This window comes from Cupressus sempervirens, chromosome 2 (genome assembly GCF_028749045.1).
Source record: "Cupressus sempervirens isolate cs-2001-9-10 chromosome 2, ASM2874904v1, whole genome shotgun sequence".
In the NCBI taxonomy this organism is placed as follows: domain Eukaryota; kingdom Viridiplantae; phylum Streptophyta; class Pinopsida; order Cupressales; family Cupressaceae; genus Cupressus; species Cupressus sempervirens.
In genome coordinates, this window is record NC_143119.1 from 559,575,119 (window position 1) to 559,646,755 (window position 71,637).

Consider the following 71,637-nt stretch of genomic DNA (forward strand, 5'->3'; position numbering starts at 1 on the left):
ACTCTCACCAAGTCGACTCTTTAAGTTTGCTCACCAAGTCACCCTGCCAGGTCGGCCCACAAAGTACTCTCACCAGGTCGACTCTTTAGGTTTGTTCATTAGGTCACCCCACCGAGTACTCTCACCAAGTTGACTCTTTAAGTTCGTTCATCAAGTCGCCCCGCCAGGTTGGCCCACCAAGTACTCTCACCAAGTCGACCCTTTAAGTTCGGTCATCAACTCACCCCGCCAGGTCGGCCCACCAAGTACTCTCACAAAGTCGACTCTTTAAGTTTGTTCATCAATTCACCCCGCCAGCTCAGCCCACCAAGTTCTCTCACCAGGTCGACTCTTTAAGTTCGTTCATCAAGTCACCCCGCCAGTTCGACCCACCAAGTACTCTCACAAAGTCGACTCTCTAAGTTCGTTCATCAAGTCACCCTGCCAGGTCAGCCCACCAAGTACTCTCACCAAGTCACCCCGCTAGTTCGACCCACCAAGTCGACCCTTTAAGTTCGTTCATCAAGTCACCCGGCCAAGTCGGCCCACCAAGTCGACTCTTTAAGTCCGTTCATCAAGTCACGTGACCAGGTCAGCCCACCGGGTACTCTCACCAAGTTGACTCTTTAAGTTTGTTCATCAAGTCACCCGGCCAGGTTGGCCCACCAAGTACTCTCACCAAGTTGACTCTCTAAGTCTGTTCATCAAGTCACCCCGCCAGGTCAGCCCACCAAGTCGAATCTTTAAGTTCGTTCATCAAGTCACCCCACCAAGTACTCTAACCAAGTCGATTCTTCGAGTGCGTTCACCAAGTCACCTGACCAACTACTCTCACCAAGTCGAATCTTTAACTATGTTCATCAAGTCACCCCACCAAGCACTCTCACCACGTCAACTCTTTAGGTCCGTTCATAAAGTCACCCCACCAAGTCGACCCTTCAAGTGCGTTCATCAAGTCACCCCACCAAGTACTCTCACCAATTTGACTCTTTAAGTCTTTCCATCAAGTCACCACACCAAGTACTCTCACCAAGTCAACTCTTTAGGACCGATCATCAAGTCACCTCGCCAAGTCGACCCTTGAAGTCCATTCATCAAGTCACCCCACCAAGTACTCCCACCAAGTCGACTCTTTAAGTCAGTTCATGAAGTCACCCAACTAGGTCGGCCAACCAAGGACTTTCACCAAGTCGACTCTCTAAGTCTGTTCATCAGGTCACCCCACCGAGTACTCTCACCAAGTCAACTCTTTCGGTCCGTTCATCAAGTCACCCCGCAAAGTCGACCCTCTAAGTTCGTTCATCGAGTCACCCGACCAAGTCGACTGTTTAAGTCCTTTCATCAAGTCACCCCGCCAAGCCGACTCTTTAAGTCTGTTCATCAAGTCACCAGAACAACTACTCTCACCAAGTCGACTCTATAAGTCCGTTCATCAAGTACTCCCACCAAGTCAACTCTTTAAGTCCGTTCATCAGTTCACCCCACCAAGTACTCTCACCAAGTCAACTCTTTAGGTCTGTTCATCAAGTCACCCCGCCAAGTCGACCCTTTAAGTTCGTTCATCAAGTCGCCCCGCCGAGTTGCTTCTCTAAGCCCACTCACCATGTCAGCTCACCAAGTCGATTGTTCAAGTGCGTTGCCAAGTCAACTCTTTAAGTTCGCTCGCTAGGTTAGCCCGCCCAAGTCGCCTCTTTAAGTTCATTCGCCAGGTCGGCCCGCCCAAGTCGCATCAGCGGGCTAACTCGCCGAGTCACCTCACGAAGTTGACTCTTTAAGTGCGCTCACCAAGTCAGCTCACCAAGTCGACTCACCATCTCGCCTTGATAAGTTGGCTTGCCGAGTTACCCCACCAAGTCATCGGCTCTTTAAGCCCGCTCACCGTGTCAGCTCGTCAGGTCGGCTCACCAAGTCGACTAATCAAGTAGGCCCACCAAGTCGCCTCAAGGATAGCTCCTCACCATGAGTCGCCTCACCATGTTGACTCAATGAGTCGCCTCACCATGTTGACTCTTTGAGCCCGCTCGCTGGGTCGCCTCACCAAGTCGACTCGAGTACGTTGCCAAGTCGACTCTTTAAGTTCGCTCACCGGGTCGACTCGCCAAGTCAGCTCACCATGTCATCTCAACGAACAAACTTACCGAGTCCCCTCACCACATCAGCTCTCTAATACCACTCGCCAAGTTGCCCCACCAACTCGCCCCGTTAGGCCCACTCACCACATCGCCCCATTAGGCCCACTCTCACCAAGTGGACTCTTTAAGTCTACTCATAAAGTCGAGCCACCAAGTACTCTCACCAAGTCGACTCTTTAAGTCCTTTTATTGAGTCACCCCACCAAGTACTCTCACCAAGTCAACTCTTTAGGTCCGTTCATAGAGTCACCCCACCAAGTTGACCCTTCAAGTGCGTTCATCAAGTCACCCCACCAAGTCGACTCTTTAAGTTCATTCATCAAGTGACCCCGCCAGGTCAGCCCACAAATTACTCTCACCAAGTCGACTCTTTAAGTTCGTTCATCAAGTCACCCCGTGAGGTTGGCCCACCGAGTGGACTCTTTAAGATCATTCATGAAGTCACTTTGCCAAGTCGGCCCACCAGGTCGACTCTTTAAGTTCATTCATCAAGTCACCCCACCAGGTCAGCCCACCAACTACTCTTACCAAGTCGACTCTTTAAGTTTGCTCACCAAGTCACCCCGCCAGGTCGGCCCACCAAGTACTCTCACCAGGTCGACTCTTTAGGTTTGTTCATCAGGTCACCCCATCGAGTACTCTCACCAAGTTGACTCTTTAAGTTCCTTCATCAAGTCGCCTTGCCAGGTCGGCCCACCAAGTACTCTCACCAAGTTGACCCTTTAAGTTCGGTCATCAACTCACCCCGCCAGGTCGGCCCACCAAGTACTCTCACAAAGTCGACTCTTTAGGTTCGTTCATCAATTCACCCCGCCAGCTTGGCCCACCAAGTTCTCTCACCAGGTTAACTCTTTAAGTTCGTTCATCAAGTCACCCTGCCAATTCGACCCACCAAGTACTCTCACAAAGTCGACTCTCTAAGTTCGTTCATCAAGTCACCCTGCCAGGTCAGCCCACCGAGTACTCTCACCAAGTCACCCCGCTAGTTCGACCCACCAAGTCGACCCTTTAAGTTTGTTCATCAAGTCACCCGGCCAAGTCGGCCCACCAAGTCGACTCTTTAAGTCCGTTCATCAAGTCACGTGACCAGGTCAGCCCACCGAGTACTCTCACCAAGTCGACTCTTTAAGTTTGTTCATCAAGTCACCCGGCCAGGTCGGCCCACCAAGTACTCTCACCAAGTCAACTCTCTAAGTCCGTTCATCAAGTGACCCCGCCAGGTCGGCCCACCAAGTCGAATCTTTAAGTCCGTTCATAAAGTCACCCCACCAAGTACTCTAACCAAGTCAATTCTTCAAGTGCGTTCATCAAGTCACCCGACCAACTACTCTCAACAAGTCGACTCTTTAACTATGTTCATCAAGTCACCCCACCAAGCACTCTCACCATGTCAACTCTTTAGGTCCATTCATAAAGTCACCCCACCAAGTTGACCCTTCAAGTGCGTTCATCAATTCACCCCACCAAGTACTCTCACCAATTCGACTCTTTAAGTCTTTTCATCAAGTCACCACACCAAGTACTCTCACCAAGTCAACTCTTTAGGACCGTTCATCAAGTCACCTCACCAAGTCGACCCTTGAAGTCCGTTCATCAAGTCACCCCACCAAGTACTCCCACCAAGTCGACTCTTTAAGTCAGTTCACGAAGTCACCCAACCAGGTCGACCCACCAAGGACTCTCACCAAGTCGACTCTCTAAGTCTGTTCATCAGGTCACCCCACCGAGTACTCTCACCAAGTCAACTCTTTAGGTCCGTTCATCAAGTCACCCCGTAAAGTCGACCCTCTAAGTTCGTTCATCGAGTCACCCGACCAAGTTGACTGTTTAAGTCCTTTCATCAAGTCACCCTGCCAAGCTGACTCTTTAAGTCCGTTTATCATGTCACCAGAACAACTACTCTCACCAAGTCGACTCTATAAGTCCGTTCATCAAGTTGGCCCACCAAGTACTCCCACCAAATCGACTCTTTAAGTCCATTCATCAGTTCACCCCACCAAGTACTCTCACCAAGTAAACTCTTTAGGTCCGTTCATCAAGTCACCCCACCAAGTTGACCCTTTAAGTCCGTTCATCAAGTCGCCCCGCCGAGTTGCTTCTCTAAGCCCACTCACCATGTCAGCTCACCAAGTCGGTTGTTCAAGTGCGTTGCCAAGTCAACTCTTTAAGCTCGCTCGCCAGGTGAGCCTACCGAAGTAGCCTCTTTAAGTTCGTTCGCCAGGTCGGCCCGCCCAAGTCGCATCAGCGGGCTAACTCGCCGAGTCACCTCACGAAGTTGACTCTTTAAGTGCACTCACCAAGTCAGCTCACCAAGTCGACTCACCATCTCGCCTCGATAAGTTGGCTTGCCGAGTTACCCCACCAAGTCGTTGCCTCTTTAAGCTCGCTCACCGTGTCAGCTCGTCAGGTCGGCTCACCAAGTCGACTAATCAAGTAGGCCCACAAAGTCGCCTCAAGGATAGCTCCTCACCATGAGTCGCCTCACCATGTTGACTCAATGAGTTGCCTCACCATGTTGACTCTTTGAGCCCGCTCGCCGGGTCGCCTCACCAAGTCGACTCGAGTACATTGCCAAGTCGACACTTTAAGTTTGCTCGCCGGGTCGACTCGCCAATTCAGCTCACCATGTCATCTCAACAAACCAACGAACCAAGTCGACTCTTTAAGTTCATTCATCAAGTCACCCCGCCAGGTCAGCCCACAAATTACTCTCACCAAGTCGACTCTTTAAGTTCGTTCATCAAGTCACCCTGCCAGGTCGGCCCACCGAGTGGACTTGTTAAGTTCGTTCATGAAGTCATTCTGCCAAGTCGGCCCACCAGGTCGACTCTTTAAGTTTGTTCATCAAGTCACCCCGCCAGGTCAGCCCACCAACTACTCTCACCAAGTCGACTCTTTAAGTTTGCTCACCAAGTCACCCCGCCAGGTCGGCCCACCAAGTACTCTCACCAGGTCGACTCTTTAGGTTTGTTCATCAGGTCACCCCACTGAGTATTCTCACCAAGTCGACTCTTTAAGTTCGTTCATCAAGTCGCCCCGCCAGGTCAGCCCACCAAGTACTCTCACCAAGTCGACCCTTTAAGTTCGGTCATCAACTCACCCCGCCAGGTCGGCCCACCAAGTACTCTCACCAGGTCGACTCTTTAGGTTTGTTTATTAGGTCACCCCACCGAGTACTCTCACCAAGTTGACTCTTTAAGTTCGTTCATCAAGTCGCCCCGCCAGGTCGGCCCACCAAGTACTCTCACCAAGTCGACCCTTTAAGTTCGGTCATCAACTCACCCCGCCAGGTCGGCCCACCAAGTACTCTCACAAAGTCGACTCTTTAGGTTCGTTCATCAATTCACCTCGCCAGCTCGGCCCACCAAGTTCTCTCACCAGGTCAACTCTTTAAGTTCGTTCATCAAGTCACCCTGCTAGTTTGACCCACCAAGTACTCTCAAAAAGTCGACTCTCTAAGTTCATTCATCAAGTCACCCTGCCAGGTCAGCCCACCAAGTACTCTCACCAAGTCACCCCGCTAGTTCGACCCACCAAGTTGACCCTTTAAGTTCGTTCATCAAGTCACCCGGCCAAGTCGGCCCGCCAAGTCGACTCTTTAAGTCCGTTCATCAAGTCACGTGACCAGGTCAGCCCACCGAGTACTCTCACCAAGTCGACTCTTTAAGTTTGTTCATCAAATCACCTGGCCAGGTCGGCCCACCAAGTACTCTCACCAAGTCGACTCTCTAAGTCCGTTCATCAAGTCACCCTGCCAGGTCGGCCCACCAAGTCGAATCTTTAAGTCTGTTCATCAAGTCACCCCACCAAGTACTCTAACCAAGTTGATTCTTCAAGTGCGTTCATCAAGTCACCCGACCAACTACTCTCACCAAGTCGACTCTTTAACTATGTTCATCAAGTCACCCCACCAAGCACTCTCACCACATCAACTCTTTAGGTCCATTCATAAAGTCACCCCACCAAGTCGACCCTTCAAGTGCTTTCATCAAGTCACCCCACCAAGTACTCTCACCAATTTGACTCTTTAAGTCTTTTCATCAAGTCACCACACCAAGTACTCTCACCAAGTCAACTCTTTAGGACCGTTCATCAAGTCACCTCGCCAAGTCGACCCTTGAAGTCCGTTCATCAAGTCACCCCACCAATTACTCCCACCAAGTTGACTCTTTAAGTCAGTTCACGAAGTCACCCAACCAGGTCGGCCCACCAAGGACTCTCACCAAGTCGACTCTCTAAGTCTGTTCATCAGGTCACCCCACCGAGTACTCTCACCAAGTCAACTCTTTAGGTCCGTTCATCAAGTCACCCCGCAAAGTTGACCCTCTAAGTTCGTTCATCGAGTCACCTGACCAAGTCGACTGTTTAAGTCCTTTCATCAAGTCACCCCGCCAAGCCCACTCTTTAAGTCCGTTCATAAAGTCACCAGAACAACTACTCTCACCAAGTCGACTCTATAAGTCCGTTCATCAAGTCGGCCCACCAAGTACTCCCACCAAGTCGACTCTTTAAGTCCGTTCATCAGTTCACCCCGCCAAGTACTCTCACCAAGTCAACTCTTTAGGTCCGTTCATCAAGTCACCCCGCCAAGTCGACCCTTTAAGTCCATTCATCAATTTGCCCCACCGAGTTGCTTCTCTAAGCCCACTCACCATGTCAGCTCACCAAGTCGATTGTTCAAGTACATTGCCAAGTCAACTCTTTAAGCTTGCTCGCCAGGTCAGCCCGCCCAAGTCGCCTCTTTAAGTTTGTTCGCCAGGTCGGCCCGCCCTAGTCGCATCAGCGAGCTAACTCGCTGAGTCACCTCATGAAGTTGACTCTTTAAGTGCGCTCACCAAGTCAGCTCACCAAGTCGACTCACCATCTCGCCTCGATAAGTTGACTTGCCGAGTTACCCCACCAAGTCATCGCCTCTTTAAGCCCGCTCACCGTGTCAGCTCGTCAGGTTGGCTCACCAAGTCAACTAATCAAGTAGGCCCACCAAGTCGCCTCAAGGATAGCTCCTCACCATGAGTCGCCTCACCATGTTGACTCAATGAGTCGCCTCACCATGTTGACTCTTTGAGCCCGCTCACCGGGTCGCCTCACCAAGTCGACTCGAGTACGTTGCCAAGTCGACTCTTTAAGTTCGCTCGCCGGGTCGACTCGCCAAGTCAGCTCACCATGTCATCTCAACGAACCAACTCGTCGAGTCGCCTCACCACGTCGGCTCTCTAATACCACTCGCCAAGTCGCCCCACCAACTCGCCCCGTTAGGCCCACTCACCACATCGCCCCGTTAGGCCCACTCTCACCAAGTGGACTCTTTAAGTCTACTCATAAAGTTGAGCCACCAAGTACTCTCACCAAGTCGACTCTTTAAGTCCTTTCATCGAGTCACCCCACCAAGTACTCTCACCAAGTCAACTCTTTAGGTCCGTTCATAGAGTCACCCCACCAAGTCGACCCTTCAAGTGCGTTCATCAAGTCACCCCACCAAGTCGACTCTTTAAGTTCATTCATCAAGTCACCCCGCCAGGTTAGCGCACAAATTACTCTCACCAAGTCGACTCTTTAAGTTCGTTCATCAAGTCACCCCGCCAGGTCGGCCCACCGAGTGGACTCTTTAAGTTCGTTCATGAAGTCACTCTGCCAAGTCGGCCCACCAGGTCGACTCTTTAAGTTCGTTCATCAAGTCACCCCGCTAGGTCAGCCCACCAACTACTCTCACCAAGTTGACTCTTTAAGTTTGCTCACCAAGTCACCCCGCTAGGTCGGCCCACCAAGTACTCTCACCAGGTCAACTCTTTAGGTTTGTTCATCAGGGCACCCCACCAAGTACTCTCACCAAGTTGACTCTTTAAGTTTGTTCATCAAGTCGCCCCACCAGGTCGGCCCACCAAGTACTCTCACCAAGTCGACCCTTTAAGTTCGATCATCAACTCACCCCGCCAGGTCAGCCCACCAAGTACTCTCACAAAGTTGACTCTTTAGGTTCGTTCATCAATTTACCCCGCCAGCTCGGCCCACCAAGTTCTCTCACCAAGTCGACTCTTTAAGTTCGTTCATCAAGTCACCTCGCCAGTTCGACCCACCAAGTACTCTCACAAAGTTGACTCTCTAAGTTCGTTCATCAAGTCACCCTGCCAAGTTAGCCCACCAAGTACTCTCACCAAGTCACCTCGCTAGTTCGACCCACCAAGTCAACTCTTTAAGTTCATTCATCAAGTCACTCGGCCAAGTCGGCCCACCAAGTCGACTCTTTAAGTCCGTTCATCAAGTCACATGACCAGGTTAGCCCAGCGAGTACTCTCACCAAGTCGACTCTTTAAGTTTGTTCATCAAGTCACCCGGCTAGGTCGGCCCACCAAGTCACCAAGTACTCTCACCAAGTCGACTCTCTAAGTCCGTTCATCAAGTCACCCCACCAGGTCAGCCCACCAAGTTGAATCTTTAAGTCCGTTCATCAAGTCACCCCACCAAGTACTCTAACCAAGTCGATTCTTCAAGTGCGTTCATCAAGTCACCCGATCAACTAATCTCACCAAGTTGACTCTTTAACTATGTTCATCAAGTCACCCCACCAAGCACTCTCACCACATCAACTCTTTAGGTCCGTTCATAAAGTCACCACACCAAGTCGACCCTTCAAGTGCGTTCATCAAGTGACCCCACCAAGTACTCTCACCAATTCGACTCTTTAAGTCTTTTCATTAAGTCACAACACCAAGTACTCTCACCAAGTCAACTCTTTAGGACCATTCATCAAGTCACCTCGCCAAGTCGACCCTTGAAGTCCGTTCATCAAGTCACCCCACCAAGTACTCCCACCAAGTCGACTCTTTAAGTCAGCTCACAAAGTCACCCAACCAGATCGGCCCACCAAGGACTCTCACCAAGTCGACTCCCTAAGTCTATTCATCAGGTCACCCCACTGAGTACTCTCACCAAGTCAACTCTTTAGGTTCGTTCATCAAGTCACCCCACAAATTTGACCCTCTAAGTTCGTTCATCGAGTCACCCGACCAAGTCGACTCTTTAAGTCCTTTCATCAAGTCACCCCACCAACCCGACTCTTTAAGTCCATTCGTCAAGTCACCAGAACAACTACTCTCACCAAGTCGACTCTATAAGTCTGTTCATCAAGTCGGCCCACCAAGTACTCCCACCAAGTTGACTCTTTAAGTCCATTCATCAGTTCACCCTGCCAAGTACTCTCACCAAGTCAACTCTTTAGGTCCGTTCATCAAGTCACCCCTCCAAGTCGACCCTTTAATTCCGTTCATCAAGTTTCCCCGCCAAGTACTCTCACCAAGTCAACCCTTTAAGTCCTTTCATCAAGTCACCCCACCAAGTCGACTCTTCAAGTCCATTCATCAAGTCACCAGAACAAGTAATCTAACCAAGTCAACTCTTTAAGTCCGTCCATAAAGTCTCCCCACCAGGTCGGCCCACCAAGTACTCCCACCAAGGCGACTCTTTATGTTCATTCATCAGTTCACCCTGCCAAGTACTCTCACCAAGTCGACTCTTTAAGTCTGCTCATCAGGTCGAGCCACCAGGTACTCTCACCAAGTTGACTCTTTGAGTCCATTCATCAAGTCGCCTCACCAAGTACTCTAACCAAGTCGATTCTTCAAGTGCATTCATCAAGTTGCCCCACCAAGTACTCTCACCAAGTCGACTCTTTAAGTCCTTTCATAGAGTCACCTCGCCAAGTACTCTCACCAAGTCAACTCTTTAGGTCCGTTCATAGAGTCACCCCACCAAGTCGACCCTTCAAGTGCATTCATCAAGTCACCCTGCCAGGTCGGCCCACCAAGTCGAATCTCTAAGTCTGTTCATCAAGTCACCGTCCCGATCTGGCCGAGCTGTTCTGGCCGAGCCGATCTGGGTGAGCCATTCTGGCTGACCTGATCTGGCCAAGCCATTCTGGGCAAGCCATGCTGGCCGAGCCAATTTGGGTGAGCCATTCTGGCCGAGCCAATCTGGGCAACCCGTTCTAGGCGAGCCGATCTGGGCGACCCATTCTGGCTGAACCATGCTGGCCGAGCCATTCTGGCCGGGCCATGCTGGCCGAGCCGATCTGGGCGAGCTGTTCCGGCTGAGCCAATCTGGCCGAGCCATGCTGGCCAAGCCAATCTGGGTGAGCCGTTCTGGCCGAGCCATTCTGGTCGAGCCATGCTGGGCGAGCCGATCTGGGCGAGCCGTTATGGCTGAGCCGATCTGGCCGAGCTCCAAAAACGGTGTCATGGATGGCTGTTTGGTCACCTCTGTGCCAACTTGATTGACATGATCTGGCTCTTCTTTCTCACTCCATCGGCACAAATTTGGGAGTTGTTCGACAACGGTTGTCATTCCAATGTGTCATTGCAGTGATCTAGAGAACGATGCTAAGGGCGGGAGCTTGCGTCTAGCATTTGGGGATGTTTGTGGAAGCGAGCAGGGGAGCTTCTCTTATTGGAACCTCTCTGTGGCCTTTGAATATAGACCCAGTGCTGACAATATCGATGGATACGAGCCTTGGATTCTAAAATTGTTCAGCTAAAATCGGGTTTTTGTGAGAGATGGTTACGAAAGCACTTCCCAATCGATACGCGGGAGTTCCCTAAGATCGCCTGTGTGCCAACTCGATCGGCACAACATTGGGAATGGTTTGACAGTGGTTGTCATTCCAATGTGTCATCGGGATGTCTTGGAACATGGCCTTTCAAGGGCGAGCTCGCGTCTAGCACCTGGATTGTGCGTCGTCACAAGTGATTGGGGAGATCTCTCTGTGAATGGCGGCATGGCGATTGCAAGAGAAAATTGACTTAGTAGTCGGAGCATTGGCCTCGGGCCATTGTGACGGCCTTGCAATTTCTCTATAATTGCAACCTATGTTTGCGCAGTAGCAGAGTTTGCACGTTAGATTGGCATTTGTTCTTGATAGTTCAAAGTACTCTTACCAAGTCAGCAAGTCACCATGCTGGCCGAGCCGATCTGGCCGAGCCATGCTGGCCGAGCCGATCTGGGCGAGCCATTTTGGCCAAGCTGATCTGGGCGAGCTCCAAAAATGGTGTCATGGATGGCTGTTTGGTCACATTTTTCATTGAATTGGATTTTTAAGGGAGTTGTCTGCGCTATTGCAGATTTCTAATGCAGAGCGAGCCTCACACTAATAGCTTATATAGGAGAGGTTGTTGCCGCGAGCCTCTCCCATGCCCCTTTCATTGATTCAACATTGGTGTCTAGGTGGATCGGATTGTTGGGTTTTCAAACGGTGTATGCTGATGTTGAATCAACGAAAGGGGCATGAAGCGATCTCAATGCTTTTCCTCGGCTCTCCTTTAGATCATGTTTTCTGATGACTCAATTTTGGAAAAGGTGAGGCAGCAGTTTCCGATCCATGGCGTGTGTTTTTGGTGGTTTTAAAACTTGATCTAAATGTGAGCCCTTGTCTAGCACTCCGGTGTTGCTTGGTATAATGGCAATTTGCTATGGGTGCTCGGCGCTCTAGCAATTTGTCATGGTGTACTTATCGTGGCTACATGGGAGATTTAATATCGAAAGCTCTCGGTGAAAAATGGTGGCCGAGCCATGCTGGCCGACCCGATCTGGCTTAGCCGTTTTCGTCGACCCGATCTAGCTCTCATTTCTCACTCCATCGGCACAAATTTGGGAGTTGTTCAATAGCAGTTGTCATTCCAATGTGTCATTGCGGTGATCTGGAGAGCGATGCTAGGTGCGAGAGCTTGCGTCTAGCATTTGGGGATGTTTGTGCAAGCGAGCAAGGGAGCTTCTCTTATTGGAACCTCTCCGTGGCCTTTGAATATAGAGCAAGCGAGCGGTTGCCGATCCATGGCGTGTCTTTTTGGTGATTTTAAAACTTGATCTAAACATGAGCCCTTGTCTAGCACTCCGGTGTTGCTTGGTATAATGGCAATTTGCTATGGGTGCTCGGCGCTCTAGCAATTTTGTCATGGTGTACTTATTGCTGCTACATGGGAGCTTTAATATCGAAAGCTCTCGGTGAAAAATGGTGGCCGAGCCATGCTGGCCGACCCGATTTGGCTTAGCCATTTTTGTCGACCCGATCTGGCTCTTCTTTCTCACTCCATCGGCACAAATTTAGGAGTTGTTCGACAGCGGTTGTCATTCCAATGTGTCATTTCGGTGATCTGGAGAGCGATGTTAAGGGCGGGAGCTTGCGTCTAGCATTTGGGGATGTTAGTACAAGAGAGTAGGGGAGCTTCTCTTATCGGAACCTCTACGTGGCCTTTGAATATAGACCCAGTGCCGACGATATCGATGGATACGAGCCTTGGATTCTAAAATTGTTCAGCTAACATTGGTTTTTGTGAGAGATGGGTACAAAAGAACTTCTCGATCGATTTGCGGGAGCTCCCTAAGATTGCCTCTGTGCCAACTTGATCGGCACAACATTGGGAATGGTTCGACAGCGGTTGTCATTCCAATGTGTCATCAGGATGTCTTGGAACGCAGCCTTTCAAGGGCAAGATCGCATCTAGCACTTGGATTGTGCATCATCACAAGTGAATGGGGAGATCTCTCTATGAACGGCAGCATGGTGATTGCAAGAGAAAATTGACTTAGTAGTCGGAGCATTGGCCTCGGGCCATTGTGACGGCCTTGAAATTTTTGTATAATTACAACCTATGTTTGCGTAGTAGCAGAGTTTGCATGTAAGATTGGCCTTTGTTCTTGACAGTTCCAGGAGATGACCTCCAGAACTTTTGGATTGGGCCCCTTCAAGGTGAAATTCATCCAGTTGATCGGATGAGTTTGATGACCATTTCACTCCCTTGGCTCCATGAATTCAAATCCCATCCAGCTATTGTGAAGCCATCCCGATTTTGCTATGCGAGGGCTCTCTCCCAGAAGTAATTCTCTTTGCAACAACTTCTTTGGAAAAATTTTTTTGGAATGGTTCGGCAGTGGTTGTCGTTCCAATGGTGCCGTTGTGGTGGTTGCCTGGGCAGTGATCTGAAGGGCAAGCCATTGTCTAGCAGTTGGGCTGCGCATCACGGGTGACAAGGGAGCCTTTGTAATCAGAAGCTCCCCGTGACCATTCGATGAGAAGAGCCATTGCTTGTGTGAGCAAGGATGAATGCAGCGAGTTGTTCGACAACGGTTGTCGTTCCAATGTGTCATTGCGGCGATCTGGAGAGCGATGCTAAGGGCAGGAGCTTGTGTCTAGCATTTGGGATGTTTGTGCGAGCGAGCAGGGGAGCTTCTCTTATCGGAACCTCTCCGTGGCCTTTGAATATATAGACCTAGTGCCGACGATATCGATGGATATGAGCCTTGGATTCTAAATTTGTTCACAGCTAAGATTGGTTTTTGTGAGAGATGGGTACGAAAGCACATTCCGATTGCTACGCGGGAGCTCCCTAAGGTTGCCTCTGTGCCTACTCGATCGGCACAACATTGGGAATGGTTCGACAGCGGTTGTCATTCCAATGTGTCATCGGGGGATGTCTTGGAAAGTGGGCTGGCCTTTCAAGGGCGAGCTCGGGTCTATCACTTGGATTGTGCGTCGCATCGCAAGTGAATGGGGAGATCTCTCTATGAACGGCGGCATGGTGATTGCAAGAGAAAATTGACTTAGTCAGAGCATTGGCCTCGAGCCACTGTGATGGCCTGGCAATTTCTCTTTAATTGCAACCTATGTTTGCACAGTAGCAAAGTTTGCAAGTAAGATGGTCCTTGTTCTTGAGAGTTCCAGGAGATGACCTCTAGAACTTTTGGATTGGGCCCCTTCAAGTTGAAATTCATCCAGTTGATCGGATGAGCTCGATGACCATTTCAGTCCCTTGGCTCCATGAATTCACATCTCCTAACTAATGACAATCTTTTGCTCCTTAGACGACCTCATAATAAATTGGGTCGTGGATGGCTGTTTGGTCAGAATTTTCAACGATTTGGATTTTTATGGCGGATGTCGGCATGTTCGCTAATTTCTAATGCAGAGCGAGCCTCGCACTAATAAATTATATAGGAGAGGTTATTGCCGCGAACCTCTCCCGTGCCTCTCTCATTGATTCAACGGCGGTGTCAAGGCAGATGGAAATGTCAGATTTTGAAATGGTGGATGCCGACGTTGAATCAATTGGAGGGGCATGAAGCCCACCCTCGAGGTGCTATTCCTCGACTCTCCTTTAGATCATGTTTTCTTGTCACTCAGCTGGTGCAATTTTGGAAAGCAGTTGGGCTGCGCATCACGAGTGACAAGGGAGCCTTTGTGATCGAAAGCTCCCCGTGGCCATTCGATGAGAAGAGCCATTGCTTGTGTGAGCAAGGACGAATGTAGCCTCGGATTCCAAATGAAATCAATGACATCGGATCTATATATAAGAGCAGAATGAAGCAGTAGACCATTTGCGATGTGCGGCTCCCCAAAGTTGCTATTCTTTCTCACTCCATCGGGGCACAAATTCGGGAGTTGTTCGACAGCGGTCGTCATTCCAATGGTGTCATTGCGGCAAAATTTGTTCACAGCTAAGATTGGTTTTTGTGAGAGATGGGTATGAAAGCACATCCCGATTGCTACGCAGGAGCTCACTAAGGTCGCCTCTATGCCAACTCGATTGGCACAACATTGGGATTGTTCGACATCTCCTAACCGAGGACAATCTTTTGCTCCTCTGCCGACCTCATAAAAAATTGGGTCGTGAATGGCTGTTTGGTAGGAATTTTAAAGGATTTGGATTTTTAAGGCGGATGTCGGTGTGTTCGCTAATTTCTAATGCAGAGCGAGCCTTGCACTAATAGCTTATATAGGAGAGGTGGTTGTCGCGAGCCTCTCCCGTGCCCCTCTCATTGATTCAACGCCGGTGTCAAGGCGGATGGATATGTCAGATTTTGAAATGGTGGACGCCGACGTTGAATCAATTAAAGGGGCATAAAGCCCACCCTAGATGTGCTATTCCTCAACTCTCCTTTAGATCATGTTTTCTTCTCACTCAGCTGGCGCAATTTCAGAAAAAGGTTTGGCAGCAGTTGCCATCCCTCACCGCGTCTACTTGGTGATTTTAAAACTTGATCTAAAATAGGAACCCTCATCTAGCACCTCCGTCCGGTGTTTCTCGGGTATTGCATAAATTTATGCTATCGACGCAAATCCCCCAATGAATGCCTACGCTTGGACCCTCTCTTAGATCACCTTCTTCGATCACTCGACCGACGCAACTACGGAAGAGACTCGGTAGCGGTTGCCATTCTACAACGCATCTGTTCAGTGATTTCGAAGTTGATCTAATGGCGAGCCCTTGTCTCTAGCCATGAGGTGGGTGCTTGGCACTCTAGAAAAATTTTTTTGCGTGCCTATCACGGCTACAAGGGGAGAGGTGGTTGCTGCGAGCCTCTTCTGTGCCCCCCTCGTTGATTCAACGCCAATGTCAGGGTGGATGGATATGTCAGATTTTGAAATGGTGGATGCCCATGTTGAATCAATTAGAGGGGCATGAAGCCCACCCTTGAGGGTGCTATTCCTGGACTCTCCTTTAGATCATGTTTTCTTGTCACTCAGCTGGCGCAATTTCGGAAAAAGGTTTGGCAGCGGTTGCCAGCCCTCACCGCGTCTACTTGGTGATTTTAAAACTCGATCTAAAACGGGAGCCCTCGTCTAGCACCTTCATCTCATGTTGCTCGGGTATTGCATAAATTTATGCCATCGGTGCAAATCCCCCAACGAATGCCTATGCTTGGACCCTCTCTTAGATCACCTTCTTTGATCACTCGACCGACGCAACTACAGAAGAGACTTTGTAGCAGTTGCCATTCTACAGCACGTCTGTTCAGCGATTTCAAATTTGATCTAATGGCGAGCCCTTGTCTCTAGCCATGAGGTGGGTGCTTGGCGCTCTAGAAAAATTTTTTGCGTGCCTATCGTGGCTACAATGGGAGAGGTGGTTACTGCGAGCCTCTCTCGTGCCCCCCTCATTGATTCAACGCCGCTGTCAGGATGGATGGATATGTCGAATTTTGAAACGTTGGACGCTGATGTTGAATCAATTAGAGGGGCATGAAGCCCACCCTCGAGGGTACTATTCCTGGACTCTCCTTTAGATCATGTTTTCTTTTCACTCAGCTGGCGCAATTTCGAAAAAAGGTTTGGCAGCAGTTGCCAGCCCTCACCGCATCTACTTGGTGATTTTAAAACTCGATCTAAAATGGGAGCCCTCGTCTAGCACCTCTGTCTGGTGTTGCTCGGGTATTGCATAAATTTATGCCATTGGTGCGAATCCCCCAACGAATTCCTACGCTTGGACCCTCTCTTAGATCACCTTCCTCGATCACTCGATCAATGCAACTACGGAAGAGACTCAGCAGTGGTTGCCATTCTACAGCGCATCTGTTCAGCGATTTCGAAGTTGATTACTGCGAGCCTCTCCCGTGCCCCCCTCATTGATTCAACACCGCTGTCAGGGTGGATGGATATGTCAGATTTTGAAATGGTGGACGGTGACATTGAATCAATTAGAGGGGGCATGAAGCCCACCCTCGAGGGTGCTATTCCTGGACTCTCCTTTAGATCATGTTTTCTTGTCACTCAGCTAGCGCAATTTCGGAAAACAGTTTGGTAGTGGTTGCCAGCCCTCACTGCGTCTACTTGGTGATTTTAAAACTCGATCTAAAACAAGAGCCCTCGTCTAGCACCTTCGTCCGGTGTTGCTTGGGTATTGCATAATTTTTTGCTATCGGCGCGAATCCCCCAACGAATCCCTAGCCTTGGACTCTCTCTTAGATCACCTTCTTCGATCACTCGACCGACGCAATTACGGAAGAGGCTTGGCAGCGGTTGCCATTCCACAGCGTGTCTGTTCAGTGATTTCGAAGTTGATCTACTAATGGCGAGCCCTTGTCTAGCCATGAGGTGGGTGCTTGGGGCTCTAGCAATTTTTTGTGTGCCTATCGCGGCTACAATGGGAGCTTTGATAACAAAAGTTCTCGGTGACCCTCCCCAATAGAAATCAGTGCTGGTGTTCGTGAAAGAAATGTTATTTGGATTTTTGGAATATTGGCACCAGCATCGTTTCTATTGGGAGGGCCATGAAGCCATCCCAATTTTGCTATGTGAGGGCTCTCTCCCCAGAGTCGTTCTCTACGTAACAACTTCTTTGGCACAAAATTTTCAGAATGGTTCGGCAGCGGTTTCTGTTCCAATGGTGCCTTTGTTACCGGAAGCTCCCCATGGCCATTCGATTAGAAGAGCCATTGCTTGTTTGAGCAAGGACGAATGCAGCCTCAGATTCCAAACGAAATCAACGATTTTGGATCTATATAAGAGCGGAATGGAGCAGTAGCACATCCCGTTTGCTATGCGCAGCTCCCCAAAGTTGCTCTTCTTTCTCACTCCATTGCCACAATTTTGAGAGTTGTTCGACAGTGGTTGTCATTCCAATGTGTCATTGCGGTGATCTGGAGAGCGATGCTAAGGGTGGGAGCTTGTGTCTAGAATTTGGGATGTTTATGCGAGTGAGCAGGGGAGCTTCTCTTATCAGAACCTCTCCGTGGCCTTTGAATATATAGACCCAGTGCCGATGATATTGATGGATGCGAGCCCTTGGATTCAAAATTTGTCCACAGCTAACATTGGTTTTTGTGAGAGATGGGCACGAAAGCACATCCCGATTGCTACGCAGGAGCTCCCTAAGGTCGCCTCTGTGCCAACTCGATCGGCACAACATTGGGAATGGTTCGACAGCAGTTGACGTTAAAATGTGTCATCGAGGGATGTCTTGGAAAGTGGTCTTTCTTTCAAGGGCGAGCTCGCGTCTAGACCTTGGATTGTGCGTCACATCACAAGTGAATGGGGAGATCTCTCTGTAAACAGTGGCATGGTGATTGCAAGAGAAAATTGACTTAGTCTGAGCCATTGGCCTCGGGCCATTGTGATGGCCTCACAATTTCTCTTTAATTGCAACCTATGTTTGTGCAGTAGTAGAGTTTACATGTAAGATGGGCCTTGTTCTCGAGAGTTCCAGGAGATGACCTCCAAAACTTTTGGATTGGGCCCCTTCAAGGTGAAATTCATCTAGTCGATCAGATGAGCTCGATGACCATTTCAGTCCCTGGGCTCCATGAACTCACATCTCCTAACCAATGACAATCTTTTGCTCCTTGGCCGACCTCATAAAAAATTGGGTCGTGAATGGCTGTTTGGTAGGAATTTTAAAGGATTTGGATTTTTAAGGCGGATTTCGGTGTGTTCGCTAATTTCTAATGCAGAGCGAGCCTCGCACTAATAGCTTATATAGGAGAGGTGGTTGCCGCCAGCCTCTCCCGTGCCCCCCTCATTGATTCAACGCCGGTGTCAAGGAGGATGTATATGTCGGATTTTGAAATGGTGGATGGTCCTTGTTCTTGAGAGTTCCAGGAGATGACCTCCAGAACTTTTGGATTGGGCCCCTTCAAGGTGAAATTCATCCAGTTGATCGGATGAGCTCGATGACCATTTCAGTCCCTTGGCTCCATGAATTCACATCTCCTTACCGATGACAATCTTTTGCTCCTTAGACGACCTCATAATAAATTGGGTCGTGGATGGCTGTTTGGTCAGAATTTTCAACGATTTGGATTTTTATGGCAGATGTCGGTGTGTTCGCTAATTTCTAATGCAGAGCGAGCCTCGCACTAATAGCTTATATAGGAGAGGTTGTTGCCACGAACCTCTCCCGTGCCCCTCTCATTGATTCAATGGCGGTGTCAAGGCGGATGGAAATGTTGGATTTTGAAATGGTGGACACCGACGTTGAATCAATTGGAGGGGCATGAAGCCCACCCTCGAGGTGCTATTCCTTGACTCTCCTTTAGATCATGTTTTCTTGTCACTCAGCTGGTGCAATTTCAGAAAGTAGTTGGGCTGCGCGTCACGAGTGACAAGGGAGCCTTTGTGATCAGAAGCTCCCTGTGGCCATTTGATGAGAAGAGACATTGCTTGTGTGAGCAAGGACGAATGCAGCCTTGGATTCCAAACGAAATCAATGACATCGGATATATATATAAGAGTGGAATGAAGCAGCAGCCCGTTTGCGATGCGCGGCTCCCCAAAGTTGCTATTCTTTCTCACTCCATCGGGGCACAAATTTTGGAGTTGTTCAACAGCGGTCGTCGTTCCAATTGTGTCATTGCGGAAAAATTTGTTCATAGCTAAGATTGGTTTTGTGAGAGATGGGTATGAAAGCACATCCCGATTGCTACGTGGGAGCTCCCTAAGGTCACCTCTGTGCCAACTCGATCGGCACAACATTGGGAATGGTTCGATAGCGGTTGTCATTCCAATGTGTCATCGAGGGATGTCTTGGAAAGTGGTCTTTCTTTCAAGGGCGAGCTCGCGTCTAGCACTTGGGTTGTGCATCGCGTCACAAGTGAATGGGGGATGTCTTGGAAAGTGGTCTTTCTTTCAAGGGCGAGCTCACGTCTAGCACTTGGATTGTGCATCGCGTCACAAGTGAATGGGGACATCTCTCTCTGAATGGCAGCATGGTGATTGCAAGAGAAAATTGACTTAGTCGGAGCCATTGGCCTCGGGCCATTGAGACAGCCTCGCAATTTCTCTTTAATTGCAACCTATGTTTGCGCAGTAGCAGAGTTTGCATGTAAGATGGGCCTTGTTCTCGAGAGTTCCAGGAGATGACCTCCAGAACTTTTAGATTGGGCCCCTTCAAGGTGAAATTCATCCAGTTGATCAGATGAGCTCGATGACCATTTCAGTCCCTCGGCTCCATGAACTCACATCTCCTAACCGAGGACAATCTTTTGCTCCTCTGCCGACCTCATAAAAAATTGGGTCGTGAATGGCTGTTTGGTAGGAATTTTAAAGGATTTGGATTTTTAAGGTGGATGTCAGTGTGTTCGCTAATTTCTAATGCAGAGCGAGCCTCGCACTAATAGCTTATATAGGAGAGCTGGTTGCCGCGAGCCTCTCCCGTGCCCCTCTCATTGATTCAACGCCAGTGTCAAGGCAGATGGATATGTCAGATTTTGAAATGGTGGACGTCGACGTTGAATCAATTAGAGGGGCATGAAGCCCACCCTAGATGTGCTATTCCTCGACTCTCCTTTAGATCATGTTTTCTTCTCACTCAGCTGGCGCAATTTCAGAAAAAGGTTTGGCAGCGGTTTTCATCCCTCACCGCGTCTACTTGGTGATTTTAAAACTCGATCTAAAACGGGAGCCCTCGCCTAGCACCTCGGTCCGGTGTTGCTCGGGTATTGCATAAAATTATGCCATTGGCGCGAATCCCCCAACAAATTCCTATGCCTGGACCCTCTCTTAGATCACCTTCTTCAATCACTCGACCAACGCAACTACGGAAGAGACTTGGCAGGAGTTTCCATTCTACAGTGCATCTGTTCAGCGATTTCAAAGTTGATCTAATGGCGAGCCCTTGTCTCTAACCATGAGGTGGGTGCTTGGTGCTCTAGAAAAAAATTTTGTGTGCCTATCGTGGCTACAATGGGAGAGGTGGTTGCCACGAGCCTCTCCCATGCCCCCCTCATTGATTCAACACCGCTGTCAGGGTAGATGGATATGTCAAATTTTGAAAAGGTGGATGCTGACGTTGAATCAATTAGAGGGGCATGAAGCCCACCCTCGAGGGTGCTATTCCTGGACTCTCCTTTAGATCATGTTTTCTTTTCACTCAGCTGGCAAAATTTTGGGAAAAGGTTTGGCAGCAGTTGCCAGCCCTCACCGTGTCTACTCGGTGATTTTAAAACTCAATCTAAAATGGGAGCCCTCGTCTAGCACCTTCATCCGGTGCTGCTCAGGTATTGCATAAATTTATGCGATCGGTGCGAATGCCCCAATGAATGCCTATGCTTTGACCCTCTCTTAGATCACCTTCTTCGATCACTCGACCGACGCAACTACGGAAGAGACTTGGTAGCGGTTGCCATTCTATAGTGCATCTGTTTAGCGATTTCAAAGTTGATCTAATGGTGAGCCCTTGTCTCTAGCCATGAGGTGGGTGCTTGGCACTCTAGTAAAATTTTTTGCATGCCTATCATGGCTACAAGGGGAGAGGTGGTTGCCGCGAGCCTCTCCCGTGCCCCCCTCATTGATTCAATGCCGCTGTCAGGGCGGATGGAAATGTCAGATTTTGAAATGGTGGACGCTGACGTTGAATCAATTAGAGGGGCATGAAGCCCACCCTCGAGGGTGCTATTCCTGGACTCTCCTTTAGATCATGTATTCTTGTCACTCAGCTGGCGCAATTTTGGAAAAAGGTTTGGCAGCAGTTGCCAGCCTCTCACCGCGTCTACTTGGTGATTTTAAAACTCGATCTAAAACGGGAGCCCTCATCTTGCACCTTCGTCCGGTGTTGGTCGGGTATTGCACAAATTTTTACCATCGGCGTGAATCCCCCAACAAATGCCTACACGCTTGGACCCTCTCTTAGATCACCTTCTTTGATCACTCGACCGATGCAATTACGGAAGAGACTTGGCAGCGGTTACCATTCTACACCGCATCTGTTCTGCGATTTCAAAGTTGATCTAATGGCGAGCCCTTGTCTATAGCCATGAGGTGGGTACTTGGCACTCTAGCAAAATTTTTTGTGAGCCTATCGCAGCTACAATGGGAGAGGTGGTTGCCGCGAGCCTCTCCCGTGCCCAACTCATTGATTCAATGCCACTGTCAGGGTGGATGGATATGTCGGATTTTGAAATGGTGGACGCCGACGTTGAATCAATTAGAAGGGCATGAAGCCCACCTTCGAGGGTTCTATTCCTGGACTCTCCTTTAGATCATGTTTTCTTGTCACTCAGATGGCGTAATTTCGGAAAAAGGTTTGGCAGCGATTGCCAGCCCTCACCGCGTCTTCTTTGTGATTTTAAAACTCGATCTAAAATGGGAGCCCTCGTCTAGCACCTCCGTCTGGTGTTGCTCGGGTATTGCATAAATTTTTGCCATCAGCGCGATTACCCCAATGAATTCCCTACACTTGGACCCTCTATTAGATCACCTTTTTCAATCACTCGACCGACACAATTACGGAAGAGACTTGGCAGCGGTTGCCATTCTACACCGCGTCTGTTCTGCAATTTTGAAGTTAATCTAATGGCGAGCCCTTGTCTCTAGCCATGAGGTGGGTGCTTGGCACTCTAGAAAAAAAATTTTGCGTGCCTAATGTGGCTACAATGGGAGAGGTGTTTGCCGCGAGCCTCTCCCATGCCCCCCACATTGATTCAACACCGCTGTCAGGGCGAATGGATATGTCAGATTTTGAAACGGTGGACGCCGACGTTGAATCAATTAGAGGGGCATGAAGCCCACCCTCGAGGGTGCTATACCTGGACTCTCCTTTAGATCATGTTTTCTTGTCACTCAGCTACCACAATTTCGGAAAAAGGTTTGGCAGCGGTTGCCAGCCCTCACCACGTCTACTTGGTGATTTTAAAACTCAATCTAAAATGGGAGCCCTCGTCTAGCACCTTTGTCCGGTGTTGCTTGGGTATTTCATAAATTTATGCCATCGGCCCGAATCCCCCAATGAATGCCTATGCTTGGACCCTCTCTTAGATCACCTTCTTTGATCACTCGACTGACGCAACTACCGAAGAGACTTGGTAGCGGTTACCATTTTATAGCACGTCTGTTCAGAGATTTTGAAGTTGATCTAATGGTGAGCCCTTATCTGTAGCCATGAGGTGGGTGCTTGGTGCTCTAGCAAAATTTTTTGCATGCCTATCGCGTAAAGCATGTTTTCTATTCACTCAGTTGGCGCAATTTCAGAAAAAGGTTTGGCAGCGGTTGCCAGCCCTCACCGCGTCCTCTTGGTGATTTTAAAACTCAATCTAAAATGGGAGCCCTCGTCTAGCAGCTCTGTGCCAAATCAATCGGCACAACATTGGGAAATGGTTCGACAGCGGTTGTCATTCCAATGTGTCATCGGGGGATGCCTTGGAAAGTGGCCTTTCAAGGGCGAGCTCGTGTCTAGCCCTTGGATTGTGCGTCATGTCACAAGTGAATGGGGAGATCTCTCTATGAACGGTGGCATGGTGATTGCAAGAGAAAATTGACTTAGTCAGAGCATTGGCTTCGGGCCATTGTGACAGCCTTACAATTTCTCTTTAATTGCAACCTATGTTTGCACAGTAGTAGAGTTAGCATGTAAGATGGGCCTTGTTCTTGAGAGTTCCAGGAGATGACCTCTGGAACTTTTGGATTGGGCCCCTTCAAGGTGAAATTCATCCAGCTGATCGGATGAAGCTCGATGTGCTTGTATCTATTCCGAGACGGTAATGATGGTCATTAATCTGTGGTGGTGAGTATTATCCCATTCGATAATCGCAATGGCGAAGCTGGTGGGAAGTACTTGTCACTTTGTTTTGATGGATATACCCTATATGTAGGTGTCTGCACAGCTTGCAACACACTGCACATTTGGTGTTTGATTCTAAGATGCTCTTGTTGCTGAGTGTGTATGGAGTTGTATCTTTTAGCCAAGGGCTCCGTCTCATTGGCACGTTCTATCATTGCATTTTTATCCTACCCGAATGGTAAGAAGGAAAGAGATGGTTGCACGCGTGCATTTCTCGACGTCCCTAATTTCATCAAGGGTCCACTCTCCACCCTAAGTTTTTGCCGATTGGTAGAGCCTTGGGATTGAGAGGGGGCCGGCGAAAGGTTTGGTTGCCACATAATTTATTTGCTAGTGCGTTCTTGGTGCGTGCTCACCTCTTCACTGTCTCATCCTATAGAAGTGCATGGCACTGTCGTGACAGCCTTTTGTGGTCTGGGCCAGTAGAAGCGTAGAGTATTACCGATAATTTTTGTTTGGATGCGGAAACTCTCCATGCCCTGTCCTGTCCTGTGCAATTCGAATGGCTGCGGCTCGTGGGTTCTGCAGGAGATACTCTTCTTCAGCTCCCCCCTAAAGAGAGTGTTCGGTGTTTGCATTGTGTGCACAAAAAGCTCAAGGCGTTTCATCTCTCTCTTCAGATGCAAAATTTTGGGAGGGCTTGTCGAAGTATGGCCATTTTTACGGGGTGCACCAAAAAGCGTGTAGGGGGCATATGCCTGGGAAATGGATGTCTCTGAGTGTCCTTACTCGGTCGCGTGCATGGTGTACATCTTTGCATTACGACCCTACTGCGAGCATTTGTGATTCGAGCATTTTGGGGGAACGGGTTTCGTATGAGATGTTCTTCTTAGGCTCCTGTGAACCAGAGTGCTCATCTTTGCAATGCTCCGACAAGTGCAGGCCCAACGTGTCTGTCTAGGGGAAGAAATCGCGGGTGCTCGCAGTTGGTTCCCTCATGGTGCCAGTTCTTCGGTATGTGCATGTGCATGAGATTGAAGCTTGTTTGACAATGCTAGTGAGAGTGTTCAGCCATAGGAACTTTTCTGTACTTGCGCTGGCAGATCACGTGTCACGGGGAACGGTTAGCGAGGCTGTGTTGGGAAAGGAGATATTTGCCAGAGGTTAGACATGTCTGTGTATGCGGGTGGGCTCTCATCACCTATAAATCTGCGGAGGGGGAATTGTTATACATGATTCCCTCGAGCGGCCTTATAATTGAGGTGGTCGAGTGCACAGTGATGTCCCCGCCAATCGCATAACCAGCCATGTTTTTGACTCACACGGCCCTTCACCCTTCAGCACGGTGGTCTCCGTTGGCACTTTGGCAACCAGCTCTTCGTCATGGGAAAATGTTTGTTGCGATCGGGAAGGATTTTGTCTGTGCGGGTGCACCTCAACAGGCGTGTAGGAGGCATATGCCTAGAAAATGGATGTCTCTGAGTGGCCTTATAATTGAGGTGGCTACGTGCACAGTGCATCTCATACAGACTCGAGGCTTCTTTTCGAGTAGTGGCGGTAGCGAGTTCAAGGGTAAAGGGTTCTGTATGGGATGTTCTTCCCAGGTGCCTGTGAACCGAGGCTCCCTGTTTGGCCCTCTCTAGTCGACGATGGGACACTTTCCTCTTGTGCAAAATCTTTGAGCGTTGCGAGTCCTGCATGTGCTGTGAACGTCATTCTTGTTTCTTGTGCGACAGATTATGTTTGGATGCATGACGGAGAAAATGCAAATTTTGGTTTCCAATCGCAGTGGGAATCCCTTGGCTATAGCAGGTCTTGGGGGTCCCCTCATTGTTAGAAGCTACCTGGTCGATCCTGCCAGTAGTCATATGCTTGTCTCAAAGATTAAGCCATGCATGTCTAAGTATGAACTATTTCAGACTGTGAAATTGCGGATGGCTCATTAAATCAGTTATAGTTTCTTTGATGGTACTTTGAAAAAATTAGAGTGCTTAAAGAAAGCCTACGCTCTGAATACATTAGCATGGAATAACGCGATAGGAGTCTGGTCCTATTCCGTTGGCCTTCAGGACCAGAGTAATGATTAAAAGGGACTGTCAGGGGCATTCGCATTTCATTTTCAGAGGTGAAATTCTTGGATTTATGGAAGACGAACCACTGCGAAAGCATTTGCCAAGGATGTTTTCATTAATCAAGAATGAAAGTTGGGGGCTCGAAGACGATCAGATACTGTCCTAGTCTCAACCATAAACGATGCCGACCAGGGATCGGCGGATGTTTCTCTAAGGACTCCGCCAGCACCTTCTGAGAAATCAGAGTGTTTGGGTTTCAGGGGGAGTATGGTCGCAAGGTTGAAACTTAAAGGAATTGACGAAAGGGCACCACCAGGAGTGGAGCCTATGGCTTAATTTGACTCAACACGGGGAAACTTACCAGGTCCAGACATAGTAAGGATTGACAGATTGAGAGCTCTTTCTTGATTCTATGGGTGGTGGTGCATGGCCGTTCTTAGTTGGTGGAGCGATTTGTCTGGTTAATTCCGTTAACAAACGAGACCTCAGCCTGCTAACTGGCTACGCAGAGGTTCCCCTTCGCGGCCAGCTTCTTAGAGGGACTATGGCCTCCTCGGCCATGGAAGTTTGAGGCAATAATAGGTCTGTGATGCCCTTAGATGTTTTGGGCCGCACACACGCTACATTGATGCAACCAACGAGTTTCTCTCCCTGGCCTGAAAGGTTTGGGAAATCTTGCCAAATTGCATCATGATGGGGATAGACCATTGCAATTATTGATCTTCAATGAGGAATTCCTAGTAAGCGCAAGTCATCAGCTCGCATTGACTACGTCTCTGCCCTTTGTACACACTGCCCGTCGCTCCTACCGATTGAATGATCCGGTGAAGTGTTCGGATCATGGTGACGATGGTGGTTCCTATCAGTGACGTCGCGAGAAGTTCACTAAACCTTATCATTTAGAGGAAGGAGAAGTCGTAACAAGGTTACCGTAGGTGAACCTGCGGTAGAATCATTGTTGGTTCGAGACCCTGAATCGTGCAGGGGATGGAGCTGGCCTCCTCGCCACCCCCGAAATCTTGGTGACATGCAGACACTCGGCCCTGTAATGATGTGCTGGACGGCCAAGCTACGGGTCCAGTGCCGTCGAGGTTGAGGCTCACATCGAATGCTCGTGATCGAAAGCGTGGATTCCCTGCGAGGTGAAGAAGAGACTCGGATGCAATCTGGATTATAGGATCAATGCCTTTGAATGACGTTTGCATCAGAGCGAGAGGTCTCTACTCGATTGCAGTTCAGAGGGGGTCCGAGCCTCATCCCCCGTTGAGATTTCACGATTCGATCACGTACGCGGTGCTGTGCTAGGGATCCGTCATTTCGACGGTGGTAGGTCGGGACTGCCGCAACCCCCCGTTGCCTTGCCCAGGTGTGTTGACTCATCGCTTGGAGCATTCTGTGTTTAGGATGGGTGCACTCGCATGATTTGCAAGGCAGGGGCCCCGTCCGCTGACACGGCTCTCCCATGCATCGCCTCCCACCTTTGTGAGGGGATGGGGCGAGGACACACCACAACGTTCCTCGTCGCACCCATTGGGTGCTCGGGCTTTGGGATGTGTCAAAACCCAACAACACACGGGTGCATCACGCACCTTAGAAATCCAAAGAACAAAGCACGAGCCAGCGCCTTGCGCGCTTGGGTCACCGAAAGGCAAAAACAAAACAAAATCATGACTCTCGGCAATGGATATCTCAGCTCTTGCCATGATGAAGAATGTAGCGAAATGCGATACTTAGTGTGAATTGCAGAATCCCGTGAATCATCAAGTCTTTGAACGCAAGTTGCGCTTGAGGCCTCGGCCAAGGGCACGTCTGCTTGGGCATCGCATTACAAAATTTTGCCCTCCCCGGCGAGGAGCGGAGATGGCCGTCCATGTCCGCAAGTGGCATGCAGTCGGCTGAAATGAGCATGAGGTCCGTCGATCTGTTGCGACGAGTGGTGGCTTGCAAAGGCTGGCGTTGGTTTGCGCCGATCGAACGATTCCTCGTGAGGAAATTTATTCTGGGCTCAGCGGCTCGCCGCAGTGTGGGCATTGCTGCATCTCTACCGCATCCCCAAGTCAGGCGTGAGTACCCTTTGAGTTTAATAATATCAATAAGTGGAGGAAAAGAAACTTACGAGGATTCCCCTAGTAACGTTGAGCAAACCAGGAAGAGCCCAACATGAAAATCGACGGCCGTGCCTGTCAAATTGTAGTCTGTAGAAGCGTCCTCAGTGACGGACTAGGCCCAAGTCCCCTAGAAGGGGGTGCCGGAGAGGGTGAGAGCCCCGTCGGGCCTGGACCCTATCGCACCACGAGGCGCTATCGGTGAGTCGGGTTGTTTCAGAATGCAGCCCTAATCGGGTGGTAAATTCTGTCCAAGGATAAATACGGGCGAGAGACCGATAGCGAACAAGTACCACGAGGGAAAGATGAAAAGGACTTTGAAAAGAGAGTTAAAGAGTGCTTGAAATTGCCGCGAGGGAAGCGGATGGAGGCCGGCGATATGCCCCAGTCGGATGCAGAACGGTGTGAGCCAGTCCGCCGCTCGGTTCGGGGGAGGTGCCAGCGCGAGCTGTCACGGCGGCACAAGCACGACCTTCTGGTCGCACAAATACTTCCATCGCAGCGGTCGAGGAGCAAAGCGTGCGCCTTTATGGTGGGCTCTCGGGCACCTGTGCGCTCGTGGCACTGGCCAACGGGCTTTCCATCTGACCCATCTTGAAACACGGACCAAGGAGTCTAACATGTGTGCAAGTTGGCGGGTTGGCAAAACCTGCGAGGTGCAAGGAAGCTGACTAGCGAGATCCCCTCTCGGGGGGTGCACCGCTGACTGACCTTGATCTTCTGTGAAGGGTTCGAGTGCGAGCACACCTATTGGGACCCGAAAGATGGTGAACTATGCCTGAGCAGGGCGAAGCCAGAGGAAACTCTGGTGGAGGCCCGCAGCGATGTTGACGTGCAAATTGTTCATCTGACTTGGGTATAGGGTTGAAAGACTAATCGAACTTTCTAGTAGCTAGTTTCCTTCAAATTTTCCCTCAGGATAGCTGGAGCTCACGTGCGAGTTTTATCGGGTAAAGCAAATGATTAGAGGCATCAGGGGCGTAATGCCCTTGACCTATTCTCAAACTTTAAATAGGTAAGTCCGTGCGGCTACTCTGTTGAGCCGTGCCATGGAATCACGAGCTCCAAGTGGGCCATTTTTGGTAAGCAGAACTGGCGATGCAGGATGAACCAAAAGCCGAGTTACGGTGCCAAATTGGGCGCTAACCCAGATCCCACAAAGGGTGTTGGTTGATTAAGACAGCAGGACGGTGGTCATGGAAGTTGAAATCCGCTAAGGAGTGTGTAACAACTCACCTGCCGAATCAACTAGCCCCAAAAATGGATGGCGCTGAAGCGCACAACCTATACTCGGCCGTCGGGGCAAGTGCCAAGCTCCGATGAGTAGGAGGACGCGAGGGTTGTTGTGAAACCTTGGGTGTGAGCCTAGGTGGACCAGCCCTCGGTGCAGATCTTGGTGGTAGTAGAAAATATTCAAATGAGAACTTTGAAGACTGAAGTGGGGAAAGGTTCCATGTGAACAGCACTTGGACATGGGTTAGTCGATCCTAAGAGATGGGGAAACCCTGTTTCAAGGGTGCACTTTGCATGATCATCGAAAGGGAATCGGGTTAATATTCCTGAACCAGGACGTGGCGGCGGACGGCAATGTTAGGAGAATTGGAGACATCGGCGGGGGCCCCGGGAAGAGTTATCTTTTCTTTTTAACAGCCTGCCCACCCTGAAATCAGGTCAACCAGAGATAGGGTCTAGTGGCTGGAAGAGCACCGCACGTCTTGCGGTGTCTGGTGCACCTTTGACAGCCCTTGAAAATATAGAGGACCGAGTACCATTCATGCTCGGTCGTACTCATAACCGCATCAGGTCTCCAAGGTGAATAGCCTCTAGTCAATAGAACAATGTAGGTAAGGGAAGTCGGCAAAATGGATCTGTAACTTCGAGAAAAGGATTGGCTCTGAGGGCTGGGCCTAGGGGTCTGTGCCCCAAACTCATGGGCTATTGGCGGCCTGCCCGAGCTGCTCCCGTGGCGACGGCGGGCCATCGCGTGCCGATCGGGCGACGGACACAGGATGCCCCCTTCGGAGGGCTTTCCCTAGGCGGCGAACAGTCGACTCAGAACTGGTACGGACAAGGGGAATCTGACTGTTTAATTAAAACAAAGCATTATGATGGTCCCTACAGATGCTGACGCAATGTGATTTCTGCCTAGTGCTCTGAATGTCAAAGTGAAGAAATTCAACCAAGCGCGGGTAAACGGCAGGAGTAACTATGACTCTCTTAAGGTAGCCAAATGCCTCATCATCTAATTAGTGACACACATGAATGGATTAACGAGATTCCCACTGTCCCTATCTACTATCTAGTGAAACCATAGCCAAGGGAACGGGCTTGGCAGAATCAGCGGGGAAAGAAGACCCTGTTGAGCTTGACTCTAGTCCAACTTTGTGAAATGACTTGAGAGGTGTAGAATAAGTGGGAGCTTTCGAGCGCAAGTGAAATACCACTACTTTTAATGTTATTTTACTTATTTCGTGAGGCGGAGACGGGGTAATGCCCCTATTTTTGGCCTTAAGGTGCATCTAGGCGCGCCGATCTGGGCGGAAGTAATTGTTAGGTGGGGAGTTTGGTTGGGGTGGCACATCTATTAAAAGATAACGCAGGTCTCCTAAGATGAGCTCAACGAGAACAGAAATCTCGTTTGGCACAAAAGGGTAAAAGCTCATTTGATTTTGATTTTCAGTACGAATACAAACCGTGAAAGCGTGGCCTATCGATCCTTTAGACTTTCAAAATTTGAAGCTAGAGGTGTCAGAAAAGTTACCATAGGGATAACTAGCTTGTGCCAGCCAAGCGTTCATAGAGGTGTCAGAAAAGTTACCAATAGGGAATGTGAGCTGAGTTTAGACCATCGTGAGACAGGTTAGTTTTATCCTACTGATGATCTGCGCCGTGATAGTAATTCAACTTAGTACGAGAGGAACCGTTAATTCACACATTTGGTCATTGCGCTTGGTTGAAAAGCCAGTGGCGCGAAGCTACCGTGTGTCAGATTATGACTGAACGCCTCTAAGTCAGAATCCATGCTAGATGTGGTGCATATCTCTCTCCGGCTGCATCGCGACCCGTAGTAGGGGTGCTCTTGCACTCCCAGGGGCCCGTGTCATTGGCCATCTCCGATCGGCGCACTAGCCCATTGGAGCAACCTTGGATATTAATTTCAAGTGGTCGGCGAGAAGAATCTTTTGCAGATGACTTAAATAAGCGATGGGGTATTGTAAGCGGCAGAGTGCCCTTGCTGCCACGATCCACTAAGATTCAGCCCTCTGTTGCCTCGATTCGTAAAACATTTTTCGACTCTGAGGTGGGTGGGGTTTGTAATTTGCGCGAGGGTGAGAAAATCTCCCAAGTGCCAAATTCCGAGTGGGGGTGGGGTTTGCAAGGTTTTTTCTTGCGAGCTCGTAACGTAACAATCTCTCAGGTGCCAAATTCCCGGCGGGTGGGGTTTGCAATTTGTGCGAGTGCGGGAAGAATCTTCCAAGTGCCAAATTTCAGGCGGGTGGGGTTTGCAATTTTTGGTGAGGGCAGGAAAACTCTCCCAGGTGCCAAATTTTGAGTGGGTGGGGTTTTGTGAAAATTTCTACGAGGGCGAAGAAATCTCCCAAGTGCCAAATTCCCGGCGGGTGGGGTTTTTGCAATTTCTGCCAGGGCGGAAAAATCTCCCAAGTGCCACATTCCGGGTGGGTGGGGCTTTGTGAAAATTTCTGTGAGGGCGAAAAAATCTCCCAAGTGCCAAATTCCTGGTGGGTGGGGTTTACAATTTCTGCCAGGGCGGAAAAATCTCTCGAGTGCCAAATTTCGAGCAGGAGGGAGGGGTTATGTAGAAATTTCTGCCAGGGCAGAAAAATCTCCCGAGTGCCAAATTTCGGGCGAGTGGGGTTTTGTAGAATTTCCACGAGGGGGAAAAAAACCTCCCGAGTCCCAAATTTTGAGCTAGTGGGGTTTGCGATTTTTGGAAGGGCGAAAAAATCTCCCGAGTGCCGAATTCCCCGCAGGTGGGGTTTTGTGATTTCTGCAAGTGCGAAAAAGTTTTCCATGTGGGTCGGGTTTACAATTTCTGTGAGGGCAGAAAAATCTTCCAAGTCCAAATTTCGGGCAGGCGGGGTTTTGTAATTTCCAAGAGCCAAATTTCGAGCGGGTGGGGTTTGTAAATTCTGCGAGGGCGGAAAAAACTTCCAAGTCCAAATTTCGAGCGGGTGGGGTTTGTAAATTTTTGTGAGGGCAGAAAAATCTTTCGACTGCAAATTCCAGGCGGGTCCCCAGTTTTTGTAATTTTCGCGAGGGTAGGTGACTCATGTACGTGATCTAAAACTGGTCAACTTATTTTTTTGGTTAACGCCCAAAGTTTTGAACTCAAATCGAGTTGGCTACCCCGACTCGAATCGCCTCCGAATTTTTCGCACAACCCATGTCACCGTGCTCGACTTGATTCTAAGTGCCCCGAGTCATGTACGTGGTCCAAAAGAGGTCAACCTTTTTTTTTTGGGGGGTTAATGCCCAAATTTTTCAACTCGAACCGTGTCGGCAACCCCGACACGAATCGCCCCAATTACTCAAACCCTGAATCGAATCGCGTCGAGCCTTAACCGCCTCCAATTTTTTTGCACGACTCATGTCACCGTGCTTGACATGATTCTAAGTATGCCGAGTCATGTGCGTGATCCAAAGGCGGTCAACTCTTTTTTTGGGTTAACGCCCAAAGTTTTCAACCCAAATTGTGTCGGCGACCCTGACTCGTATCGCCTTGAGCCTTAACTGCCTCCAGTTTTTTTGCAGGACTCATGTCACTGTGCTTGACTTGGTGCCCTGAGTCATGTATGTGATCCAAAAGCAGTTAACTTCTTCCTTCTTTGGTTAACACCCAAAGATTTCAAACCGAATCGTGTCAGTAACCCCAACTCAAATCGCCTCGAGCCTTAATCGCCTACAATTTTTTTGAACCACTCATGTCACCATACTTGACTTGATTCTATGTGCCCCAAGTCATGTATGTGATCCAAAAGCGATTAACTCTTTTTCTGGCTAACAGCCAAAGTTTTCAAATTGACTCAGCTACCCCGACTCGAATTGCCTCGAGCCTTAACCGCCTCCATTTTTTTTTTCGCTCGACTCATGTAATCGCACTCGCCTTGATTCTGAGTGACCCGAGTCACTTACGTGATCCAAAATCGGGTAACTTTTTATTTTTTCTTTTTTTTGTCAAGTCCCAAAGTTTTGAACTCGAATAGAGTCGGATGCCCTGACTCGAGTCGTCTCCAAATTTTTCGCACGACTCATGTCACCGTGCTTGACTTGATTCTAAGTGCCCCGAGCCGTGTACATGATCCAAAAGTGGTTAACTTTTTCTTTTTGGTTAACGCCCAAAGTTTTCAACCCGACCCGCCTCGGCAACCTCGACTCGAAGTGCCTCAAGCCTTAATGGCCTCCAATGTTTTTGTACGACTCATGCCACCGTCGACTTTCACTCGAATCATGTCACCCAGGGCACCTCGATGCTACGTGACCCGAGCCCTGTGCGCGATCCAAAACTGGGTAACATTTTTTTTTGAACTCCCAAAATTTCATTCCTTTTTTCCTTACGAGGCCTATCATGATCTCTTTTTATAAAGAAAATTCTCAAATCGGATCGTTTTGGCTACCCTACCTCGAATCTGGCTAGCTAGGCGTAACGCCTTGAGTCAGCTCGGCAATACGTGAACTGAAACTTGTGCGTGATCCAAAAGCGGGTAACTTGTTTTTTTTTTTTTTTGTAATGCCCAAAATTTAGCGCTTTTCGCTGTACAGGGCCTCCCATGATTTTTTTTGTTTTTTTTTTTCCCCCTCGTCGACCCACTTTGGCGACCCAGTCAGGTCGCCCGAGGCTGGGGCGACGGAGATGGGTTGACCTAGTCGGGTGACCAAAGTTGGGTCGACCCAGGCGTGCGATCCTGGCTGGGGACAGCAATCGATTCTATAAGTTTGCTTACCAATTTTGCTAGCTAGGACGGCTCACCAAGTCATCTAATCATGTGGTCTTTGCCAAATCAAGAATTGACTCTTTAAATCCACTCACAGCTCGTCAAGCCGGCTCAGCAAGATGACTTACCGTCTCGCCTCACCAGGTTGCCCCACCAAGTCAGCTCCCTAAGTCAGCTCAGCAAGTCGAATCACCTAGTCATTTTACCACCTTGCCCCAGCAGGTGTGCTTGCCAAGTTGCCCCACTGAGTTGCTTCTCTAAGCCCACTCACCATGTTAGCTCACCAAGTCAGTTGTTCAAGTACGTTGCCAACTCAACTCTTTAAGTTTGCTCACCAGGTTAGCCCACCCAAGTCACCTCTTTAAGTTCGTTCGCCAGGTCGGCCTGCCCAAGTTGCATCAGCGAGCTAACTCGCCAAGTCACCTCACAAAGTTGACTCTTTAAGTGCGCTCACCAATTCAGCTCACCAAGTCAACTCACCATCTCGCCTCGATAAGTTGGCTTGCTGAGTCACCCCACCAAGTCCTCGCCTCTTTAAGCCCGCTCACCGTCTTAGTTCGTCAGGTCAGCTCACCAAGTCGACTCGAGTACGTTGCCAAGTTGACTCTTTAAGTTTGCTCACCATGTCGACTCGCCAAGTCAGCTCACCATGTCATCTCAACAAACCAACTCGCCGAGTTGCCTCACCACGTCGGCTCTCTAATACCACTCGCCAAGTCACCCCACCAACTCAACCCATTAGGCCCACTCACCACATCGCCCCGTTAGGCCCACTCTCACCAAGTGGACTCTTTAAGTCTGCTCATAAAGTTGAGCCACCAAGTACTCTCACCAAGTCGACTCTTTAAGTCCTTTCATCGAGTCACCCCACCAAGTACTCTCACCAAGTCAACTCTTTAGGTCCGTTCATAGAGTCACCCCACCAAGTTGACCCTTCAAGTGCGTTCATCAAGTCACCCCACCAAGTCGACTCTTTAAGTTCATTCATCAAGTCACCCCGCCAGGTCAGACCACAAATTACTCTCACCAAGTCGACTCTTTAAGTTCGTTCATCAAGTCACCCTGCCAGGTCGGCCCACCAAGTGGACTCTTTAAGTTTGTTCATGAAGTCACTCTGCCAAGTCAGCCCAGCAGGTCAAATCTTTAAGTTAGTTCATCAAGTCACCCCGCCAGGTCAGCCCACCAACTACTCTCACCAAGTCGTCACTTTAAGTTTGCTCACCAAGTCACCCCGCTAGGTCGGCCCACCAAGTACTCTCACCAGGTCGACTCTTTAGGTTTTTTCATCAGGGCACCCCACCGAGTACTCTCACCAAGTTGACTCTTTAAGTTTGTTCATCAAGTCATCTTGCCAGGTCAGCCCACCAAGTACTCTCACCAAGTCGACCCTTTAAGTTCGGTCATCAACTCACCCTGCCAGGTCAGCCCACCAAGTACTCTCACAAAGTCAACTCTTTAGGTTCGTTCATCAATTCACCCCGCCAGCTCGCCCCACCAAGTTCTCTCACCAGGTCAACTCTTTAAGTTTGTTCAGCAAGTCACCCCGCCAGTTCGACCCACCAAGTACTCTCACAAAGTCGACTCTCTAAGTTCGTTCATCAAGTCACCCTGCCAGGTCAGCCCACCAAGTACTCTCACCAAGTCACCCTGCTAGTTTGACCCACCAAGTCGACTCTTTAAGTTCGTTCATCAAGTCATCTGGCCAAGTCAGCCCACCAAGTCGACTCTTTAAGTCCGTTCATCAAGTCACGTGACCAGGTCAGCCCACCGAGTACTCTCACCAAGTTGACTCTTTAAGTTTGTTCATCAAGTCACTCGGCTAGGTCGGCCCACCAAGTCACCAAGTACTCTCACCAAGTCGACTCTCTAAGTCTGTTCATCAAGTCACCCCGCCAGGTCGGCCCACCAAGTCGAATCTTTAAGTTCGTTCATCAAGTCACCCCACCAAGTACTCTAACCAAGTCGATTCTTCAAGTGCGTTCATAAAGTCACCCGACCAACTACTCTCACCAAGTCGACTCTTTAACTATGTTCATCAAGTCACCCCACCAAGCACTCTCACCACGTCAACTCTTTAGGTCCGTTCATAAAGTCACCCCACCAAGTCGACCCTTCAAGTGCGTTCATCAAGTCACCCCACCAAGTACTCTCACCAATTCGACTCTTTAAGTCTTTTCATCAAGTCACCACACCAAGTACTCTCACCAAGTCAACTCTTTAGGAACGTTCATCAGGTCACCTCGCCAAGTCGACCCTTGAAGTTATTTCATCAAGTCACCCCACCAAGTACTCCCACCAAGTCGACTCTTTAAGTCAGTTCATGAAGTCACCCAACCAGGTCACCCCACCAAAGACTCTCACCAAGTCGACTCTCTAAGTCTGTTCATCAGGTCACCCCACCGAGTACTCTCACCAAGTCAACTCTTTAGGTCTGTTCATCAAGTCACCCCACAAAGTCGACCCTCTAAGTTCGTTCATCGAGTCACCCGACCAAGTCAACTCTTTAAGTCCTTTCATCAAGTCACCCCGCCAAGCCGACTCTTTAAGTTCGTTAATCAATTCACCAGAACAACTACTCTCACCAAGTCGACTCTATAAGTCCGTTCATCAAGTCGGCCCACCAAGTACTCCCACCAAGTCGACTCTTTCAGTCTGTTCATCAGTTCACCCCGCCAAGTACTCTCACCAAGTCAACTCTTTAGGTCCGTTCATCAAGTCACCCCACCAAGTCAACCCTTTAAGTTTGTTCATCAAGTCGCCCCGCCGAGTTGCTTCTCTAAGCCCACTCACCATGTCAGCTCACCAAGTTGGCTGTTACAGTACGTTGCCAAGGAAACTCTTTAAGTTTTCTCACCAGGTCAGCCCTCCCAAGTCGCCTCTTTAAGTTCGTTCGCAGGGTCGGCCCGCCCAAGTCACATCAGCAGGCTAACTTGCCGAGTCACCTCACGAAGTTGACTCTTTAAGTGACCTCACCAAGTCAGCTCACCAAGTCGACTCCAAATCTCGCCTCGATAAGTTGGCTTGCTGAGTTACCCCACCAATTTATCGCCTCTTTAAGCCCGCTCACCGTGTCAGCTCGTCAGGTCGGCTCATCAAGTCGACTAATCAAGTAGGCCCACCAAGTTGCCTCAAGGATAGCTCCTCACCATGAGTTGCCTCACCATGTTGACTCAATGAGTCACCTCACCATGTTGACTCTTTGAGGCCGCTCGCCAGGTCGCCTCACCAAGTCGACTCGAGTACGTTGCCAAGTCGACTCTTTAAGTTCGCTCGCCAGGTCAGCTCACCATGTCATCTCAACGAACCAACTCGCCGAGTCGCCTCACCATGTCGGCTCTCTAATACCACTCGCCAAGTCGCCCCACAAACTCACCCCGTTAGGCCCACTCACCACATCTCCCCGTTAGGCGCACTCTCACCAAGTGGACTCTTTAAGTTTTCTCATAAAGTCGAGCCACCAAGTACTCTCACCAAGTCAACTCTTTAAGTCCTTTCATCGAGTCACCCCACCAAGTACTCTCACCAAGTCAACCCTTTAGGTCCGTTCATAGAGTCACCCCACCTTGTTGACCCTTCAAGTGCGTTCATCAAGTCACCCCACCAAGTCGACTCTTTAAGTTCATTCATCAAGTCACCCCGCCAGGTCAGCCCACCAAGTGGACTCTTTAAGTTTGTTCATGAAGTCACTCTGCCAAGTCAGCCCACCAGGTCGACTCTTTAAGTTCGTTCATCAAGTCATCCCGCCAGGTCAACCCACCAACTACTCTCACCAAGTCGACTCTTTAGGTTTGCTCACCAAGTCACCCCGCCAGGTCAGCCCACCAAGTACTTTCACTAGGTGGACTCTTTAGGTTTGGTCATCAGGGCACCCCACTAAGTACTCTCTCCAAGTTGACTCTTTAAGTTCGTTCATCAAGTTGCCCCACCAGGTCGGCCCACCAAGTACTCTCACCAAGTCGACCCTTTAAGTTCGGTCATCAACTCACCCTGCCAGGTCGGCCCACCAAGTACTCTCACAAAGTCGACTCTTTAGGTTCGTTCATCAATTCACCCCACCAGCTCAGCCCACCAAGTTCTCTCACCAGGTCGACTCTTTAAGTTCGTTCATCAAGTCACCCTGCCAGTTTGACCCACCAAGTACTCTCACAAAGTCGACTCTCTAAGTTCGTTCATTAAGTCACCCTGCCAGGTCAGCCCACCAAGTACTCTCACCAAGTCACCCCGCTAGTTCGACCCACCAAGTCGACTCTTTAAGTTCGTTCATCAAGTCACCCGGCCAAGTCGGCCCACCAAGTCGACTCTTTAAGTCTGTTCATCAAGTCACATGACCAGGTCAGCCCACCGAGTACTCTCACCAAGTCGACTCTTTAAGTTTGTTCATCAAGTCACCCAGCTAGGTCGGCCCACCAAGTCACCAAGTACTCTAACCAAGTCAACTCTCTAAGTCCGTTCATCAAGTCACCCCGCTAGGTCGGCCCACCAAGACAAATCTTTAAGTCCATTCATCAAGTCACCCCACCAAGTACTCTAACCAAGTCGATTCTTCAAGTGCGTTCATCAAGTCACCCGACCAACTACTCTCACCAAGTCGACTCTTTAACTATGTTCATCAAGTCACCCCACCAAGCACTCTCACCACGTCAACTCTTTAGGTCCGTTTATAAAGTCACCCAACCAAGTCGACCCTTCAAGTGCGTTCATCAAGTCACCCCACCAAGTACTCTCACCAATTCGACTCTTTAAGTCTTTTCATCAAGTTACCACACCAAGTACTCTCACCAAGTCAACTCTTTAGGACCATTCATCAACTCACCTCGCCAAGTTGACCCTTGAAGTCCGTTCATCAAGTCACCCCACCAAGTACTCCCACCAAGTCGACTCTTTAAGTTAGTTCACGAAGTCACCCAACCAGGTCGGCCCACAAAGGACTCTCACCAAGTCGACTCTCTAAGTTTGTTCATCAGGTCACCCCACCGAGTACTCTCACCAAGTCAACTCTTTAGGCCCATTCATCAAGTCACCCCGTAAAGTTGACCCTCTAAGTTCGTTCATCGACTCACCTGACCAAGTCAACTCTTTAAGTCCTTTCATCAAGTCACCCCACCAAGCCGACTCTTTAAGTTCGTTCATCAAGTCACCAGAACAACTACTCTCTCCAAGTCGACTCTATAAGTCCGTTCATCAAGTTGGCCCACCAAGTACTCCCACCAAGTCGACTCTTTAAGTTCGTTCATCAGTTCACCCTGCCAAGTACTCTCACCAAGTCAACTCTTTAGGTCCGTTCATCAAGTCACCCCGCCAAGTCGACCCTTTAAGTCTGTTCATCAAGTCGCCCCGTCAAGTTCCTTCTCTAAGCCCACTCACCATGTCAGCTCACCAAGTCGGTCGTTCAAGTACGTTGCCAAGTCAACTCTTTAAGTTCGCTCACCAGGTCAGCCCTTCCAAGTCGCCTCTTAAAGATCATTTGCCAGGTCAGCCCACCCAAGTCGCATCAGCGGGCTAACTCGCCGAGTCACCTCACGAGGTTGACTCTTTAAGTGCACTCACCAAGTCAGCTAACCAAGTCGACTCACCATCTTGCCTCGATAAGTTTTCTTGCCGAGCTACCCCACCAAGTCATTGCCTCTTTAAGCCCGCTTACTGTGTCAGCTCAACAGGTCGGCTCACCAAGTCGACTAATCAAGTAGGCCCACCAAGTCGCATCAAGGATAGCTCCTCACCATGAGTCGCCTTACCATGTTGACTCAATGAGTCACCTCACCATGTTGACTCTTTGAGCCAGCTCGCCAGGTTGCCTCACCAAGTTGACTCGAGTACGTTGCCAAGTTGACTCTTTAAGTTCGCTCGCCAGGTCGACTCGCCAAGTCAGCTCACCATGTCATCTCAACGAACCAACTCGCCGAGTCGCCTCACCACGTCGGCTCTCTAATACCACTCGCCAAGTCACCCCACCAACTCACCCCGTTAGGCCCACTCACCACATCGCCCCGTTAGGCCCACTCTCACCAAGTGGACTCTTTAAGTTTGCTCATAAAGTTGAGCCACCAAGTACTCTCACCAAGTCGACTCTTTAAGTCCTTTCATCGAGTCACCCCACCAAGTACTCTCACCAAGTCAACTCTTTAGGTTCATTCATAGAGTCACCCCACCAAGTCGACCCTTCAAGTGCGTTCATCAAGTCACCCCACCAAGTCGACTCTTTAAGTTCATTCATCAAGTCACCCCGCTAGGTGAGCCCACAAATTACTCTCCCCAAGTCGACTCTTTAAGTTCGTTCATCAAGTCACCCCGCCAGGTCGGCCCACCAAGTGGACTCTTTAAGTTCGTTGATGAAGTCAGTCTACCAAGTCGGCCCACCATGTTGACTCTTTAAGTTCGTTTATCAAGTCACCCTGCCAGGTCAGCCCACCAAGTACTCTCACCAAGTTGACTCTTTAAGTTTGCTCACCCAATCACCCCGCCAGGTCGGCCCACCAAGTACTCTCACCAGGACAACTCTTTAGGTTTGTTCATTAGGGCACCCCACCGAGTACTCTCACCAAGTCGACTCTTTAAGTTCATTCATCAAGTTGCCCTGCCAGGTTGGCCCACCAAGTACTCTCACCAAGTCAACCCTTTAAGTTTGGTCAAAAACTCACCCTGCCAGGTCGGCCCACCAAGTACTCTCACAAAGTCAACTCTTTACGTTCGTTCATCAATTCACCCCGCCAGCTCGGCCCACCAAGTTCTCTCACCAGGTCAACTCTTTAAGTTTGTTCATCAAGTCACCCCGCCAGTTCGACCCACCAAGTACTCTCACAAAGTTGACTCTCTAAGTTCGTTCATCAAGTCACCCTGCCAGGTCTGCCCACCAAGTACTCTCACCAAGTCACCCTGCTAGTTCGACCCACCAATTCAACTCTTTAAGTTCATTCATCAAGTCACCCGGCCAAGTCGGCCCACCAAGTTGACTCTTTAAGTCCGTTCATCAAGTCACGTGACCAGGTGAGCCCACCGAGTACTCTCACCAGGTCGACTCTTTAAGTTTGTTCATCAAGTCACCCGGCTAGGTCGGCCCACCAAGTCACCAAGTACTCTCACCAAGTCGACTCTCTAAGTCCGTTCATCAAGTCACCCTGCCAGGTCGGCCCACCAAGTCGAATCTTTAAGTCCATTCATCAAGTCACCCCACCAAGTACTCTAACCAAGTCGATTCTTCAAGTGCGTTCATCAAGTCACCCGACCAACTACTCTCACCAAGTCGACTCTTTAACTATGTTCATCAAGTCACCCCACAAAGCACTCTCACCACGTCAACTCTTTAGGTCCGTTCATAAAGTCACCCCACCAAGTTGACCCTTCAAGTGCGTTCATCAAGTCACCCCACCAAGTACTCTCACCAATTTGACTCTTTAAGTCTTTTCATCAAGTCACCACACCAAGTACTCTCACCAGGTCAACTCTTTAGGACCGTTCATCAAGTCACCTTGCCAAGTTGACCCTTGAAGTCCGTTCATCAAGTCACCCCACCGAGTACTCCCACCAAGTCGACTCTTTAAGTCAGTTCAGGAAGTCACCCAACCAGGTCGGCCCACCAAGGACTCTCACCAAGTCGACTCTCTAAGTCTGTTCATCAGGTCACCCCACCGAGTAGTCTCACCAAGTCAACTCTTTAGGTCCGTTCATCAAGTCACCCCGCAAAGTCGACCCTCTAAGTTCGTTCATCGAGCCACCCGACCAAGTCGACTCTTTAAGTCCTTTCATCAAGTCACCCCGCCAAGCTGACTCTTTAAGTCCATTCATCAAGTCACAAGAACAACTACTCTCACCAAGTCGACTCTATAAGTCTGTTCATCAAGTCGGCCCACCAAGTACTCCCACCAAGTCGACTCTTTAAGTCCATTCATCAGTTCACCCCGCCAAGTACTCTCACCAAGTCAACTCTTTAGGTCTGTTCATCAAGTGACCCCGCCAAGTCGACCCTTTAAGTCCGTTCATCAAGTCGCCCCACCGAGTTGCTTCTCTAAGCCCACTCACCATGTTAGCTCACCAAGTCGGTTGTTCAAGTATGTTGCCAAGTCAACTCTTTAAGTTCGATCACCAGGTCAGCCTCCCCAAGTTGCCTCTTTAAGTTCGTTTGCCAGGTCGGCCCACCCAAGTCGCATCAGCAGGCTAACTCGTCGAGTCACCTCACGAAGTTGACTCTTTAAGTGCACTCACCAAGTCAGCTCACCAAGTCGACTCACCATCTCGCCTCGATAAGTTGGCCTGCTGAGTTACCCCACCAAGTCATCGCCTCTTTAAGCCCGCTCACCGTGTCAGCTCATCAGGTCGGCTCACCAAGTTGACTAATCAAGTAGGCCCACCAAGTCGCCTCAAGGATAGCTCCTCACCATGAGTCGCCTCACCATGTTGACTCAATGAGTTTCCTCACCATGTTGACTCTTTGAGCCCGCTTGCCAGGTCGCCTCACCAAGTCAACTCGAGTACGTTGCCAAGTCGACTCTTTAAGTTCGCTCGCCAGGTCGACTCGCCAAGTTAGCTCACCATGTCATCTCAACGAACCAACTCGCTGAGTCACCTCACCACATCGGCTCTCTAATAACACTCGCCAAGTCACCCCACCAACTCGCCCCGTTAGGCCCACTCACCACATCGCCCCATTAGGCCCACTCTCACCAAGTGGACTCTTTAAGTCTGCTCATAAAGTCGAGCCACCAAGTACTCTCACCAAGTTGACTCTTTAAGTCCTTTCATCGAGTCACCCCACCAAGTACTCTCACCAAGTCAACTCTTTAGGTCCGTTCATAGAGTCACCCCACCAAGTCGACCCTTTGAGTGCGTTCATCAAGTCACCCCACCAAGTCGACTCTTTAAGTTCATTCATCAAGTCACCCCGCCAGGTTAGCCCACAAATTACTCTCACCAAGTCGAATCTTTAAGTTTGTTCATCACGTCACCCCACCAGGTCAACCCACCAAGTGGACTCTTTAAGTTCGTTCATGAAGTCACTCTGCCAAGTTGGCCCACAAGGTCAACTCTTTAAGTTCGTTCATCAAGTCACCCCGCCAGGTCAGCCCACCAACTAGTCTCACCAAGTCGACTCTTTAAGTTTGCTCACCAAGTCACCCCGCTAGGCCGGCCCACCAAGTACTCTCACGAGGTTGACTCTTTAGGTTTGTTCATCAGGGCACCCCACCGAGTACTCTCACCAGGTCGACTCTTTAAGTTTGTTCATCAAGGCACCCCGCCAGTTTGACGCACCAAGTACTCTCACAAAGTCAACTCTCTAAGTTCGTTCATCAAGTCACCCTGCCAGGTCAGCCAACCAAGTACTCTCACCAAGTCACCCCGCTAGTTCGACCCACCAAGTTGACTCTTTAAGTTCGTTCATCAAGTCACCCAGCCAAGTCGGCCCACCAAGTCAACTCTTTAAGTCCGTTCATCAAGTCACGTGACCAGGTCAGCCCACCGAGTACTCTCACCAAGTCGACTCTTTAAGTTTGTTCATCAAGTCACCCGTCCAGGTCGACCCACCAAGTCACCAAGTACTCTCACCAAGTCGACTCTCTAAGTCTGTTCATCAAGTCACCCTGCCAGGTCAGCCTACCAAGTCGAATCTTTAAGTCCGTTCATCAAGTCACCCAACCAAGTACTCTAACCAAGTTGATTCTTCAAGTGCATTCATCAAGTCACCCGACTAACTACTCTCACCAAGTCGACTCTTTAACTATGTTCATCAAGTCACCCCACCAAGCACTCTCACCACGTCAACTCTTTAGGTCTGTTCATAAAGTCACCCCACCAAGTCGACCCTTCAAGTGCGTTCATCGAGTCACCCCACCAAGTACTCTCACCAATTCAACTCTTTAAGTCTTTTCATCAAGTCACCACACCAAGTTCTCTCACCAAGTCAACTCTTTAGGACCGTTCATCAAGTCACCTCACCAAGTCAACCCTTGAAGTCCGTTCATCGAGTCACCCCACCAAGTACTCCCACCAAGTCGACTCTTTAAGTCCTTTCATCAACTCACCCCGCCAAGCCGACTCTTTAATTCCATTTATCAAGTCACCAGAACAACTACTCTCACCAAGTCGACTCTATAAGTCCGTTCATCAAGTTGGCCCACCAAGTACTCCCACCAAGTTGACTCTTTAAGTCTATTCATCAGTTCACCCCGCCAAGTACTCTCACCAAGTCAACTCTTTAGGTCCGTTCATCAAGTCACCCCACCAAGTCGACCCTTTAAGTCCGTTCATCAAGTCACCCTGCCAAGTTGCTTCTCTAAGCCCACTCACCATGTTAGCTCACCAAGTCGGTTGTTCAAGTACGTTTCCAAGTCAACTCTTTAAGTTCGCTCACCAGGTCAGCCCGCCCAAGTCGTCTCTTTAAGTTTGTTCGCCAGGTTGGCCCGCCCAAGTCGCATCAGCGGGCTAACTCGCCGAGTCACCTCATGAAGTTGACTCTTTAAGTAGACTCACCAAGTCAGCTCACCAAGTCGACTCACCATCTCACCTCGATAAGTTGGCTTGCCGAGTTACCCCACCAATTCGTCGCCTCTTTAAGCTCGCTCACTGTGTCAGCTCGTCAGGTCATCTCACCAAGTCGACTAATCAAGTAGGCCCACCAAGTCGCCTCAAGGATAGCTCCTCACCATGAGTCGCCTCACCATGTTGACTCAATGAGTCACCTCACCATGTTGACTCTTTGAGCCCGCTCGCCAGGTTGCCTCACCAAGTCAACTCGAGTACGTTGCCAAGTCAACTCTTTAAGTTTGCTTGCCAGGTCAACTCGCCAAGTCAGCTCACCATGTCATCTCAACGAACCAACTCGCCGAGTTGCCTCACCACGTCAGCTCTCTAATACCACTCACCAAGTCACCCCACCAACTTGCCCCGTTAGGCCCACTCACCACATTGCCCTGTTAGGCCCACTCTCACCAAGTGGACTCTTTAAGTTTGCTCATAAAGTCAAGCCACCAAGTACTCTCACCAAGTCGACTCTTTAAGTCCTTTCATCGAGTCACCCCACCAAGTACTCTCACCAAGTCAACTAATTAGGTCCGTTCATAGAGTCACCCCACCAAGTCGACCCTTCAAGTGCGTTCATCAAGTCACCCCACCAAGTCGACTCTTTAAGTTCATTCATCAAGTCACCCCGCCAGGTCAGCCCACAAATTACTCTCACCAAGTCGACCCTTTAATTTCGTTCATCAAGTCACCCCACCAGGTCAGCCCACCAAGTGGACTCTTTAAGTTTGTTCATGAAGTCACTCTGCCAAGTCGGCCCACCAGGTCGACTCTTTAAGTTCTTTCATCAATTCACCCCGCCAGGTCAGCCCACCAGCTACTCTCACCAAGTCGACTCTTTATGTTTGCTCACCAAGTCACCCTGCCAGGTCGGCCCACCAAGTACTCTCACCAGGTCGACTCTTTAGGTTTGTTCATCAGGGCACCCCACCGAGTACTCTCACCAAGTCGACTCTTTACATTCATTCATCAAGTCGCCCCTCCAGGTCGGCCCACCAAGTACTCTCACCAAGTTGACCCTTTAAGTTCGGTCATCAACTCACCCTGCCAGGTCGGCCCACAAAAGTACTCTCACAAAGTTGACTCTTTAGGTTTGTTCATCAATTCACCCCGCCAGCTCGGCCCACCAAGTTCTCTCACCAGGTCAACTCTTTAAGTTCATTCATCAAGTCACCTCGCCAGATCGACCCACCAAGTACTCTCACAAAGTCGACTCTCTAAGTTCGTTCATCAAGTCACCCTACTAGGTCAGCCCACCAAGTACTCTCACCAATTCACCCCGCTAGTTCGACCCACCAAATCGACTCTTTAAGTTTGTTCATCAAGTCACCCAGCCAAGTCGGCCCACCAAGTCGACTCTTTAAGTCCGATCATCAAGTCACGTGACCAGGTCAGCCCACCGAGTACTCTCACCAAGTCGACTCTTTAAGTTTGTTCATCAAGTCACCCGGCTAGGTCAGCCTACCAAGTCACCAAGAACTCTCACCAAGTCAACTCTCTAAGTCCGTTCATCAAGTCACCCCGCCAGGTCGGCCCACCAAGTCGAATCTTTAAGTCCGTTCATCAAGTCACCCCACCAAGTACTCTAACCAAGTGGATTCTTCAAGTGCGTTCATCAAGTCACCCGACCAACTACTCTCACCAAGTTGACTCTTTAACTATGTTCATCAAGTCACCCCACCAAGCACTCTCACCACGTCAACTCTTTATGTCCGTTCATAAAGTCACCCCACCAAGTCGACCCTTCAAGTGCGTTCATCAAGTCACCCCACCAAGTACTCTCACCAATTCAACTCTTTAAGTCCTTTCATCAAGTCACCACACCAAGTACTCTCACCAAGTCAACTCTTTAGGACCGTTCATCAAGTCACCTCGCAAAGTCGACCCTTGAAGTCCATTCATCAAGTCACCCCACCAAATAGTCCCACCAAGTCGACTCTTTAAGTCAGTTCACGAAGTCACCCAACCAGGTCGGCCCACCAAGGACTCTCACCAAGTCGACTCTCTAAGTCTATTCATCAGGTCACCCCACCAAGTACTCTCACCAAGTCAACTCTTTAGGTCCATTCATCAAGTCACCTCGCAAAGTCGACCCTCTCAGTTCGTTCATCGAGTCACCCGACCAAGTCGACTGTTTAAGTCCTTTCATCAATTCACCCCGCCAAGCCGACTCTTTAAGTCCGTTCATCAAGTCACCAGAACAACTACTCTCACCAAGTCGACTCTATAAGTCCGTTCATCAAGTTGGCCCACCAAGTACTCCCACCAAGTCGACTCTTTAAGTTCGTTCATCAGTTCACCGTGCCAAGTACTCTCACCAAGTCAACTCTTTAGGTCCATTCATCAAGTCACCCCGCCAAGTCGAGCCTTTAAGTCCGTTCATCAAGTCGCCCTGCCGAGTTGCTTCTCTAAGCGCACTCACCATGTCAGCTCACCAAGTCGGTTGTTCAAGTACGTTGCCAAGTCAACTCTTTAAGTTCGCTCACCAGATTAGCCTACCCAAGTTGCCTCTTTAAGTTCGTTTGCCAAGTCAGCCCGCCCAAGTCGCATCAGCGGGCTAACTCGCCGAGTCACCTCACGAAGTTGACTCTTTAAGTGCGCTCACCAAGTCAGATCACCAAGTCGACTCACCATCTCACCTCGATAAGTTGGCTTGCCGAGTTACCCCACCAAGTCGTCGCCTCTTTAAGCCCGCTCACCGTGTCAGCTCGTTAGGTCGGCTCACCAAGTCGACTAATCAAGTAGGCCCACCAAGTCACCTCAAGGATAGCTCCTCACCATGAGTCACCTCACCATGTTGACTCTTTGAGCCCGCTCGCTAGGTCGCCTCACCAAGTCGACTCGAGTACGTTGCCAAGTCGACTCTTTAAGTTCGCTCGCCAGGTTGACTCGCCAAGTCAGCTCACCATGTCATCTCAATGAACCAACTCGCCGAGTCGCCTCACCACGTCGGCTCTCTAATACCACTCGCCAAGTCACCCCACCAACTCGCCCCGTTAGGCCCACTCACCACATCGCCCCATTAGGCCCACTCTCACCAAGTGGACTCTTTAAGTCTGCTCATAAAGTCGAGCCACCAAGTACTCTCACCAAGTCGACTCTTTAAGTCCTTTCATCGAGTCACCCCACCAAGTACTCTCACCAAGTCAACTCTTTAGGTCCGTTCATAGAGTCACCCCACCAAGTCGACCCTTCAAGTGCGTTCATCAAGTCACCCCACCAAGTCGACTCTTTAAGTTCATTCATCAAGTCACCCCACCAGGTCAGCCCACAAATTACTCTCACCAAGTCGACTCTTTAAGTTCGTTCATCAAGTCACCCCGCCAGGTTGGCCCACCAAGTGGACTCTTTAAGTTCGTTCATGAAGTCACTCTGCCAAGTCAGCCCACCAGGTCGACTCTTTAAGTTCGTTCATCAAGTTACCCCGCCAGGTCAGCCCACCAACTACTCTCACCAAGTCGACTCTTTAATTTTGTTCATCAAGTCGCCCCGCCAGGTCAGCCCACCAAGTACTCTCACCAAGTCGACCCTTTAAGTTCGGTCATCAACTCACCCCGTCAGGTCGGCCCACCAAGTACTCTCACAAAGTCGACTCTTTAGGTTCATTCATTAATTCACCCCGCCAGCTCGGCCCACCAAGTTCTCTCACCAGGTCGACTCTTTAAGTTTGTTCATCAAGTCACCCCACCAGTTCGACCCACCAAGTACTCTCACAAAGTCGACTCTCTAAGTTTGCTCATCAAGTCACCCTGCCAGGTCAGCCCACCAAGTACTCTCACCAAGTCACCCCGCTAGTTCAACCCACTAAGTCGACAATTTAAGTTTGTTCATCAAGTCACCTGGCCAAGTCGGCCCACCAAGTCGACTCTTTAAGTCCGTTCATCAAGTCACGTGACCAGGTCAGCCCACCGAGTACTCTCACCAAGTCGACTCTTTAAGTTTGTTCATCAAGTCACCCGACCAGGTCGGCCCACCAAGTCACCAAGTACTCTCACCAAGTCAACTCTCTAAGTCCGTTCATCAAGTCACCCCGCCAGGTCGGCCCACCAAGTCGAATCTTTAAGTCCGTTCATCAAGTCACCCCACCAAGTACTCTAACCAAGTTGACTCTTTAAGTCAGTTCACGAAGTCACCCAACCAGGTCGGCCCACCAAGGACTCTCACCAAGTAGACTCTCTAAGTCTGTTCATCAGGTCACCCCACCGAGTACTCTCACCAAGTCAACTCTTTAGGTCCGTTCATCAAGTCACCCCGCAAAGTTGACCCTCTAAGTTCGTTCATCGAGTCACCCGACGAAGTCGACTGTTTAAGTCCTTTCATCAAGTCACCCCGCCAAGCCGACTCTTTAAGTCCATTCATCAAGTCACCAGAAGAACTACTCTCACCAAGTCGACTCTATAATTTCGTTCATCAAGTCGGCCCACCAAGTACTCCCACCAAGTTGACTCTTTACGTCCGTTCATCAGTTCACCCCGCCAAGTACTCTCACCAAGTCAACTCTTTAGGTCCGTTCATCAAGTCACCCTGCCAAGTCGACCCTTTAAGTTCGTTCATCAAGTCGCGCCGCTGAGTTGCTTCTCTGAGCCCACTCACCATGTCAGCTCACCAAGTCAGTTGTTCAAGTATGTTTCCAAGTCAACTCTTTAAGTTCGCTCACTAGGTCAGCCCGCCCAAGTCGCCTCTTTAAGTTCGTTCGCCAGGTCGACCCGCCCAAGTCGCATTAGCGGGCTAACTCGCTGAGTCACCTCACGAAGTTGACTCTTTAAGTGCGCTCACCAAGTCAGCTCACTAAGTTGACTCACCATCTCGCCTCGATAAGTTGGCTTGCCAAGTTACCCCACCAAGTCGTCGCCTCTTTAAGCCCGCTCACCGTGTCAGCTCTTCAGGTTGGCTCACCAAGTCGACTAATCAAGTAGGCCCACCAAGTCGCCTCAAGGATAGCTCCTCACCATGAGTCGCCTCACCATGTTGACTCAATGAGTCACCTCACCATGTTGACTCTTTGAGCCCGCTCACCAGGTTGCCCCACCAAGTCAACTCGAGTACGTTGCCAAGTCAACTCTTTAAGTTCGCTCGCCAGGTCGACTCGCCAAGTCAGCTCACCATGTCATCTCAATTAACCAACTCGCCGAGTCACCTCACCATGTCGGCTCTCTAATACCACTCGCCAAGTCACCCCACCAACTCGCCCTGTTAGGCCCACTCACCACATCGCCCCGTTAGGCCCACTCTCACCAAGTGGACTCTTTAAGTCTGCTCATAATGTCGAGCCACCAAGTACTCTCACCAAGTCGAATCTTTAAGTCCTTTCATCGAGTCACCCCACCAAGTACTCTCACCAAGTCAACTCTTCAGGTCCGTTCATAGAGTCACCCCACCAAGTCGACCCTTCAAGTGCGTTCATCAAGTCACCCCACCAAGTTGACTCTTTAAGTTCATTCATCAAGTCACCCCGCCAGGTCAGCCCACAAATTACTCTCACCAAGTCGACTCTTTAAGTTCGTTCATCAAGTCACCTCGCCAGGTTGGCCCACCAAGTGGACTCTTTAAGTTCGTTCATGAAGTCACTCTGCCAAGTCGGCCCACCAGGTCGACTCTGTAAGTTCGTTCATCAAGTCACCCCGCCAGGTCAGCCCACCAACTACTCTTACCAAGTCGACTCTTTAAGTTTGCTCACCAAGTCACCCCGCATGGTCGGCCCACCAAGTACTCTCACCAGGTCGACTCTTTAGGTTTGTTCATCAGGGCACCCCACCGAGTACTCTCACTAAGTCGACTCTTTAAGTTCGTTCATCAAGTCGCCCCGCCAGGTCGGCCCACCAAGTACTCTCACCAAGTCGACCATTTAAATTCTGTCATCAACTCACCCCGTCAGGTTGGCCCACCAAGTACTCTCACAAAGTCGACTCTTTCGGTTTGTTCATCAATTCACCTCGCCAGCTCGGCCCACTGAGTTCTCTCACCAGGTTGACTCTTTAAGTTCGTTCATCAAATCACCCTGCCAGTTTGACCCACCAAGTACTCTCACAAAGTCGACTCTCTAAGTTCGTTCATCAAGTCACCCTACCAGGTCAGCCCACCAAGTACTCTCACAAAGTCACCCCGCTAGTTCGACCCACCAAGTCGACTCTTTAAGTTCGTTCATCAAGTCACCCGGCCAAGTCGGCCCACCAAGTTGACTCTTTAAGTCCGTTCATCAAGTCATGTGACCAGGTCAGGCCACCGAGTACTCTCACCAAGTCGACTCTTTAAGTTTGTTCATCAAGTCACCTGGCCAGGTCGGCCCACCAAGTCACCAAGTACTCTCACCAAGTCGACTCTCTAAGTCTGTTCATCAAGTCACCTCGCCAGGTCGGCCCACCAAGTCGAATCTTTAAGTTCGTTCATCAAGTCACCCCACCAAGTACTCTAACCAAGTCGATTCTTCAAGTGCGTTCATCAAGTCACCCGACCAACTACTCTCACCAAGTCGACTCTTTAACTATGTTCATCAAGTCACCCCACCAAGCACTCTCACCACGTCAACTCTTTAGGTCCATTCATAAAGTCACCCCACCAAGTCGACCCTTCAAGTGCGTTCATCAAGTCACCCCACCAAGTACTCTCACCAATTTGACTCTTTAAGTCTTTTCATCAAGTCACCACACCAAGTACTCTCACCAAGTCAACTCTTTAGGACCGTTCATCAAGTCACCTCGCCAAGTCGACCCTTGAAGTCCGTTCATCAAGTCACCCCACCAAGTACTCCCACCAAGTCAACTCTTTAAGTCAATTCACAAAGTCACCCAACCAGGTCGGCCCTCCAAGGACTCTCACCAAGTCGACTCTCTAAGTCTGTTCATCAGGTCACCCCACCGAGTACTCTCACCAAGTCAACTCTTTAGGTGCGTTCATCAAGTCACCCCACAAAGTTGACCCTCTAAGTTTGTTCATCGAGTCACCCGACCAAGTCGACTCTTTAAGTCCTTTCATCAAGTCACCCCGCCAAGCTGACTCTTTAAGTCCATTCATCAAGTCACCAGAACAACTACTCTCACCAAGTCAATTCTATAAGTCTGTTCATCAATTCGGCCCACCAAGTACTCCCACCAAGTCAACTCTTTAAGTCCGTTCATCAAGTCACCCCACCGAGTTGCTTCTCTAAGCCCACTCACCATGTCAGCTCACCAAGTCGGTTGTTCAAGTACGTTGCCAAGTGAACTCTTTAAGTTCGCTCACCAGGTCAGCCCCCCCGAGTCACCTCTTTAAGCTCGTTCGCCAGGTCAGCCCGCCCAAGTCGCATCAGCGGGCTAACTCGCCGAGTCACCTCACGAAGTTGACTCTTTAAGTGCGCTCACCAAGTCAGCTCACCAAGTTGACTCACCATCTCGCCTTGATAAGTTGGCTTGCCGAGTTACCCCACCAAGTCGTCACCTCTTTAAGCCTGCTCACCGTGTCAGCTGGTTAGGTCGGCTCGCCAAGTTGACTAATCAAGTAGGCCCACCAAGTCGCCTCAATGATAGCTCCTCACCATGAGTCGCCTCACCATGTTGACTCAATGAGTCGCCTCACCATGTTGACTCTTTGAGCCCGCTCACCAGGTCGCCTCACCAAGTCGACTCGAGTACGTTGCCAAGTCGACTCTTTAAGTTCGCTCGCCAGGTCGACTCGCCAAGTCAGCTCACCATGTCATCTCAACGAACCAACTCGCTGAGTCGACTCACCATGTCGGCTCTCTAATACCACTCGCTAAGTCGCCCCACGAACTCGCCCCGTTAGGCCCACTCACCACATCGCCCCGTTAGGCCCACTCTCACCAAGTGGACTCTTTAAGTCTGCTCATAAAGTCGAGCCACCAAGTACTCTCACCAAGTCGACTCTTTAAGTCCTTTCATCGAGTCACCCCACCAAGTACTCTCACCAAGTCAACTCTTTAGGTTCGTTCATAGAGTCACCCCACCAAGTCGACCCTTCAAGTGCGTTCATCAAGTCACCCCACCAAGTCGACTCTTTAAGTTCATTCATCAAGTCACCCTGCCAGGTCAGCCCACAAATTACTCTCACCAAGTCGACTCTTTAAGTTCGTTCATCAAGTCACCCTGCCAGGTCGGCCCACCAAGTGGACTGTTTAAGTTCGTTCATGAAGTCACTCTGCCAAGTCGGCCCACCAGGTCGACTCTTTAAGTTCGTTCATCAAGTCACCCCGCCAGGTCAGCCCACCAACTACTCTCACCAAGTCGACTCTTTAAGTTTGCTCACCAAGTCACCCCGCCAGGTCGGCCCACCAAGTACTCTCACCATGTCAACTCTTTAGGTTTGTTCATCAAGGCACCCCACCGAGTACTCTCACCAAGTCGACTCTTTAAGTTCGTTCATCAAGTCGCCCCGCCAGGTCGGCCCACCAAGTACTCTCACCAAGTCGACCCTTTAAGTTCGGTCATCAACTCACCCCGCCAGGTCAGCCCACCAAGTACTCTCACAAAGTCAACTCTTTAGGTTCGTTCATTAATTCACCCCGCCAGCTCGACCCACCAAGTTCTCTCACCAGGCTGAATCTTTAAGTTTGTTCATAAAGTCACCCCACCAGTTCAACCCACCAAGTACTCTCACAAAGTTGACTCTCTAAGTTCGTTCATAAAATCACCCTGCTAGGTCATCCCACCAAGTACTCTCACCAAGTCACCCCGCTAGTTCGACCCACCAAGTTGACTCTTTAAGTTCGTTCATCAAGTCACCCGGCCAAGTCGGCCCACCAAGTCTACTCTTTAAGTCAGTTCATCAAGTCGCGTGACGAGGTTAGCCCACCGAGTACTCTCACCAAGTCGACTCTTTAAGTTTTTTCATCAAGTCACCCACCTAGGTCAGCCCACGAAGTCACCAAGTACTCTCACCAAGTTGACTTTCTAAGTCCGTTCATCAAGTCACCCCGCCAGGTCGGCCCACCAAGTCGATTCTTTAAGTCCGTTCATCAAGTCACCCCACCAAGTACTCTAACCAAGTCGATTCTTCAAGTGCGTTCATCAAGTCACCCGACCAACTACTCTCACCAAGTTGACTCTTTAACTATGTTCATCAAGTCACCCCACCAAGCACTCTCACCAAGTCAACTCTTTAGGTCCGTTCATAAAGTCACCCCACCAAGTCGACCCTTCAAGTGCGTTCATTAAGTCACCCCACCAAGTACTCTCACCAATTCGACTCTTTAAGTCTTTTCATCAAATCACCACACCAAGTACTCTCACCAAGTCAACTCTTTAGGACCGTTCATCAAGTCACCTCGCCAAGTTGACCCTTGAAGTCTGTTCATCAAGTCACCCCACCAAGTACTCCCACCAAGTTGACTATTTAACTCAGTTCACAAAGTCACCCAACCAGGTCGGCCCACCAAGGACTCTCACCAAGTCGACTCTCTAAGTCTATTCATCAGGTCACCCCACCGAGTACTCTCACCAAGTCAACTCTTTAGGTCCGTTCATCAAGTCACCCCGCAAAGTTGACCCTCTAATTTCGTTCATCGAGTCATCCGACCAAGTCGACTGTTTAAGTCCTTTCATCAAGTCACCCGCCAAGCCGACTCTTTAAGTCCGTTCATCAAGTCACCAGAACAACTACTCTCACCAAGTTGACTCTATAAGTCCGTTCATCAAGTCGGCCCACCAAGTACTCCCACCAAGTCGACTCTTTAAGTCCGTTCATTAGTTCACCCCGCCAAGTACTCTCACCAAGTCAACTCTTTAGGTTCGTTCATCAAGTCACCCCACCAAGTTGACCCTTTAAGTTTGTTCATCAAGTCACCCCGCCGAGTTGCTTCTCTAAGCCCACTCACCATGTCAGCTCACCAAGTCGGTTGTTCAAGTACGTTGCCAAGTCAACTCTTTAAGTTCGCTCACCAGGTCAGCCCACCCAAGTCGCCTCTTTAAGTTCGTTCACCAGGTCGGCCCACCCAAGTCGCATCAATGGCCTAACTCGCTGAGTCACCTCATGAAGTTGACTCTCTAAGTGCGCTCACCAAGTCAGCTCAGCAAGTCGACCTCTTTAAGCCCACTCACTGTGTCAGCTCGTCAGGTCGGCTCACCAAGTTGACCAATCATGTAGGCCCACCAAGTCGCCTCAAGGATAGCTCCTCACCATGAGTCGCCTCACCATGTTGACTCAATGAGTCGCCTCACCATGTTGACTCTTTGAGCCCACTCACCAGGTCGCCTCGCCAAGTCAACTCGAGTACGTTGCCAAGTCGACTCTTTAAGTTCGCTCGCTAGGTCGACTCGCCAAGTTAGCTCACCATGTCATCTCAATGAACCAACTCACCGAGTCACCTCACCACGTCGGCTCTCTAATACCACTCGCCAAGTCGCCCCACCAACTTGTCCCGTTAGGCCCACTCACCACATCGCCCTGTTAGGCCCACTCTCACCAAGTGGACTCTTTAAGTCTGCTCATAAAGTCAGGCCACCAAGTACTCTCACCAAGTTGACTCTTTAAGTCCTTTCATCGAGTCACCCCACCAAGTACTCTCACCAAGTCAACTCTTTAGGTCCGTTCATAGAGTCACCCCACCAAGTCGACCCTTCAAGTGCGTTCATCAAGTCACCCCACCAAGTCGACTCTTTAAGGTCATTCATCAAGTCACCCTGCCAGGTCAGCCCACAAATTACTCTCACCAAGTCGACTCTTTAAGTTCGTTCATCAAGTCACCCTGCGAGGTCGGCCCACCAAGTGGACTCTTTAAGTTCGTTCATGAAGTCACTCTGCCAAGTCGGCCCACAAGGTCGACTATTTAAGTTCGTTCATCAAGTCACCTCGCCAGGTCAGCCCACCAACTACTCTCACCAAGTTGACTCTTTAAGTTTGCTCACCAAGTCACCCCGCCAGGTCGGCCCACCAAGTACTCTCACTAGGTCGACTCTTTAGGTTTGTTCATCAGGGCACCCCACCGAGTACTCTCACCAAGTCGACTCTTTAAGTTCATTCATCAAGTCACCCCGCCAGGTCGGCCCACCAAGTACTCTCACCAAGTCGACCCTTTAAGTTCGGTCATCAACTCACCCTGCCAGGTCGGCCCACCAAGTACTCTCAAAAAGTTGACTCTTTAGGTTCGTTCATCAATTCACCCTGCCAGCTCGGCCCACCAAGTTCTCTCACCAGGTCGACTCTTTAAGTTCGTTCATCAAGTCACCTCGCCAGTTCGACCCACCAAGTACTCTCACAAAGTTGACTCTCTAAGTTCGTTCATCAAGTCACCCTGCCAGGTCAGCCCACCAAGTACTCTCACCAAGTCACCCCGCTAGTTCGACCCACCAAGTCAACTCTTTAAGTTTGTTCATCAAGTCACCAGGCCAATTCGGCCCACCAAGTTGACTCTTTAAGTCCGTTCATCAAGTCATGTGACCAGGTGAGCCCACCGAGTACTCTCACCAAGTCGACTCTTTAAGTTTGTTCATCAAGTCACCCAGCCAGGTCGGCCCACCAAGTCACCAAGTTGACTCTCTAAGTCCGTTCATCAAGTCACCCCGCCAGGTCGGCCCACCAAGTCGAATCTTTAAGTCCGTTCATCAATTCACCCCACCAAGTACTCTAACCAAGTTGATTCTTCAAGTGCGTTCATCAAGTCACTCGGCCAACTACTCTCACCAAGTCGACTCTTTAACTATGTTCATCAAGTCACCCCACCAAGCACTCTCACCACGTCAACTCTTTAGGTCCGTTCATAAAGTCACCCCACCAAGTCGACCCTTCAAGTGCGTTCATCAAGTCACCCCACCAAGTACTCTCACCAATTCGACTCTTTAAGTTTTTTCATCAAGTCACCACACCAAGTACTCTCACCAAGTCAACTCTTTAGGACCGTTCATCAAGTCACCTCGCCAAGTCGACCCTTGAAGTCCGTTCATCAAGTCACCCCACCAAGTACTCCCACCAAGTCGACTCTTTAAGTCAGTTCACAAAGTCACCCAACCAGGTCGGCCCACCAAGGACTCTCACCAAGTCAACTCTCTAAGTCTGTTCATCAGGTCACCCCATCGAGTACTCTCACCAAGTCAACTCTTTAGGTCCGTTCATCAAGTCACCCCACAAAGTCGACCCTCTACGTTTGTTCATCGAGTCACCCGACCAAGTCGACTCTTTAAGTCCTTTCATCAAGTCACCCCGCCAAGCCAACTCTTTAAGTCTGTTCATCAAGTCACCAGAACAACTACTCTCACCAAGTCGACTCTATAAGTTCATTCATCAACTCGGCCCACCAAGTACTCCCACCACATCGACTCTTTAAGTTCGTTCATCAGTTCACCCCACCAAGTACTCTCACCAAGTCAACTCTTTAGGTCCGTTCATCAAGTCACCCCGCCAAGTCGACCCTTTAAGTCCGTTCATCAAGTCACCCCGCCGAGTTGCTTCTCTAAGCCCATTCACCAGGTCAGCTCACCAAGTCGGTTGTTCAAGTACGTTGCCAAGTCAACTCTTTAAGTTTTCTCACCAGGTCAGCCCGCCCAAGTCGCCTCTTTAAGTTCGTTCGCCAGGTCCGCCCGCCCAAGTCGCATTAGCGGGCTAACTCGCCGAGTCACCTCACGAAGTTGACTCTTTAAGTACGCTCACCAAGTCAGCTCACCAAGTCGACTCACCATCTTGCCTCAATAAGTTGGCTTGCTGAGTTATCCCACCAAGTCGTCACCTCTTTAAGCTCGCTCACCGTGTCAGCTCGTCAGGTCGGCTCACCAAGTCGACTAATCAAGTAGGCCCACCAAGTTGGCTCAAGGATAGCTCCTCACCATGAGTCGCCTCACCATGTTGACTCAATGAGTTGCCTCACCATGTTGACTCTTTGAGCCTGCTCGCCAGGTTACCTCACCAAGTCGACTCGAGTACGTTGCCAAGTCGACTCTTTAAGTTCGCTCGCCAGGTCGACTCACCAAGTCAGCTCACCATGTCATCTCAACAAACCAACTCGCCGAGTTGCCTCACCATGTCGGCTCTCTAATACCACTCGCCAAGTTGCCCCACCAACTCACCCCATTAGGCACACTCACCACATCGCCTCATTAGGCCCACTCTCACCAAGTGGACTCTTTATTCTGCTCATAAAGTTGAGCCACCAAGTACTCTGACCAAGTCGACTCTTTAAGTCCTTTCATCGAGTCAACCCACCAAGTACTCTCACCAAGTCAACTCTTTAGGTCCGTTCATAGAGTCACCCCACCAAGTCGACCCTTCAAGTGCGTTCATCAAGTCACCCCACCAAGTCGACTCTTTAAGTTCATTCATCAAGTCACCTCGCCAGGTCAGCCCACAAATTACTCTCATCAAGTCGACTCTTTAAGTTCGTTCATCAAGTCACCCCACTAGGTCGGCCCACCAAGTGGACTCTTTAAGTTCGTTCATGAAGTCACTCTGCCAAGTCGGCCCACCAGGTCGACTCTTTAAGTTCGTTCATCAAGTCACCCCGCCAGGTCAGCCCACCAACTACTCTCACCAAGTCGACTCTTTAAGTTTTCTCACCAAGTCCCCCCGCCAGGTCAGCCCACCAAGTACTCTAACCAGGTTGACTCTTTAGGTTTGTTCATCAGGACACCCCACCGAGCACTCTCACCAAGTCGACTCTTTAAGTTCGTTCATCAAGTCGCCCCGCCAGGTCGGCCCACCAAGTACTCTCACCAAGTCGACCCTTTAAGTTCGGTCATCAACTCACCCCGCCAGGTCGACCCACCAAGTACTCTCACAAAGTCGACTCTTTAGGTTCATTCATCAATTCACCCCGCCAGCTCGGCCCACCAAGTTCTCTCACCAGGTCGACTCTTTAAGTTCGTTCATCAAGTCACCCCGCCAGTTCGACCCACCAAATACTCTCACAAAGTTGACTCTCTAAGTTCGTTCATCAAGTCACCCTGCTAGGTCAGCCCACCAAGTACTCTCACCAAGTCACCCCGCTAGTTCGACCCACCAAGTCGACTCTTTAAGTTCATTCATCAAGTCACCCGGCCAAGTCGGCCCACCAAGTCAACTCTTTAAGTCCGTTCATCAAGTCACGTGACCAGGTCAGCCCACCGAGTACTCTCACCAAGTCGACTCTTTAAGTTTGTTCATCAAGTCACCCGGCCAGGTCGGCCCACCAAGTCACGAAGTACTCTCACCAAGTCGACTCTCTAAGTCCGTTCATCAAGTCACCCTGCCAGTTCAGCCCACCAAGTCAAATCTTTAAGTCTGTTCATCAAGTCACCCCACCAAGTACTCTAACCAAGTCAATTCTTCAAGTGCGTTCATCAAGTCACCCGACCAACTACTCTCACCAAGTTGACTCTTTAACTATGTTCATCAAGTCACCCCACCAAGCACTCTCACCACGTCAACTCTTTAGGTCTGTTCATAAAGTCACCCCACCAAGTTGACCCTTCAAGTGCGTTCATCAAGTCACCCCACCAAGTACTCTCACCAATTCGACTCTTTAAGTCTTTTCATCAAGTCACCACACCAAGTACTCTCACCAAGTCAACTCTTTATGACCGTTCATCAAGTCACCTCGCTAAGTCGACCCTTGAAGTCTATTCATCAAGTCACCCCACCAAGTACTCCCACCAAGTCAACTCTTTAAGTCAGTTCACGAAGTCACCCAACCAGGTCGGCCCACCAAGGACTCTCACCAAGTCGACTCTCTAAGTCTGTTCATCAGGTCACCCCACCGAGTACTCTCACCAAGTCAACTCTTTAGGTCCATTCATCAAGTCACCCCGCAAATGTGACCCTCTAAGTTCGTTCATCGAGTCACCCGACCAAGTCGACTCTTTAAGTCCTTTCATCAAGTCACCCCGCCAAGCCGACTCTTTAAGTCTGTTCATCAAGTCACCAGAACAACTACTCTCACCAAGTCGACTCTATAAGTCCGTTCATCAAGTTGGCCCACCAAGTTGACTCTTTAAGTCCGTTCATCAGTTCACCCCGCCAAGTACTCTCACCAAGTCAACTCTTTAGGTCCGTTCATCAAGTCACCCCGCCAAGTCGATCCTTTAAGTCCGTTCATCAAGTCGCCCTGCCGAGTACTCTCACCAAGTCAACCCTTTAAGTCCTTTCATCAAGTCACCCCACCAAGTCGACTCTTCAAGTCCATTCATCAAGTCACCAGAACAAGTAATCTAACCAAGTCAACTCTTTAAGTCCATCCATAAAGTCACCCCACCAGGCCGGCCCACCAAGTACTCCCACCAAGCCGACTCTTTATGTTCATTCATCAGTTCACCCCACCAAGTACTCTCACCAAGTTGACTCTTTAAGTCTTCTCATCAAGTCGAGCCACTAGGTACTCTCACCAAGTCGACTCTTTGAGTCCGTTCATCAAGTTGCCCCACCAAGTACTCTAACCAAGTCGATTCTTCAAGTGCATTCATCAAGTCGCCCCACCAAGTACTCTCACCAAGTTGACTCTTTAAGTCCTTTCATCGAGTCACCTCACCAAGTGCTCTCACCAAGTCAACTCTTTAGGTCTGTTCATAGAGTCACCCCACCAAGTCGACCCTTCAAGTGCGTTCATCAAGTCACCCCACCAGGTCGGCCCACCAAGTCAAATCTCTAAGTCTGTTCATCAAGTCACTATCCCGATCTGGCCGAGCCGTTCTAGCCGAGCCATGCTGGCCGAGCCGATCTGGGCGAGCCATTCTGGCCGACCTGATCTGGCCGAGCTATTCAGGGCAACCCATGCTGGCTGAGCCGATCTGGGCGAGCCATTCTGGCCCAGCCGATCTGGGCGACCCATTCTGGCTGAGCCATGCTGGCCGAGCCGTTCTGGCCAGGCCATGCTGGCGGAGCCGATCTGGGTGAGCCGTTCTGGCCGAGCCGATCTGGCCGAGCCATGCTGGCCGAGCCGATCTGGGCGAGCCGTTCTGGCCGAGTCATTCTGGCCGAGCCATGCTGGCCAAGCCAATCTGTGCGAGCCGTTATGGCCGAGCCGATCTGGCCGAGCTCCAAAAACGGTGTCGTGGATGGCTGTTTGGTCGCCTCTGTGCCAACTCGATCGGCACAAAATTGGGAATGGTTCGACAGCGGTTGTCATTCCAATGTGTCATCGGGATGTCTTGGAACGCGGCCTTTCAAGGGCAAGCTCGCGTCTAGCACTTGGATTGTGCGTCGTCACAAGTGAATGGGGAGATCTCTTTGTGAACGGTGGCATGGAGATTGTAAGAGAAAATTGAATTAGTAGTTGGAGCATTGGCCTCGGGCCATTGTGACGGCCTTGCAATTTCTCTATAATTGCAACCTATGTTTGCATAGTAGAAGAGTTTGCATGTAAGATTGTCCATTGTTCTTGACAGTTCTAGGAGATGACCTCCGGAACTTTTAGATTGGGCCCCTTCAAGGTGAAATTCATCCAGTTGATCGGATGAGCTCGATGACCATTTCACTCCCTTGGATCCATGAATTCAAATCCCATCTAGCTACCGTGAAGCCATCCCGATTTTGCTATGAGAGGGATCTCTCCCTAGAGTCCTTCTCTTTGCAACAACTTCTTTGGCAAAAAAATTTCAGAATGGTTCGGCAGCGGTTGTCGTTCCAATGGTGTCGTTGTGGTGGTTGCCTGGGCAGCGATCTGAAGGGCGAGCCATCGTCTAGCAGTTGGGCTGCGCATCACGGGTGACAAGGGAGCCTTTGTAATCAGAAGCTCCCCATGACCATTCGATGAGAAGAGCCATTGCTTGTGTGAGCAAGGACAAATGTAGCCTCGGATTCCAAACAAAATCAATGACATCGGATCTATATATAAGAGCGGAATGAAGCAGCAGTCCATTTTCCATGCGTGGCTCCCCAAAGTTGCTCGTCTTTCTCACTCCATCGGTACAAATTTGGGAGTTGTTCGACAGCGGTTGTCATTCCAATGTGTCATTGCAGCGATCTGGAGAGCGATGATAAGGGTAGGAGCTTGTGTCTAGCATTTGGGATGTTTGTGCGAGCGAGCAGGGGAGCTTCTCTTATCAAAACCTCTCTGTGGCCTTTGAATATATAGACCCAGTGCCGACGATATCGATGGATACGAGCCTTGGATTCTAAATTTGTTCATAGCTAAGATTGGTCTTTGTGAGAGATGGGTACGAAAGCACATCCTGATTGCTACGCGGGAGCTCCCTAAGGTCGCCTCTGTGCCAACTCAATCGACACAACATTGGGAATGGTTCGACAGCGGTTGTCATTCCAATGTGTCATCGGGGGATGTCTTGGAAAGTGGCCTAGCCTTTCAAGGGCGAGCTCGCGTCTATCACTTGGATTGTGCATCACATCGCAAGTGAATGGGGAGATCTCTCTGTGAACGGCGACATGGTGATTGCAAGAGAAAATTGACTTAGTCGGAGCATTGGCCTCGGGCCACTGTGATGGCCTAGAAATTTCTCTTTAATTGCAACCTATGTTTGCGTAGTAGCAAAGTTTGCAAGTAAGATGGTCCTTATTCTTGAGAGTTCCAGGAGATGACCTCTGGAACTTTTGGATTGGGCCCCTTCAAGGTGAAATTCATCCAGTTGATCGGATGAGCTCGATGACCATTTCAGTCCCTTGGCTCCATGAATTCACATCTCCTAACCGATGATAATCTTTTGCTCCTTAGACGACCTCATAATAAATTGGGTCATGGATGGCTGTTTGGTCAGAATTTTCAACGATTTGGATTTTTTTGGCGGATGTCGGCGTGTTTCCTAATTTCTAATGCAGAGCGAGCCTCGCACTAATAGCTTATATAGGAGAGGTTGTTGCTATGAACCTCTCCCATGCCCCTCTCATTGATTCAACAGCGGTGTCAAGGCGGATGGAAATGTCAGATTTTGAAATAGTGGACGCTGACGTTGAATCAATTGGAGGGGCATGTGTCATTGCGGCAATCTGGAGAGTGATGATAAGGGCGGGAGCTTGTGTCTAGCATTTGGGATGTTTGTGCGAGCGAGCAGGGGAGCTTCTCTTATCAGAACCTCTCCGTGGCCTTTGAATATATAGACCCAGTGCCAATGATATCGATGGATACGAGCCTTGGATTCTAAATTTGTTCACAGCTAAGATTGGTTTTTGTGAGAGATGGGTATGAAAGCACATCCCGATTTCTACGCGGGAGCTCCCTAAGGATGCCTCTGTGCCAACTCGATCATCACAACATTGGGAATGGTTCGACAGCAATTGTCGTTCCAATGTGTCATCGGGGGATGTCTTGGAAAGTGGTCTTTCTTTCAAGGGCAAGCTCGCATCTAGCACTTGGGTTGTGCGTCGCATCACAAGTGAATGGGGGATGTCTTGGAAAGTGGTCTTTCTTTCAAGGGCGAGCTCGTGTCTAGCACTTGGATTGTGTGTCGCATCACAAGTGAATGGGGAGATCTCTGTGTGAATGGCGGCATGGTGATTGCAAGAGAAAATTGACTTAGTCAGAGCCATTGGCCTTGGGCCATTGTGACGGCCTCACAATTTCTCTTTAATTGCAACCTATGTTTGCGCAGTAGCAGAGTTTGCATGTAAGATGGGCCTTGTTCTCGAGAGTTCCAGGAGAAGATCTCCAGAACTTTTGGATTGGGCCCCTTCAAGGTGAAATTCCCCCAGTTGATCGAATGAGCTCGATGACCATTTCAGTCCCTCGGCTCCATGAACTCACATCTCCTAACCGAGGACAATCTTTTGCTCCTCTACCGACCTCATAAAAAATTGGATCGTGAATGGCTGTTTGGTAGGAATTTTAAAGGATTTGGATTTTTAAGGCGGATGTGGGTGTGTTCGCTAATTTCTAATGCAGAGCAAGCCTCACACAAATAGCTTATATAGGAGAGGTGGTTGCCGCGAGCCTCTCCCGTGCCCCTCTCATTGATTCAATGTTGGTGTCAAGGCGGATGGATATGTCATATTTTGAAACGGTGGACACCGACGTTGAATCAATTAGAAGGGCATGAAGCCCACCCTAGATGTGCTATTCCTTGACTCTCCTTTAGATCATGTTTTCTTCTCACTTAGCTGGCGCAATTTCGAAAAAAGGTTTGGCAACGGTTGCCATCCCTCACCGCGTCTACTTGGTGATTTTAAAACTCGATCTAAAACGGGAGCCCTCGCCTAGCACCTCCATCCGGTGTTGCTCGGGTATTGCATAAAATTATGCCAATGGCGCAAATCCCCCAATGAATGCCTACGCTTGGACCCTCTCTTAGATCACCTTCTTCGATCACTCGACCGACGCAACTACGGAAGAGACTTGGCAGCGGTTGCCATTCTATAGTGCATCTGTTCAGCGATTTCGAAGTTGATCTAATGGTGAGCCCTTGTCTCTAGCCATGAGGTGAGTGCTTGGCACTCTAGCAAAATTTTTTGCGTGCCTATCGCGGCTACAATGGGAGAGGTGGTTTCCGCGAGCCTCTCCCGTGCCCCCCTCATTGACTCAACGCCGCTGTCAAGGCGAATGGATATGTCGGATTTTGAAATGGTGGACGCCGACATTGAATCAATTAGAGGGGCATGAAGCCCACCCTCGAGGGTGCTATTCCTAGACTCTCCTTTAGATCATGTTTTCTTGTCACTCACCTGGTGCAATTTCGGAAAAAGGTTTGGCAGCGGTTGCCAGCCCTCACTGTGTCTACTTGGTGATTTTAAAACTCGATCTAAAACGGGAGCCCTCGTCTAGCACCTCCGTCTGGTGTTGCTCGGTTATTTCATAAATTTATGCCATCGGCGCGAATCCTCGAACGAATGCCTATGCTTGGACCCTCTCTTAGATCACCTTCTTCGATCACTCGACCGACGCAACTACGGAAGAGACTTGGCAGCGGTTGCCATTCTACAACACGTCTGTTAAGCGATTTCGAAGTTGATCTAATGGCGAGCCCTTGTCTCTAGCCATGAGGTGGGTGCTTGGTGCTCTAGCAAAATTTTTTGCATGCCTATCGCGACTACAATGGGAGAGGTGGTTGCCGTGAGCCTCTCCCGTGCTCCCCTCATTGATTCAATGCCGTTGTCAGGGCAGATGGATATGTCAGATTTTGAAACGGTGGACGCCGACATTGAATCAATTAGAGGGGCATGAAGCCCAACCTCGAGGGTGCTATTCCTGGACTCTCCTTTAGATCATGTTTTCTTGTCACTCAGCTAGTGCAATTTTGGAAAAAGGTTTGGCAGCGGTTGCCAGCCCTCACTGCGTCTACTTGGTGATTTTAAAACTCAATCTAAAACAGGAGCCCTCGTCTAGCACCTCCGTTTGGTGTTGCTCGGGTATTGCATAAATTTATGCCATCGGCGCGAATCCGCTAATGAATGCCTACGCTTGGACCCTCTCTTAGATCACCTTCTTCGATCACTCGACCGACGCAACTACGGAAGAGACTTGGCAGCAGTTGCCATTCTACAGCGCGTTTGTTCAGCGATTTCGAAGCTGATCTAATGGCGAGCCCTTGTCTCTAGCCATGAGGTGGGTGGTTGGCACTCTAGCAAAAAATTTTGTGTGCCTATTGCGGCTACAACGGGAGAGGTGGTTGCCGCAAGCCTCTCCCGTGCCCCCCTCATTGATTCAATGCCACTGTCAGGGCGGATGGATATGTCAGATTTTGAAATGGTGGACGCCGACGTTGAATAAATTAGAGGGTCATGAAGCCCACCCTCGAGGGTTCTATTCTTGGACTCTCCTTTAGATCATGTTTTCTTGTCACTCAGCTGGCACAATTTCGGAAAAAGGTTTGGCAGTGGTTACCAGCCCTCACCATGTCTACTTGGTGATTTTAAAACTCGATCTAAAATGGGAGCCCTTGTCTAGCACCTCTGTCCGGTGTTGCTCGTGTATTGATAAAATTTATGCCACTGGTGCGAATCCCCCAACGAATTCCTACGCTTGGACCCTCTCTTAGATCACCTTCTTCGATCACTCGACCGACGCAATTACGGAAGAGACTCGGCAGTGGTTGCCATTCTACAACGCATCTGTTCAGCGATTTCGAAGTTGATCTAATGGTGAGCCCTTGTCTCTAGCCATGAGGTGGGTGCTTGGAACTCTAGAAAAAAATTTTTGCATGCCTATCGCGGCTACAAGGGGAGAGGTGGTTGCCACGAGCCTCTCCCGTGCCCCCCTCATTGATTCAATGCCGCTGTCAGGGCGGATGGATATGTCAGATTTTGAAATGGTGGACGTCGACGTTGAATCAATTAGAGGGGCATGAAGCCCACCCTTGAGGGTGCTATTCCTGGACTCTCCTATAGATCATGTTTTCTTGTCACTCAGCTGGCGCAATTTCGAAAAAAGGTTTGGCAGCGGTTGCCAGCCCTCACCGCGTCTACTTGGTGATTTTAAAACTTGATCTAAAACGGGAGCCCTCGTCTAGAACCTCCATTCGGTGTTGCTCGGGTATTGCATAAATTTATGCCATAGGCACAAATCCCCCAATGAATGCCTATGCTTGGACCCTCTCTTAGATCACCTTCTTCGATCACTCAACCGATGCAAATATGGAAGAGACTTGGCAGCGGTTGCCATTCTACAGCGCGTCTGTTCAGCGATTTTGAAGTTGATCTAATGGTGAGCCCTTGTCTCTAGCCATGAGGTGGGTGCTTGGCGCTCTAGCAAAATTTTTTGCATGCCTATCGCGGCTACAACGGGAGAGGTGGTTGCCGCAAGCCTCTCCCGTGCCCCCCTCATTGATTCAACGCCGCTATCAGGGCGGATGGATATGTCAGATTTTGAAACGGTGGACGGCGACGTTGAATCAATTAGAGGGGGCATGAAGCCCACCCTCGAGGGTGCTATTCCTGGACTCTCCTTTAGATCATGTTTTCTTGTCACTCAGCTGGTGCAATTTCGGAAAATGGTTTGGTAGCGGTTGCCAGCCCTCACCATGTCTACTTGGTGATTTTAAAACTTGATCTAAAATAGGAGCCCTTGTCTAGCACCTCTGTCCGATGTTGCTCGGGTATTGCATAATTTTTTGCTATCGGCGCGAATCCCCCAACGAATCCCTAGCCTTGGACTCTCTCTTAGATCACCTTCTTCGATCACTCGACTGACGCAATTATGGAAGAGGCTTGGCAGCGGTTGCCATTCCACAGCACGTCTGTTCAGTGATTTCGAAGTTGATCTACTAATGGCGAGCCCTTGTCTAGCAATGAGGTGGGTGCTTGGGGCTCTAGCAATTTTTTGTGTGCCTATCGCGGCTACAATGGGAGCTTTGATAACAAAAGTTCTCGGCGACCTTCCCTAATAGAAATCAGTGCTGGTGTTCGTGAAAGACACGTTATTCGGATTTTTGGAATATTGGCACCTGCATCGTTTCTATTGGGAGGGCCGTGAAGCCATCCCGATTTTGCTATGCGAGGGCTCTCTCCCTAGAGTCGTTCTCTACGCAACAACTTCTTTGGCACAAAATTTTTAGAATGGTTTGGCAGCGGTTGTCATTCCAATGGTGCCGTTGTGGTGGTTGCCTGGACAGCGATTTGAAGGGCGACCCGTCGTCTAGCAGTTGGCCTGTGCATCACGAGTGACAAGGGAGCCTTTGTAACCGGAAGCTCCCCGTGGCCATTCGATTAGAAGAGCCATTGCTTGTTTGAGCAAGGACAAATGCAGCCTCGGATTCCAAATGAAATCAACGATTTTAGATCTATATAAGAGCGGAATGAAGCAGCAGCATAGCCCATTTGCTATGCGCGGCTCCCCAAAGTTTCTATTCTTTCTCACTCAATTGCCACAATTTCGGGAGTTGTTTGACAGTGGTTGTCATTCCAATGTGTCATTGCGTTGATCTGGAGAGTGATGCTAAGGGCGGGAGCTTGTGTCTAGAATTTGGGATGTTTGTGCGAGCGAGCAGGGGAGCTTCTCTTATCGGAACCTCTCCGTGGCCTTTGAATATATAGACCCAGTGCCGACGATATCGATGGATGCGAGCCCTTGGATTCCAAATTTTTCCAAAGCTAACATTGGTTTTTGTGAGAGATGGGCATGAAAGCACATCCCGATTGCTACGCAAGAGCTCCCTAAGGTCGCCTCTGTGCCAACTCGATCGGCACAACATTGGGAATGGTTTGACAGCGGTTGACGTTCCAATGTGTCATCGGGGGATGTCTTGGAAAGTGGTCTATCTTTCAAGGGTGAGCTCGCGTCTAGACCTTGGATTGTGCGTTGCGTTACAAGTGAATGGGGAGATCTCTCTATGAACGGTGGCATGGTGATTGCAAGAGAAAATTGACTTAGTCGGAGCCATTGGCCTCGGGCCATTGTGACGGCCTCGCAATTTCTCTTTAATTGCAACCTATGTTTGTACAGTAGAAAAGTTTGCATGTAAGATGGGCCTTGTTCTTGAGAGTTCCAGGAGATGACCTCTGGAACTTTTGGATTGGGCCCCTTCAAGGTGAAATTCATCCAGTTGATCGGATGAGCTCGATGACCATTTCAGTCCCTGGGCTCCATGAACTCACATCTCCTAACCGATGACAATCTTTTTCTCCTCTACCGACCTCATAAAAAATTGGGTCGTGAATGGCTGTTTGGTAGGAATTTTAAAGGATTTGGATTTTTAAGGTGGATGTCGGTGTGTTCACTAATTTCTAATGCAGAGCGAGCCTCGCACTAATAGCTTATATAGGAGAGGTGGTTGCCGCGAGCCTCTCCTGTGCCCCCCTCATTGATTCAACACCGGTGTCAAGGCGGATGGATATGTTGGATTTTGAAACGGTGGACGTCGACGTTGAATCAATTAGAGGGGCATGAAGCCCACCCCGGATGTGCTATTCCTCGACTCTCCTTTAGATCATGTTTTCTTCTCACTCAGCTGGCACAATTTCAGAAAAAGGTTTGGCAGCAGTTGCCATCCCTCACCGCGTCTACTCAGTGATTTTAAAACTCGATCTAAAATAGGAGCCCTCATCTAGCACCTCCGTCCGGTGTTGCTCGGGTATTGCATAAAATTATGCCATCGGCGTGAATCCCCCAACGAATGCCTATGCTTGGACCCTCTCTTAGATCACCTTCTTCGATCACTCGACCGACGCAACTACGGAAGAGACTTGGCAGCGGTTGCCATTCTACAGTGCATCTATTCAGTGATTTCGAAGTTGATCTAATGGCGAGCCCTTTTCTCTAGCCATGAGGTGGGTGCTTGGCACTCTAGCAAAATTTTTTGTGTGCCTATCACGGCTACAATGGGAGAGGTGGTTGCCGCGAGCCTCTCCCATACCCCCCTCATTGATTCAATGCCGCTGTCAGGGCGGATGGATATGTCAGATTTTGAAAAGGTGGACACCGACGTTGAATCAATTAGAGGGGCATAAAGCCCACCCTCGAGGGTGCTATTCCTGGACTCTCCTTTAGATCATGTTTTCTTGTCACTCAGCTGGCGCAATTTTGGAAAAAGGTTTGGCAGCGGTTGCCAGCCCTCACCGCGTCTACTCGGTGATTTTAAAACTCGATCTAAAATGGGAGCCCTCGTCTAGCACCTCCGTCCGGTGTTGCTCGTGTATTGCATAAATTTATGCCATCAGTGCGAATCCCCCAATGAATGCCTACGCTTGGAACCTCTCTTAGATCACCTTCTTCGATCACTCGACCGACGCAACTACAGAAGAGACTTGGCAGTGGTTGCCATTCTACAGCGCGTCTGTTCAGCGATTTCAAAGTTGATATAATGGCGAGCCCTTGTCTCTAGCCATGACGTGGGTGCTTGGCGCTGTAGCAAAATTTTTTGCGTGCCTATTGCAGCTACAACGAGAGAGGTGGTTACTGCGAGCCTCTCCCGTGCCCCCCTCATTGATTCAACGCCACTGTCAGGGCGGATGGATATGTCAGATTTTGAAACGGTGGACGCCGGTGTTGAAACAATTAGAGGGGCATGAAGCCCACCCTCGAGGGTGCTATTTCTCGACTCTCCTTTAGATCATGTTTTCTTGTCACTCAGCTGGCTCAATTTTGGAAAAAGGTTTGGCAGCGGTTGCCAGCCCTCACCGCGTCTACTTGGTGATTTTAAAACTCGATCTAAAATGGGAGCCCTCGTCTAGCACCTCCATTCAGTGTTGCTCGGGTATTGCATAAATTTATGCCATCGGCGCGAATCCCCCAATGAATGCCTATGCTTGGACCCTCTCTTAGATCACCTTCTTCGATCACTTGACTGCCACAACTACGGAAGAGACTTGGTAGCGGCATCCATTCTACAGCGCATCTGTTCAGCGATTTCGAAGTTGATCTAATGGCGAGCCCTTGTCTCTAGCCATGAGGTGGGTGCTTGCCGCTCTAGCAAAATTTTTTGTGTGCGTATCGTGGCTACAATGGGAGAGGTGGTTTCCGCGAGCCTCTCCCGTGCCCCCCTGATTGATTCAACACCGCTGTCATGGCAGATGGAAATGTCGGATTTTGAAATGTCACTCAGCTAGCACAATTTCAGAAAAAGGTTTGGCAGCGGTTGCCAGCCCCTCACTGCGTTTACTTGGTGATTTTAAAACTCGATCTAAAATAGGAGCCCTCGTCTTGCACCTCCATCCGGTGTTGCTCGGGTATTGCACAAATTTTTTCCATCGACGCGAATCCCCCAACGAATTCCTACATGCTTGGACCCTCTCTTAGATCACCTTCTTCGATCACTCGATTGACGCAATTACAGAAGAGACTTGGCAACGCTTGCCATTCTACACCACGTCCGTTCTGCGATTTCGAATGTTGATCTAATGGCGAGCCCTTGTCTATAGCCATGAGGTGGGTACTTGGCACTCTAGAAAAAATTTTTGCGAGCCTATCATGGCTACAATGGGAGAGGTGGTTGCCGTGAGCCTCTTCCGTGCCCAGCTGATTGATTCAACGCCGCTGTCAGGGCAGATGGATATGTCAGATTTTGAAACGGTGGACGTCGACGTTGAATCAATTAGAAGGGCATGAAGCCCACCTTCGAGGGTGCTATTCCTGGACTCTTCTTTAGATCATTTTTTCTTGTCACTCAGCTGGCGCAATTTCGAAAAAAGGTTTGGCAGTGGTTGCCAGCCCTCACCGTGTCTTCTTTGTGATTTTAAAACTCGATCTAAAATGGGAGCCCTTGTCTAGCACCTCCGTCCGGTGGTTCTCGGGTATTGCATAAATTTTTTCCATCGGCGCGATTACCCCAATGAATTCCCTACACTTGGACCCTCTCTTAGATCACCTTTTTCGATCACTCAACTGACGCAATTACGGAAGAGACTTGGCAGTGGTTGCCATTCTACACCGCATCTATTCTACACCGCATCATGGCTACAATGGGAGAGGTGGTTGCCGCGAGCCTCTCCCATGCCCCCCTCATTGATTCAAAGCCACTGTCAGGGCAGATGGATATGTCGGATTTTGAAACGGTGGACGCCGACGTTGAATCAATTAGAGGGGCATGAAGCCCACCCTCGAGGGCGCTATACCTGGACTCTCCTTTAGATCATGTTTTCTTGTCACTTAGCTGCCACAATTTTAGAAAAAGGTTTGGCAGCGTTGCCAGCCCTCATCGCGTCTACTTGGTGATTTTAAAAATCGATCTAAAACAAGAGCCCTCATCTAGCACCTCCGTCCGGTGTTGCTCAGGTATTGAATAAATTTATGCCATCGGCCCGAATTCCCCCAATGAATTCCTATGGTTGGACCCTCTCTTAGATCACCTTCTTTGATCACTCGACCAACGCAACTACGAAAGAGACTTGGCAGCGGTTGCCATTTTACAGCGCGTCTGTTCAACAATTTCAAAGTTGATCTAATGGCGAGCCCTTGTCTCTAGCCATGAGGTGGGTGCTTGGCGCTCTAGCAAAATTTTTTGCGTGCCTATCGCGTAAAGCATGTTTTCTAGTCACTCAACTAGCACAATTTCGGAAGAAGGTTTGGCAGCAGTTGCCAGCCGTCACCGCGTCTTCTTGGTGATTTTAAAACTCGATCTAAAACGGGAGCCCTCGTCTAGAGGCTCTGTGCCAAGTCGATCGGCACAACATTGGGAAATGCTTTGATAGTGGTTGTCATTCCAATGTGTCATTAGGGGATGCCTTGGAAAGTGGCCTTTCAAGGGTGAGCTCGCGTCTAGCCCTTGGATTGTGCGTCGCGTCACAAGTGAATGGGGAGATCTCTGTGTGAACAGCGGCATGGTGATTGCAAGAGAAAATTGACTTAGTCAGAGCATTGGCCTCGAGCCATTGTGACGGCCTTGCAATTTCTCTTTAATTGCAACCTATGTTTGTGCAGTAGTAGAGTTTGCATGTAAGATTGGCCTTGTTCTTGAGAGTTCCAGGAGATGACCTCCGAAACTTTTGGATTGGGCCCCTTCAAGGTGAAATTCATCCAGCTGATTGGATGAAGCTTGATGTGCTTGTATCTATTCTGAGATGGTAATGATGGTCATTAATCTATGGTGGTGAGTATTATCCCATTCGGTAATCGCAATGGCGGAGTTGGTGGGAAGTACTTGTCGCTTTGTTTTGATGGATATACCTATATGTTCATCAGGTCACCCCACCGAGTACTCTCACCAAGTCAACTCTTTAGGTTCGTTCATCAAGTCACCCTGCAAGGTCGACCCTCTAAGTTCGTTCATTGAGTCACCCGACCAAGTTGACTCTTTAAGTCCTTTCATCAAGTCACCCCGCCAAGCCAACTCTTTAAGTCCGTTCATCAAGTCACCCGAACAACTACTCTCACCAAGTCGACTCTATAAGTCCGTTCATCAAGTCGGCCCACCAAGTACTCCCACCAA

The 71,637-nt window shown here is 49.7% G+C and overlaps 2 non-coding genes and 1 pseudogene across 2 annotated transcripts; all 3 read left to right on the plus strand.

The window, feature by feature from the left end:
* The first annotated feature begins 25,206 nt into the window (after positions 1 to 25,206).
* On the plus strand, positions 25,207 to 26,395 carry LOC149573991 (18S ribosomal RNA; annotated as a pseudogene).
* Positions 26,396 to 27,106: 711 nt separating this feature from the next.
* LOC149573992 (5.8S ribosomal RNA) lies at positions 27,107 to 27,260 on the plus strand. Its single transcript, XR_016361239.1, has one exon. It is a non-coding gene; the product is annotated as a 5.8S ribosomal RNA (ribosomal RNA).
* A 224-nt stretch (positions 27,261 to 27,484) lies between these two features.
* Positions 27,485 to 30,822, plus strand: LOC149573993 (25S ribosomal RNA). Its single transcript, XR_016361039.1, has one exon. It is a non-coding gene; the product is annotated as a 25S ribosomal RNA (ribosomal RNA).
* Positions 30,823 to 71,637: the final 40,815 nt, after the last annotated feature.